The following is a 72,089-nucleotide window of genomic DNA, read 5'->3' as shown; positions in this document are numbered from 1 at the left end:
CTTACCTCCCAGGGTTGTTCTGAGGATCAAAAGAGATCATAATTATAGAGCACTTATCACAGTGCCTGCTACGTAGTAAGGGTTATATAAATGTCACCTATCATTAAAACTGGCACCACTAGGTAGTGCAGTGGATACAGCGCTGGCCTAAAGTCAGGAAGAATCATTTTCCCAAGTTGAAATCTGGCCTCAAATGCTTACTAGCTGTGTGACCCTGGGCAAGTCACTTTGCCCTATTTGCCTCCATTTCTTCATCTGTAAAATGAGCTGGAGGAGGAAATGGCACTCCAGTACCTTTGCCAAGAAAACCTCAGATGAGGATCAAAGAGTCTAAAATGACTAAATAACAGCAAATCATTAAAATTAATAACAATAATAACCTGATATCTGCTATGCCACAGGATCATAGACATAGCACTGGAAGATTCCTTAGAAGCTTGTGAGCCCAAATCCTCATTTTTCAAAGGAGGAAGCCAAGGCACAGAAAGGTCAAGTGACTCATCAAGGGTCACATAGCTAGAAAGTGTCAGAAGTAGGTTCTGAACCCAGGCTTTTCTGACTCAAATCCAGTGTCCTATCCCTTACATCATGCTGCCTTTCATTTTGCCCCATGAATAAGATAAACTTATTCATACCCATGTGCAAGTTGGAAATATGAGGATAAAGAATAATTAAGAATGGTTATGGGGCATCTAGGGTCTAGAGGCATAGAGAGCCAGGTCTAGAGACAGGAGGTCCTGGGTTCAAATTTGTCCTTAGACAGACCCTGAGCAAGTCACTTAACCCCAACTGCCCAGCCTTTACTGCTCATTCTTCTGCCTTGGAACTGACACTCAGTATGGATTCTAAGAAAAAAGGTAAAGGGGTTTTTTTGGTTTTTGTTTTTGTTTTGTTTTTTTTTAAAGGCTAGTTGAGACCCTTCTATCTCTGGGACCAGGCTACTAGCCATGGTCCTGACATACAGTTTATGGAAGGTTATTTCCCCTTTAATCTAGTTTCCTGCTTTCTCCCCTTCCAGGCAGTGCTTTGGAGATGGCTTGAATTGGGCTGGCTGCTCAGTCATCGTCCTCCTTGGACAGCAGAGGCGTTTTGATTTGTTTGATTTCTGTTACCATCTGCTGAAGGTGCAGAGGCAGGATGGGAAGGATGAGATAATAAAAAATGTGGTAAGTAGAACATGGTGGGTGGGTGAGTGGGAGGTCTAAGAGAAAACACAGAGACCATGCAAGACAGAAGAAAAGGCAAATCAAATGGTGAAATTAAAATAAAACAAAAGGAACTGGATTATTCCAACAAGTACATATAGGTGGTGCAGTGGAAAGAGTGCCAAGCCTGGTGTCAGGAAAACTCATCTTCTGGAGTTCAAATCTAGCCTCAGACACTTACTAGCTATGTGACCCTGGGCACCCTATTTGCCTGTTTCTTCATTTATAAAATGAGCTGGAGAAGGAAATGGCAAACCAAAAATCTTTGCCAAGAAAACACCAAATGAGGTCACAAAGAGTTGAACATGACTGAAAAAAATGACTGAACAACAAAAACAAATGCAAAGGCAACTAGGTGGCTTAGCAGATAGAGAAATAGACCTAGAGATGGAGGTCCTGGGTTAAAATGTGGCCTCAGACACTTCCTAGCTGTGTGACCCTGAGCAAGTTACTTAGCCCCCAATGCTTAGCCCTTATCACTCATTCTTCTGCTTTGGGACTAATAGTATCAATTCTAAGACAGAAGATAAGGGGTAATAGAGACCTCAAACATCTGGCTGGTTGAATTTTTCTAAAATTAGTCCAAAGATGCAGAAAAAGCCTTTGACAAAATACACCACCCATTTCTATTGAAAATACTAGAAAGTATAGGAATAAATGGGCCTTTCCTAAAAATAATAAACAGTATTCATTTAAAATCATCAGCAAACATCATCTGCAATGGGGATGAGTCAGATGCCTTCCCAATAAGATCAGGAATGAAGCAAGGATGCCCATTATCACTTCTATTATTTAACATTGTATTAGAAATGCTAGCAGTAGCAATTAGAGAAGCAAAAGAAATTGAAAGGATCAAAGTAAGCAATGAGGAAACTACACTATCACTCTTTGCAGATGACACGATGATATACCTAGAGAATCCAAGAAAATCAACTAAAAAACTAGTAGAAACAATTAATAATTTTAGCAAAGGGAATCTACTTGCAAGACAAATTCAGGAATTATATGAACATAACTACAAAACACTCCTTCACACAAATAAAACTATATCTAAATAATTGGGAAAACATCAATTGCTCCTGGGTAGGACAAGCTAATATAATAAAAATGACAATTTTTTCCATTAATTTATTTATTCAGTGCCATATCAATCTATCAAAACACTTTTTTTGTAGAATTAGAAAAATTTATTACAAAGTTCATCTGGAAGAACAAAAGATCAAGAATATCAAGGGAAATAATGGGAAAAAAATGTGAAGGATAGAGGCCTAGCTTTACCAGATCTCAAACTATACTATAAAGCAGTGATCATCAAAACTATATGGTATTGTCTTAGAGAGAGAAGGGTAGATCAATGGAATAAACTTGGGGTAAATGACAGTAGCAAGATAGTGTTCAATAAGCCCAAAGATCCAGCTTTTGAGACAAAAACCCACTATTTGACAAAAACTGCTGGGAGAATTGGAAAATAGTTTGGGAAAAATTAGTCTTAGATCAACATCTTACACCCTATACTAAGATTAATTCAGCCTGGGTAAATGATTTAAATATAAAGAGGGAAATCATAAATAAATTAGATGAACATAGAATAGTATATCTGTCAGATCTGTGGGAAAGGAAGGAATTTAAGGCCAAGCAGGAGATAGAGAATACTACAAAATATAAAATGAATAATTTTGATTATATTAGATTAAAAAGGATCTGGACAAGCAAAACCAATGTAACCAAAATTAGAAGAGAAGTAACAAATTGGAAAAAATGTTTATAACAAAAACCTCTGACAAAGGTCTCATTTCTCAAATTTATAAGGAACTAAGTCGATGGTACAAAAAATCAAGCCATTTCCCAATTGGCAAAGGGTCAAGGGACATGAATTGGTAGTTTTCAGATAAAGAAATCAAAATTATCCATAAGCACATGAAAAAGTTTTCTAAATCTCTCATAATTAGAGAAATGCAAATCAAAACAATGCTGATGTACCACCTCACACCTATCAGATTGGCCAATATGGACAGCAATCGAAAATAATAAATTTTGGAGAGGATGTGGCAAAATTGGGACACTAATGCATCGCTGGTAGAGTTGTGAATTAATACAACCATTCTGGAAAGCAATTTTGGAACTGTGCCCAAAGGGCTTTAAAAGATTGCCTGCCCTTTGATCCAGCAATGCCATTGCTGGGTTTGTACCCCCAAAGAGATAATAAGGAAAAATACTTGTACAAAAATATTTATAGCCATGCTCTTTGTGGTGGCAAAAAAAAATGGAAAATGAGGGGGTATCCATTGATTGGGGAATGGCTGAACAAATTGTGGTATAAGATGGTGGTGGAATACTATTGTGCTGTAAGGAATGATGAACAGGAGGATTTCAATATGAACTGAAAGAACCTCAATGAACTGATGTAGAGTGAAATGAGCAGAAACAGAGGAACATTGTACACAGAAAGTAAAACATTGTGGAACAATCCAATGTAATGGACTTTGCTATTTGTAGCAATGCAACAAGCCAGGACACTCCTGAAAGATTTATGTAAAAGAATGCTAACTACACTGAGAGAAAGAACTATGGGAGTAGAAATGCAAAAGCAAAACATATGACATCACTTATCACATGTATATGTGGGTATGTGATTTGGAGACTAGGCTTTTAAAAAATCACTCTATAGCAAAAGTGAATAATATGGAAATAGGTGTCAAATAACAAAATTTGTACAACCCAGTGGAATTGCTTTTTGGCTCTTGGAGTGGGGAGGGAAAGAAAATGAATTATGTAAACATGGAAAAATATTCTAAATAAATAAATAATTTTTTTAAAAATAATAAAATTAAATTAAGCTAAAGAAGGGGCAGCTGGGTGACTCAGGGGATTGAGAGCCAGGCTTAGAGACTGGAGTTCCTGATTTCAAATATGACCTCAGACACTTCCCAGCTGTGTGACTCTGGACAAGTCACTTAACCCCTATTGCCTACCCCTTACTGCTCTTCAGCCTTGGAACCAATACACAGTATTGATAACAAGACACAAGGTAAGGGTTTAAAAAAAATAAACAAAATAAAATTAGACCAAAGAAATAAGAACCTGGGAATTTTCTAGCTGAGTGACTTTTCTGTGCATATGGTGCATTATCTCATGTCTGTGTTCCTGTTCTCTGTCCTTTCTTGTGTTTCTCACCCCAACTCACCCTCTTTGCTGCAGCCCCTGAAGAAGATGGCCGACAGAATCCGCAAATACCAGATCCTAAACAACGAGGTCTTTGCTATCTTGAACAAATATATGAAGTCAGTAGAGACGGACAGTACCACCGTGGAGCACGTGCGTTGCTTCCAGCCACCCATCCACCAGTCCTTGGCTACCACTTGTTAAGCATAGAGGTTCCCCAATAAGAGCCTAACAGGAGGTGGAGGGGAGGGACCACCTCCAGAGTATGTCCAGGATGGCTCAGGAAACTGGTAGCCTGTGGGCTGAACATGGAACCAAACCAGATACCCCAAGCACACCTTGACCCAAGCCAAGAGCTGGGCCTGTGCATGTTCTTCCATGACATCTCCGTGGTTGGTTTCTCCCATAGCTTAAAAAAAAAAAAAGACACAAAAAGGCAGCGCGTGCTTTTCTTCCTCGTTTTCTTCTGTGTTGATACTGAGAATTCATTGTTTGACCCTTTGGCATCCCTACAGCCTCCAGCTCTCCCACCACCCCATCGCACGACTATGGCTGTTCCTTTAAGGCCTTCCATCTTGTGCCCACCTCTGCAAACATAGCCATCTGTGACTTCGTGCTGATATCTGCAGGCTCCAAGCAGGGTAGAAATTTCTGGTGCCCATGGTTCTTTGGAGAAGCAATCCCTGGCAGAGGCTGAAACCAAGGGCAAGTGGTGCTTGCCTGCCTGCCTTGAGGCACAGGTCTTGGTCAGGCCCCAACTCTCCAGCTTATCCCACAATCCTCACCTTGCACATCCTCCTCTCCTCCTGCTCCTCCAAATCACACTGGACTCCAGGGACTTCAGCCCCAAGAGCACTCAAGGACTGAACAGCTGTCCTCCAAGGGCTATTGGGCAGTGCCCACCCACACGCAGTACATGAGGTTTCTTGGTGGTGGTTTCCTGCTGGAGATGGTGCTTGCTCTTGCTTTTTTCTGACTCTAAAAGTAAATTAGTAAACCCCTTCCTCCAACCCCAGCCCAACTACTGCCCTCCAGGAGGGAACTTATCATTTCATTCATGCCTATATAGCACATGGATTAGTAATAGGTTAGGAAGAACAGCAAGGGACCCACAGGACACAGCAATCCTAAAGCATACATGACCTTCACATCTCTAAATAAAAAAAACCTTTGAGCCTAGGGGCCTTCCTGGTTTTCTCCACAGTTTGTTGCCAAGACAGGAAGCTGAGCAGCAGAAGCTCAAGAGCCCTTCCTTTGTGTATCTTCCTGGGAGCCAGGTACAAAGGACAGCTCTGACCAAAGGAGGTAGCCTGGTACAGCCCGAAGAGCAGTGACTCCAGAGTTGGATGTCCTGAGTTCAAAATCTGTTTTTGCTGCTTACTACCTACCTGTATGACCTTCAGTACATCTTTTAAACTCTTTGGTCATTGGTTTCTTCATGTGCAAAATGAAGAGATCAGACTAGATGGCCTCTACAATCCTTTCCAGTTCTAAATCTATGATCTCATGAAATCTCAGTAAATGTCAGGGAGGAATCATTTCACTTATGGTCAGATATAGTCTATTGAGGGAAGAAGTGGGATAGAAAGGGCAGTGGTAAGTGAGCACTCGTTAACTTAGGTTTAGGGGCTTGGAATCTTTCTCACAAAATGCTTCCACTCACTCCCAGCTCCCTAAACTGTTCTAAAATTCTAATTACCTATGAATGACAAATGACTTTCACAAAGGGCATAGGAATCCCTTTTCTAATGGAAGTATCAGAAATGCACTGGGCAAAATCTCCCGTGATGGGGGCTCTTTTTCTCTCTCTTTAAAGGGTGCTTTGGCGATGGGCAGCTGACAACATTTAAAGTGCCTCTTTGGGCAGTCTGTGCCCCATAAGAGATGGAATTCAAGGGGGAAATTGTGAAAGAGGGTTCAAGTCAATCAGTTGGACCAGTTTTGTTACAATGAAAGGCAAGAGAAAGAGGGACTTGAAGGTAATGAAATACATTTATGCCCACAAGGAAGGAAAGTAGAGAATAGGAGGTAGACACAGGAGCTTCCTATGAGAGAGGCACTATTCTCCACCTGGACTCTTTGAACCTTCTGTGCACACCAGAGCAGCATCCCTAAACTATTGGAAGAGAGTTGTGGGCAAAGAAAGAAAAATAAGGGGCAGTGTGGTGCAATAGAAATAACACTGGATTCGGAGGTGAAGGACCAAGGTTCAAAACCTGGCCTTGCCATTTACTACCTATGTGTCCATGGGCAAGTCACTTGACCTCTGTGAGCTTCAGTTTTCTCATTTATAAAATGAGGGGGTTGGACTAGATGGTTTCTGAGATTCCTTCCAGATCTATGATCCTTTAAGTTACCCAACAGGCTGAATATCAACAAGTAAAAGCTTAGAATTCTCTCATGGAGAGAACCATTCTTATTTTTCCACCTCTAACTAGAAATGCTTCCCAAGGTGGTGGAAGGGTCAGATTAATTAGCAATCAGATGCTTCAGCAGCCTAGATCCTCACTAATTGTTGTTTATGATGTTACCGGAAGAGCCATGAATCCTAGATCAGTTTGTTCAAAGGATATAATTTGGTTGGTCAGATCCTTCCTGGGAAGAACAGTTATTCATCTATCAGAATCTATCAAGCCACTATTGAGCTGACGAGTTTCTCCTTAATACTTGATTTTCCACATTCAATCTAGGATTCCCGACTGAGATCGTTGCTGCTTCAGCAGTCTTATGCCTGCTCTAGAGCTATCAAAGCCGCATTCTCTGCGTGAGCCCTAGGGCCATCAGAAGGGCAGAATCTGGCTCTACACACTCAGTGGTTTTTAATCAAAAGGTAATCCTGGCAGCTCAAAGAAGACACTTTGGTCCTCTTATAATCCCAGGAGAGGAAAATTGGAGCTCTCTATGACACTAGCAGACACCCAGCTATGGCCAAGAAACATCCATTGCAAATATCAGCCAGTTCTGGAATTTGAACTTCAGACTCTGGGAAAAGCCCATGTTGATCTGTAAGAGTTCAACCTGGTTCAACATGGCAGCAGTGGTCCAAAAGTACGCTAATGGGATTGCTGATCTAATACACCCCCACCTCCCACCCCCGGAAAACAGATAACCCTCTCTCAGGTTTGAAATTGATTTACTTTAGAAGATGTTACTTTACCTGGAAATGGTTAATCTTCATAGGCCTGTCCTAGGTGATATAGGAGGATGGCACCACCTCAAAAATCTCCCACTTCAAATTCCTGCTTAAAGTTAACATTCTTAACTCTTACCACAGGAAAAAAAAAAGTCAGATCAAAAGCCTTTGGAAATTTGTGAATTTGTGGTATTTTCTTTTTTCGTTCTCTTTTCTAGGAGCACTTCCTTATGGACACTAAACACAAAAGTTCAGTATCTCTATGACCTCCTTCCCTGCTCCTCCACTTCCACCCCCTGCCCCAGTATTACTGGCCCAGCTTAATTGATGTGTGTCCAAGAACCAGAAACAAAACAAAACAAAACTTGGTTTTTAAGAGTTTAAAAAAATCTGTTTGCAGAAATTGTCAAATGTACCATATTTGTATTAAGAGTCTTTGGGGTTTTTTTGTACAATGAATTTACATTTATTTATGGTGAGTTCTATTTACGCTAGTGATAAAATCATGGTGTTAAATTCTTACATCATATTTGCTATGCAGCTGAAGAAGAAATTTTGGTTTGTATTTTGGGGGGTATTTGTGTTGAGTTGATAGATGTTTCCATCTCCATTAAAACTGCTTCTGAACTGGTAAAACCAGCACCACAGTCTCCTCTCCAAACTTTGTCAGTTCCACCTATGGAGGCCCCTGAGAATTGCTCACTGAAAGGAATGGCTTAGAAAATTATTAATAAGCAAGAGGGGAGATGATAAACAAGGACCAGAAAAGGCTGTAGAGCCTGATTAACTGGCATAGCCTGCTTTCTCTCTGTGGTTAGCGAACATTCAGAGTGTCTACACAGTACAGATCCATACAAAGCCTGAAGGACCCAGGCTTACTATCCTGGGAGTTTCTAGTCTCTAAGTTAAAAGACAAAATAGAATGAGTATATAGGAGTCATGAGGCTTGAATTCTAGTCCTAGTTTTCCCATGAATTAGTTGTGTGACCTTGGGCAAGTCATTTTTAGAATTGTAAGCCAGCTTTGGAAAGCTTGGTCAAAATAGTTTAATCACACAAATCAGTTGCCAGCAATAGTCTCTGACCAATCCTAATATTTCTGAATATTTGGGTTTTATCTTCACCTAAACAACTCACCAAACTGAATAGGGCTTAGAAGGGGAGGGTGGCAGAGGGGTGCCTTGGTAGTGACCACGAGGTCAGGAAGAAGGGGCACATTCTTATTAATATGTCAGTGACAGCCTTTATTTTGGTCTTGATTTTGGTAAATCTAGTAAATTCCCTTCTCTGGACCTCAGTTTCCTCATCAATGACATGAGCAGATTGGACTAGATCACTGGGAAAGGCTCCTCCATGCTTCATCATCTCATGACTTATCTCACCTGAATTTTAGATCAATAGTTTCTAATGAATTAGTGAATCAATTGCCTCATGGAACATCATATTTAGAACCTCAAAAGCCATCAAGTCCATCCCCATAGGTGAATATGAATCTTCTCCACGATAAACTTAAGAAAAGGTCATCTAACCACTGCCTAAAGAACCCATGGCAGCTGGGGGGCAGCTCGTTTCACTTTTAGATAGCTCTAGTTATAAGGAAGGGACAGTAGATGAAGTGCTAGACTTGGAGTCAGGAAAACCTGGGTTCAAATCCAAACCTGACACTTCCTAGCTGTGTGACCCTGGGCAAGTCACTTAACTTTGCCTCAGTTTCCTTTCTTATAAAATGAGCTGCAGAAGGAAATGGAAAACCACTCCAGTATCTTTGCCAAGAAAAAGGCCAATGGGGTCATGAAGATTCAGAGCCTAAATTTATTTCTTGACTATTTCTACCCATTGTTCCTAATTCTGCCTTCTGGGGCCAAGCAGAAGAGGTCTTATTTCTATTCTACATGACAGCATTTCAGATACCTTTAGTTAGGTAAAGAGCTATTATGTCTCAGGCAACAATATTTATTAAGTACCTACCATGTTGTAGGCAGGCATAGTGCCAAGCTAGACTCTGAGCATACAAACAAAGACAAAAAACAGTCCCTGTTCTCAAGGTGCTCACAGCCTGATAGGGGAGAGAACATACAAGCAACTACCTGTACAAACAAGATCTATGTAGGCTGGTCTAAGAGATACCGAGTCAATAGAGAGACAGAGACAGAGACTCTGCCCTCAAGGAGATGACAGCCTAATCCACAAGACAGAAGGGAAAGTAAGAGTATGATGGGAGAGACTGGAATTTTTCTTTTTTCTTTTTAACCATTGGGACCTTCCCTTTACTTTCTCAATGTTAAACTTGTGCAGATGATAGGGCAGGGGCTCTTCTCTCCGTAGCCCTTCCTGGCTTCCCATCAGTCCCCTCTGAGCTGGCTGGCACAGCATCTCTAAGCTGATCTGTGGCTTGGGCAACAAGATGCTCACAGTCTGATGGGGAAGATGGCAGAACAAGTGACTACCTGTACAAACAAGATCTATATATTTTGGACCCAGCCAAATATTAAATTTTTGGAAGGAGCATTCACATCTCTGAAATCAGGAAATGCTCCAAATGGAGGCTTGTTTTATTTAGTAATTCTTATTTTATCCTCGCCTGGAGGGAACCACACAGAGATGTGTATTCTTCAACCAAAATTTAGTTCATTTCATTCCAGAGCTCTGCTCCCAGAAGCCAAGCTCCTCCCTATGTTGCCGACCCCACCGATTTCCCAAGCTCAGACAGTGAGGGGCTCAAGGTGGGACAAGGGGCAAGTGAGGTCACTACTGAGTTAACAGAAGAAGAATTGTCAGAATGAAATTGCTGCCCTGCCAAAATTGGAGACTTCATGTGATAGTGCTACAGTCTTAGGGTATACCTTGGAATTGATGATCTAAACAAAACAATAATTAGAACATTATTTTTTATTTTATTTATTTACTATCTATTTCTTTTCTTTTTTCTTTTTCTTTTTAAATATTTTTCCATGGTTACATGATTCTTGTTGTCTCCCTTCCCCCTCCCAGAGTCCACAAGCAATTCCACTGGGTTGTACTTGTATTATCACTCAAGGCCTATTTCCATATTATTCATTTTTGTAATAAAGTAATCTTTTAAAACCAAAACCCCAAATCATATACCCTTATGAACAAGTTATGACCTCTTTATTTTAAACCTTTATCCTCTGTCTTAGAATCAATACTAAGTTATCAGTTCCAAAGCAGAAGAATGATATGGGCTGGCAATGGGGATTAAGTGACTTGCCCAGGATCACACAGCTAGGAAGTATCTGAGGTCAGATTTTAACCTAACACCCCCGACTCCAAGCCTGACACTCTATCCACTGTGCTACCTAGCTGCCACTAATTGGTGCATTTTATTTTATTTTTTAAAATCCTTACCTTCCACCTTAGAATCAATACTGTGTATCTGAGGGTCACGTCCCTATGGATATAAAAGTAAAAAAAAAAAAAAAAAAGTAAAAAGAGGAAAGTGTGGGGATGACCACTGGCCCCTTCCTGAGAGGACATCACGGAACTCTTGCTAATTGGCTTCCTAGGAATCAGGACAGTGTCTGTGTGGCCAGGATCAGTTCCTGGGAGAAGGAGATTGCAACTCCACAACGTCTCTCTACCACTCACACAGCACCATGCAGGTCTATCTCCTTCTTTACTCTAAGTAGTCATCTAAAAGGAAGTCCCAGAGAGGATGAAATGGTCTGGCAGCTTATTTTTTTTTTAAATAAAAAGAGGAAGCTCCCCTAACAAGAGCCCATCTTCCTGTGTCCAAGTCTGCCAATGAAAGAAAGGTTCATGGGAGCAGCTGGGTAGCTCAGTGGATTGAGAGCCAGGCTTAGAGACAGGAGGTCCCGGGTTCAAATCTGACCTCAGACACGTCCTAGCTGTGTGACCCTGGGCTAGTCACTTGACCCCCATTGCCCTAGCCCTTACCACTCTTCTGCCTTGGAACCAATACACAGTATTGATTCCAAGACAGAAGGTAAGGGTTTAAAGAAAAAAAGAAAGGTTCATTGTAATCTCATCAAATTAATGGGGTAGGAGCAGCTAAGAGGCTCAATGTATAAAGAGCCAGACCTGGAGAGGGGATGTCCTGGGCTCAAATCTGGCCTCAGATATTATCTGGGTGACGCTGGGCAAGTCACTTAACCCTAAATGCCTTACCCTTACTGTTGTTTTTTGTTTTGTTTTGTTTTTTTTGCCTTGGAGCTGATACTCAGCATCAATTCTAAGCAGAAGATAAGGTTTTTTTTTAATTTTTAAAAATTTATTCATTAAATTAATTTATTTGAATATTTTTCCATGGTTACATGGTTCATATTCTTTCCCTCCCTTATTTCCTCCCTATTCCCATAGCCAAAGAGCAATCCCACTGGGTTTTACATGTGTCACTGATCAAGACCTGTTTCTATATTATTAACATTTGCAACAGAGTGATTGTTTAGAGTCTACATCCCCAATCAAATTTTTAAAAAATTAATGGGGTAAAGGGGACTCCCCTAATCAGCTACAGCCATACATACTATGCAGAAATAAATATGGGGCAAAAGGGAATGTGATAAAAGAAAAAGAAAAATGGACATAGATCAAAATGCTATGCAAAACTCGATGAGGGAAGCTCGCTGGCAACTTGATGGTTGGAGAACAGGGCTTCTCAAAGGTGGCACCTAAACTATGCCTTAAAAAATAATCAGTCCATAAGTATTAATTAAGTACTTTCTGAGTCCCAGGTTCTATGCTAGGTGTTGGGGATACAAGTAAGAGATTAGGAAAAAGGTTTATATAGACAAAAAATGCCAGAAAGAAATTTAACGATAGAGTTATCACTGGCATCCAATGATGATTGAAGTGTCCATAGAGCACCTAAGCTGTACCTTGAAAAAAATCAACTCACTAGTATTTATTAAGCAATGACTATATATCAATCATTATGCTACATGCTGGGAAGACAAATACAAAGAACGAAACAATCTCTCCTCACAATGCGTTTACTGTCTAATAAGTTCTAGATGTGGTCAGTTCATTCTAGGAAGAAAAGATGATTTATATGAATGACAGTAGTGAGAAGGGGAAGTAAAAGGTCAGTGTAGATAGTCAGCAGTCTGGTTAGGCTAGAAAGAAGAGGGCATGAAGGGAAACAGAGTGAAATTAGGCTGGAAAGGTAAGTGCCAGCCAGATTTTGGAGCTCTTGAAATACTACACCAGGGAGTCTATATTTTGTCCAGAAGGTGAAACAGTTGGTGGTTTTTGAGCAAGAGAGAGAGGCTTGGTCAGACCCAAACCTTAGGAAGTTGATTTTTGGGACTGTGTGAAGGATGAAGTGGAATGGAGAAAGACTAACAGCCTAGAGAATTACTAGGTAACATGTTAACAGTCTTCTTCCTCATTGAATTAACTAAAGAACAACCAAAAAATAGAAATCTTTCTGGAAAGAAAATTTAATTAGCCCATTGTCATACTAACCTAGAATAATAAGAGTTTAGAGTTTAAAGGTTCTTAGAAATTATCTTGTCCAACTGAATTTCACATAGTGAGTTAGGTAGTAGAATGCAGGAAATCAGCACACTTTTTTCATCACAAGATCCAAGTTTGAATCCTGGTTTGGTTGTTTGCTACCTGTGTGACCTTGGACAAGACACTTAACATCTGAGCCTCCTAATTTGTAAAATAAGAAAGTTGGACTAGATGACCCTAAAGGTCTTTTCTAACCCAGGTCTATTATAATTCATTAGCAGTTGAGAAAAACCATATTATTAAGGATTAAAAATTCATTCTCCCAGCAAAGCCCTGGGGGAGCTGAACTCAGCAAGGGAAGATTTGGAATCTTAGAAATGTCAGATCTGACATAAACCTCATTCTACAGCTCTAATTCATTCATTTTATGGAGAGGGAAGCTAAAGTCTAGAGAGATTCAATGATTTGCTCAAGATTAGAGAAAAGAAGGGGGCAGCTGGGTAGCTCAGTGGATTCAGGGCCAGGCCTAAAGGTGGGAGGTCCCAGGTTCAAATCTCAACTCAGACACTTCCTAGCTGTGTGACCCTGGGCAAATCACTTAACCTGTTTGCCTTAATCCACTGGAGAAGCAAATAGCCAACCACTCTGGTATCCTTGCCAAGAAAACAGTATGGACAATATTGGTGTGCAGTGACCCGTGGGATCATGAAAAGCTGGACGTGATTGAATTACAACAGCAATAACAACAGCAACATGGGGGAGGGTCACACTTCAAAGTCCAGGAATGAAGGGGGAAGTACTACTTTGGAAGTAGGGTCAAGAGTGCCAGAATTTGGTGTGAAGATGTCTGGGAAACAGCAGTGAAAGAGTAAGTCTGGCTCTGGGACCTGTCATGGAACAGGATGACTCTTGGTCATCAGTGATGATGAGGACAACCAGAATCAGACAGCAAGTCAAAGCAAAGATTTTGAGCACTTGGCCTGAGAAGCTCATAATTTTGGACCCCACTCAACCCTGACCTTCTAAGGCCTTGGACCAGAAACTCAGACAAAGCCTAGTGAATAATAACTAATAGAAAAAATAGAACTAATAGAAGAAATCCTGTGAGGGACTCCTGTAGGAATAGATACTGAGTAAGGCAGAAATTCTTGCTTACCTAGGGATCCTCGTCAACTTCTTTTCCTTCTTCTATTCTTCTTCCTCTTTCTCCTCAATGGCTGTTGCTTTACTCCAGAAAGAATATGTTCTGACTGCTGTACATAGGACTAAAATCCTACACCCTTAGGTGAAGCAAAACCCACAGTATGGGGAGCCTAGATCTAGACCTCAAGGAATTCAAAGTTAGGAAAACCTCAAGAATAGTATCTAGGGAGCGAAAGGAGCAGAGCCAGAAGAACATTGTACACAGAGACGGATATACTATGGTAAAATTCGAATACAATGGACGTCTGTACTAGCAGCAATGCAATGTCACAGGACAGCTCTGAGGGATTTATGGTAAAGAACGCTACCCACATTCAGAGGAAGAACTGCAGGAGAGGAAACATATAAGAAAAACAACTGCTTGAAGGCATGGGTTGGGGTGGACATGATTGGGGATGTAGACTCGAAACTATCACACCAATGCAACTATCAACAATTTGGAAATAGGTCTTGATCAATGACACATGATAAAACCAGTGGAAATGTGCATCGGCCATGGGGGGGGATGCGGGGAGGTGAAGGGGAAAATAGGAGCATGAATCATGTAACCATGTTAAAAATTATTATTAATAAATGTTTAAAATTAAAAAAAAAAGAATAGTATCTAGGGAAATATAATTATAAAATGCTTTTTACACAAATAAAATCATATCTATGTAACTGGAGAAATATTAATTATTCATGGATGGGTAGAGCCAATATAATTAAAATGATAATCCTATCTAAACAAATCTGTTTATTTAATGCCATCACAATAAAATTAACAAAAAAAACCCTATCTTATTAAGCTAGAAAAATAATAACAAAATTCATTTGGAAGAGCAACAAATCAATAATAGTAAAAGAATTAATTTTTTAAATATAAAGGAAGATCTAGCAGTACCAAATTTTAAACTGAATAATAAAGCAGTAATTTTTAAAACTACCTGATACTGGCCAAGAAATAGAAAGATAGATCAATGGGGCAGAACAGACATTTAACAAACAGTAATAAACAATTATAGTAATCCTGTATTTGGCAAAAATATAGATTCAGGCTATTGGGATAAGAAATCACTACTTAGTAAAAATTACTGGGACAACTGGGAAGCAATTTGACAAAAACTAAGTATCAACCAATACTTGTACCATTCACTAAGTTAAGATCAAAATTGATATACATGGTCTAGAAATAAAAGGAGATATAAGCAAATTAAAAGAACAGGAAACATTACTTATCAGATTTATGGATAGGAGAGAAATTTAGGGATAAATAAGAGATGAAATGTAAAATAGCTAATCCTAAGTATACTAAATCAAAAAGGTTTTGTATAAATAAAACAAATGTCAAATTTTTTTAAAAAGTGGGAAATTGGGAAAAGAGACAAAGGCTGTCTCTCAGATAGAGGTTTCATATCTAAAATATATAAAGAACTTTGTCAAATTAACAAGAGCCATTCACCAATTGACAAATGATATGAACAGACAGTTTTCATATGAAGAAATCAAAGCCATAATAAGTACATGAAAAAATGCTCTAAATCACCACCAATTTGGTAAATATAAACCTAAACAGCTCTGAACTGTCGTGTCACACTCATTAGAGTGACTAAAATGGAAAGAAGGCAAAATGACAAATGTTGGAGGGACTGTGGAAAAGTGGGGACACTAATGCACTGTTGGTGGAGCTGTGAACTAATCCAACCATTTTGGTGAGCAATCTGGAATTATGCCCAGAGAACTATAAAACTGTATATAAACTTAGATGCAGCAATACCATTGCTGGGTCTATTTCTCAAGGAGATCAGGGAAAAGGAAAAGAATCTATAATGTTCTAAAAATTTATAGTAGCTCTTTTTGTGGTGGTAAAGAACTGGAAACTGAAGGGATATCCATCATTTGGGAAATGGCTAAACAAATTGTGTTATATGATTGTGATGGAATACTACTGTGCTGTAAGAAAACGATGAGCAGATTTATTTTTTAAATAACTTGGAAAGAACTATATAAAATAATAAAGAGTGAAACCAGTAGGACCACAAGAACATTACATATAGTCTCAGATTTAATATTTGAAGAATGACTTGTGAATATTCACCTGCAGAGAATGAACTGAGAAGCAGATACACAAAAGACATGATCTGAATATTTTACCAGATGATGCCTTCATTTGTGTGAGGAGGAGATGGAGGGGCTGAATAAGTAAGTAAATAAGTAAATAAGTAAGTAAGTAAGTAAGTAGGTAGGTAGGTAAATAAGATAGATAGATAGATAGATAGATAGATAGATAGATAGATAGATAGATAGATAGATAGATAGATAGATAGATAGATAGATAGATAGATAGATTGATTGATGATAGATAAAACAAAACCAAAAAAAGCAGTACCTAGCCAGAAGGCAAATCTGGAGTTGCAATGCTAGGAAGAAGGGGCTGAGGAATGGTTTCTCTCTCCCCACAACCCATTCTTGGACCATTCTCAAGGTTCAATTTCCTGATGTAAAGCATTTGCTTTCCCCTATAGGAAAAAATAATTGGTTTATTGATCCATGATCTATCCATAATCTATTACAATGTATCACTAATTTATTTTCAATCAGTATTACTCAGTTTAGTGTGATTACATAAATGATTATTGAACATATCCATATTCATATGTAGTCAGTCAAATTTAATAACATAGATGTTGATCCATATCATACTCACATTAGATTAAAGAGATTCTTTCTTACATGAGACGTAAGTCCATAAGAAGCAGATTTAAGACTGCATACTAAGAGTTATGAGTACACTTGCTTAATTACAAAAATGTCCTACTTAGAGCACCTCTACCTATTTGGCCCAATGAGTGAATGTGAACAAGAGGAAGGGGATTATCCAGAGCTCTGGACTTCTGACATCATCCCACTCAACCAACTTGGGGAAATAAGCATTCTATTGCCCATCTTATGATCCCTTAGTCAACATTGACCAAGGGGTCATAAGATAGGTAGGATGGGTATACATCCTGCCCATATTGTGAATGGAGATGATTTATCTTATCCCCCTTATAATCATTCATGAAAAGTCTCCATTATTTTAGCAGTCCCTGGACCTTTGTTTCCAGTGATTGCCTAACTTTGGTTGGTATTGAGCTCCTCCTTGGCCAGTATCCCCGTGACTATGGGCCCAGGAGTGTTGGAGAGGCTGTTCAGACAGCCTGTGACCACCAATGAGAATTTGGGTTTTATATTGCATCATTCAGACTTTCTGGGACTTAAAGGTTACAAAACTTGTATTTGGAACAAGAAGGGGTCTCAGATGGTAAGGAAAGCCTGTGATACTAATTGTTAAAGGGAGCCAGTTAATATTATATATAATATAATAATAAATAGTTATTGGCTCAGAGCTCTGCCTCAGTTGCTTTGTTGCAGATTGGACAGATTTTTGACGTTATACTTGCTTTAATTCCCTGCTGACCAATATTGTTTTCAAACAGGACCTATGACATCACAGGGTGATGTCTTTACTGATGTGTGAGCTGGACTTAAGTGAGGCACAGCTGCACAGAAGCATCAGCCTCACTCTTTCTTCCAGTCATCAAAGTTCAGTGACAGGACAAAAGTCAGGACAACTGGCAATGGCCCGGGATGCAGTGGATGACCTGGGCGTCTTTGATGTCTGACCAAGCTCTGAGCACACCACAAATGGTTCTCATCCTTCCATTCCACCAGGGGAAGTCTTCACTCACTTGGAGTAGACATCTCCCTTAGTTACTGACAGATTTGAAACCTGTCATTTATCCTCAATATCAAATATTTGTGTCATAGCTAACTGGAGTTAGAGGTCAGCAGTTTTTAGAAACAGGATCTTTTTCCGGCATCACAGAATCATAGATTTAGAACTGGAAGGCCACCTAGTCCAATCCCATCATTGTACAGATGAAGAAACAAACTCAATGAATTACCCAAATGTCATAGAGATAATGAAGTGGCCCAGCTCTGGTCTCCAAATGCAGAATTCTTGAAGCAGACTTTGGAAAGTGTTGAGAATTAAACAGTGGAGTTAATAAGAAATAGGAACCATTTGTTTATTTTTTTTAATTGCATGTCTCACCTGGGGAGGGCATGCAGTAGACATATAGTATCAATAAAACTAATAACAAAAAGTTCTTTTGAAAGGTTTTATTGAGGGGGGCCAGCTGAGTGGCTCAGTGGACTGAGAGCCAGAGTAGGAAGGTCTAGGTTCAAATCTGACCTCAGACACTCCCTAGCTGTTTGACCCTGGACAAGTCACTTAACCCCCATTGCCTAGCCTTTACTGCTCTTCCACCTTGGAACCAATACACAGTATTGATTCTAAGATGGAAGGTAAGGGTTTGTTGTTTTGTTTTATTTTTTAAAAAAGGTTTTATTAACCTTTTTTTTATATACCACAAACATCTCTCCCCAATGTAAAAACCTTCAAAATCCACCCTTCTCCCCACAGAGTAAAACCTTAAGAAAAACCAATCACAGGGAATTCTTATCTAATAGTGTGACACCAAGTACCTATATATAGAACTCTGTCTCTCTACCAAGAAAAAAGGGTGTATTTCATCATCTGTTCTATGGAGTCAATATTAATCACTGAAACTAATCTGAATTTAGCTGCCTTTCAGTTTTGTTTTCATTGATTATATTCTTTATGTGTAGAATTCTCCTGGTTCGGCTTTCTTCGCTATGTCGGTTTTTATTAGTCTTCCCCTTTTTCTTGCATAATTGCAGCTAGGTGACTCAGTGGATAGAGCACCAGGCCTGGAGTCAGGAGGACCTGAGTTCAAATCCAGTCTCAGACACTTAGTAGCTGTGAGACCTCAGGCAAGTTCTGTTTGCCTCAGTTTCCTCATCTGTAAAATGAACTGAAGAAGGAAATGCCCAACCACTCCAGTATCTTTGCCAAGAAAACCCCAAATGTATCCACAGAGTCAAACATGACTGAAATGACTAAGCGACAACAAAATTTCTTGCATAGTGAGTGCTCTGGTTTCATTTCTCCTGCTTAAGGCTGACTTCATCTTCCCCTCAAGGTTCTAGGGGTACCTCTGAGGAGTTGAGGTGCCTTTCTCTAATACCATTAGCTTAAGCTCACTGTTAGTTACCAGTAAATAATAATACACTTCAAGAATAAAGTAGCACTAGGTTAGAATTGGAGTATTTATTTCAAAGAAATAGCAAAAGCAGAAGAATAAATACTGCCCACACCCAAACTAATGGGGCACACTTTCCACTGTGCATACCCTTTTGTCCGTTGGGAGAATGGGCTCCAACTATATTCAGTGTCTACATGGCAAGTTCACACCTAAACATGACATTATTGCTCTGATGAGTACCCATCTTGGCTACTGAAGGAAGCTCAAAAGGTCAATCACTTCTTGAACTAAAATGCTAGAATGGCTGCCTATACAATCCAGGCTAGAATCTGCTCCTGGATCTTCTCGCAGCTCACTCTTCTAACATTTCAAAACTCACAAGTTTATAATCGATATCCTCTTTACCTAAAATTTAAAAAAATGCCAAACCAATAATCAAGGCCTGTACTTATGGACCATGTGTCACCCTCTCATGAGAAATATGTGACATTGTCTCTCCTCTGGGGGTACAGTAGATAAAACACTGGACTTGGAGTCAGGAAGATCCAAGTTCAAATCTGACCTCGGACATTTACTAGCTGTGTGACTCTGGTCAAGACTGTCTGCTTCAGTTTCTTCAGCTATAAAATGAGAACTACCTCCTAGGTTGTTGTGAAAATAACATGAGACAATATTTGTGAAACAAATTGATTTTATCAACATCTCAACTAATTTGTTTCTAGTTTTTGTAACCACAAAAATACAGGGAGCATTAAGAAGCCAGTCCAGAGGCCCAAAAAAGCCCCCCAAAATGAAGAAAGACTATAATGAAAAAAAGTCAAAGATGAAGAGCTTATTGATTGAATTACTAACCATTAACTAGAAATATTGGACTAAAGTGATATCCTTGGCACATCCCATTCACACCAAAAACATAAATACACACACACACACACACACACACACGCACGCACGCACGCACGCACGCACGCACTCATTCACTCACTCACTCACCCAACATTAAGGGAAAGGAAAATAAAGCTGGAAAACTCTATTTGTTTAAAGAGTAAGAATATTGAATTTGGAGTCTGAAGACCTAGATTTAAATCTAAATTCTTCTGCTTCCTATGGGTGTGATGTTAGACAAGTCTTTTAACCTCTTTTGGACCACAGTTTCTTTGGTTATAAAATGAAAGAGTTAGGTTAGATGGTCTCAAGTTATAATTTCTATGACCTCATGAAATAAATATCTATTTTTCCCCTCAAACATTTGCCATTTTCCTCTTCTTTCATGTAAGCCAATCTGATGGGTGTGAGGATCTCAAGTCCTCTTAACAACATAATCCATCCTATACATAATCGTTCCAAAAAGTAACCCTCGGGAGACCTGAAAAAACTATGATTTGGGTCTAAGTGGCTGATGGGCATTACAGGTGTTCTTCAACATGGAATTTTCATTATGAAAAAATTCTCCACCCTGACTTGGTTCTTCCAACCTCACTAACTATAGTTGCACGTTATGGGAGCCATCTTTTGGATGTAACCAGAAAATCAATACTTAATAGCTTAATCAATGCTTGGAGTGTGATTCTTAGAATTTAAACAATGTAACTGTGATTTATAGTAAGAATTTAGTCCCAGGTAAAAGTCTGTATATGTAATAGATTAAGAATGTAATCCTAGGATAATGCCTGATTTATAATTTAAAGTATTATTATTAAATTATTTATAATTTTCTATTATATATAACAAATATATAACATTATATGATATAAAATATGTTATAATATAAATACATAATAAAACATTTATATAATTATATATCATTAAATTATATTAAAATATTATTGTTAGAGTAATTTTAAATGTGTTTTATCATATTAATCATAGATAAGTTAATGCTTTGATCACAACTGTGTCAATCCATTCTATAACGTACTCCAAGCAAGATAACTAATGTAGGAAGTGACAAAAAACCTGGAAAATCATCCAGGCTACATAAAGGTCTACAGAGGCCCAGCAGGTCCTCAAGCCTACCAGGTTCAAAGACATAACAGGTCCAGATATGGCCTCAGAGATCTCTTGGAGACTTTTTGCAAGGGGAGTTGGGGACAGACAGGAAACTATAAAAGCATGTGTATTTTTTTTAAACTCTTAACTTCTGTTTATTGGCTCTTAGGTGGAAGAGTGGTAAGGGTAGGCAATGGGGGTCAAGTGACTTGCCCAGGGTCACACAGCTGGGAAGTGTCTGAGGCCAGATTTGAACCTAGGCTCTAGGCCTGACTCTCAATCCACTGAGCTACCCAGCTGCCCCTAAAGCATGAGTATTTTGCAAGACAAGGTCTCAGGTTTTGAATTAGGAGGAAACCTCTGACCCTGTGATTTTTCTGTCACAACAAAGCCAGATCTTTACCCAGAAGGGTTTCTCAGCATCTTATTTTTACATAAAAAATATGAGATGGATGGGATGGGATGGGATGGGATGAGAGCAAGGGTGGAAGGAGAAAGGTCACTTCTTTATGTGAGGTCAATGAAGGAGCAGATAAAAGGGTCAAACCTCTGACACAATGAGGAGGAGAAGAGTATCATGGAAGACTTGAGAGATGAAAAGTTTCAGAATAGTAGCTCAAGGATCCAAGACAACTACAAGAGACTCATGATGAAAAAGGATATCCACTGCCATAGGAAGAGCAGCTAGCCTGAATGCAGATACCATTCTTTACTTTATTTCCTCCATGAATTTTTCTCTCACATAAGCAATATATATATCTTCTTTCACAACATGACAAACAGGGAAATATGTTATATGATAAAATATGTACAAGCTATTTCATATTACCTACCTTCTTGAGGAGGAGAAAAATGAATGAGACATAGATTTTCAGACATAACTAATATGAGAATGTATTTCTCTTAGATAAGCATATTTATTATAATTTATTACATATTTATAACAAATGTATGTACCAGATTATTGTTATGTTATATATTATATATTTTTAAATGGCAAAAAAATAGCCTAGATTAAAAAATAGTCACTGTGGTGAAGGGGATATTAGAGCGGTATAAAATGGTCCTTGCTGCAGAGAGAACCCAATGAACTTGTGTAACATAAATTTTGTGTGGACCCAGTCATCATGCTTTCCACTCTAGCTCTTTTAAGCAGCATATGGATCAGAGTGACAATGACAGATGGTGGGAAAAATCCAAAGTTGGGGCTCAACAAGGTATGATTATCAATAATATAAGGAGGCCAGGGACTTAGGGGTAGAAAATAATGCAGAATTGAACTGGTCCACTAAGAGACTGAGATAGGAAAAGGAGTTTAGCCAGTGAAAAAGTGGTGATCTAGAAAAGAATTGAGAAGTGGAGGAATTAGAGGCCAGAATACGGATAAATAACAGAGGTAGGGTCTGTAGGGCAAAGGGAAATCTGGAATGCTAAAAAATACTGATCATATAAAGGAAGTTTGGAGTTCATGCAGATGAAAGGGAAAAGGACGTACCTACACCAAAGTATTTTTAGCAGCTCTTTTTATAGAGGCAAAGAATTGGAAACTGAGGGGTTATCCATCACTTGGGGAATAGATGAACAAACTGTAGTATACATATATATATATATATATATATCTTTGTAATGAATACTATTGTAATATAAGAAATAGCAAACGGGAGGAGTTCAGAAAAACCTGTAAAGACATATGAATTAATGCAAAGTAAAGTGAGCAGAACCAGGAGAACAATGCATTCAGTAACAGAAATATTATACAATGATCAACTGTGAAGGACTAAACCATTACCAGCAAAGGAAGTCTCCAAGATAACCACAAGGAACTCTTGATGAAATTGCTATCCACAGCCAAAGAAGGAACTGTTGGAGTCTGAGGCAGATCAAAGCATGCCATCTTCAATTTTATTTCCTTCATGAGAATTTTATTGTATGTGTGATGTGTGTCTTCTATTATGATGAGGAATATGGAAACATGCATTACATGAAAGTATTAATATAAACTATATCAGACTACGGAGGGAAGGGAGAGAAGGAGAAAAATCTAAATCCAAAAATGTCAGAAAAAAATTGTCAAAAATTGTTTCTATGTGTAACTAAAAAAAATAATAAATAATGTGTTGTTTTTTTCTTCAGAAAGAACCAAAAAGTAACAACAAAATTAAGAAGCAAAGGTTTGGAGGAAAAATCTGAGTACGGTTATAGACATACTCATTTTGAGGATTCAATTCAAATATTTAACAGGTAGTTGGTGATTCAAGATTGAAGATTAGAGAGAGATTAGGACTAGATCTGGAAATCATCTGCATCAAGAGATGATCATTATATCCAAAGTTGTGGCTTGAATCAAGATAATATAAAGGGAAAAGACAAGAAGGCCCTACACAGAACATTGTGGGATATGGCATGACCCAGATGAAGATTCAGCAAAGGACACTGAGGAGCAGTTAGATAGGAGAACCAGGAGAGAGTAATGTCACAAAACCATAGAGAGAATAGTGTATCCAGGAGGAGGTTGATTGCTACTGTTGAAAATTGCTGAAGTCGGGAAGGATGAGGATTGAGGAAAAAAAACACGCATCAGATTTGGCAATGAAGAGATCTTGGTAATTTTAGAGAGTATAGTTTCAGTTGAATTATGAGATTAGAAATCAATCATTTTGGGGTAGCTAGTGAATACAGTAGCAGACCTGGAGTCAGGAGTCAGGAAGACCTGGGTTCAAATCTGGCCTCAGACATTCCTAGCTGTGTGACTCTGGGCAAGTCACTTTACCCCAAATGCCTAGTCCTTGCTGCTCTTCTGCCTTGGAACTAATACTTAGTATCAGTTCTAAGACAAAAGGTAAAAGTTTTTTTTTAAAAAAAGAAAAGGAGAAAACAGTCATTTCTTTATCTATTAAGAAAGAATCAATTTAATTTTTTGTGACTTCACTTGGCAGTCATTATGCCTCTTGGTTTCTAAATTACTTTTTAAATTATTTATGATATGCAACCATGAAGTTTGTAGGCACAAACCTTTAGTATATTTCATTTCTTTATCCAGATCCAAATTTTCCAACATATTTTCCTTTATCTTCCCCATGCCCACTTTAGCATTGAAGCCATCAAGAAATGATATCTACGTTTTGTTGATTATACTCAACACAAGCAATGTAAGGCAATGTGACCAAGTAGCTTATAAAAGGATTTTTTTCTTTTTGTTGTTGCCTTTGAACACACTATAAAACCTATTCAACCAACTTCTTCATTTGCCTCTCCAAGAAGAACCTGTAATTCATTTTTACATTTAGCTGTAACTTCTTCTTAATCTTCTAGTTTCATTTATGGTTAGATAACCAAAGCTTACATGATTCCTTTCATCTAGTACTCTGTCATATCAGTGGCTTTGAGCAAGGATCTTTCAAGGAGAGTACTGAGAGCTAACAACATTTAAAGATAGTCTTAAAACGGATTGTTAACCCCCTCTTTCCCAACTCCCTGCCATTTTCGCTGTAGATACAGAAAAAGACTGCACACAACCATTCAACTTTGTTTCACAGTTGCCAAATTTATGGTCAAAGAATCTATCACCAAATGGCCAGGCAACTTTTAATGAGTGTCCCAAACTTAGGTAGAAAAAAAAAGCAGACAATCTGTCTCCAGTAGAGTATTGGAACTCTTTTAGTTTTGTGAGGAAGGAATGTTTCATTCTTTGACACTTCGTAGGTATTTAATAAATACTTCTTGGTTGATGGATGGATGGATCTTCTCTTTATGGGCACAGCCTTCAAGAATCCAGTCATCTCTACCCTGCAGTGAGACATCAGAGTAAATCATTTATGAAATCGTTTATGAAAGATAAATTTGACAATAATTTTAGATTAATTTACTAATTTTTAAACTGATGTCTATTTTATAAGCCATAATAGCATTATATGTATTTGAAAGTGTCATGATATATATATTCACATATACACAGATATGCATTAGAGTCAAAGATGAATATAACAATGCTTGATGCACATATAAATTCAAGTATCCCATGCAATAACTCCATGGCACCTTCCCCTTCCCCCACCGTTCTATAGCCCAATAAATCATCAGTACTAATTTAGTCTAACCCCTTTATTCTATGAATGACATAGAATCGGAGAGGTAGACTGATATGCCCCAGCTCTCACAGGTAGGACCAGTATTCAAACCCCAAACCCCTATCTTCTGACTCCAAGTCTAATATGCTTTCTACTATGCCATGTTCCTTCCCTCTGGAGTATGTCCTGCCCCCTTTAACTAACAAGTAATTATTCAGCACTAGGATATAGAAGGCAGGACAATGAAAAAAAGGAGAAAGTAACGCTTCCTTGTCTTCATGGATCTCTGCTCTTCTTTGGATGCCATTGACCATGTGTAGGGAGAGACAATGCAGTAAGGAGAGAGACTGGACCCTTTCTCTCTGAGGCTGACACATAAACTAGGGGAGAAAAGTCCTTTACCTGCCACAGAATTTGTTCTTTCTTTTTTAGATGAAGGGGATGAATCCAAAAGCTCTCAATCTGGACATTTCAAGAGATCAGGAGAGCCAGCCTCCAGGAAGCAGAGAATCTGCAAGTCTGGGAGTCCAGAAGTCTCAGAGCCACCAGAGGTCCAAGTGTCTGGCAGTCAGAATCCATAACAGGTTTTGTAGCTATCCTCTGTATCAATATCCTGAAAAAAAAGAAGCCACCTTTAAATCCAGCCCAAGAGTAGCTGAGACAAGAACTCATCCATTAATCATGGCAGATTTGGATATGAAGTTGCTGGGTCGGGGAAGGCAAAGAATGAGTCTATTCTTTTCAGAGAACCCAGATGATATAAGAAAGAATATAGCCCCAAAATCTTAAATTTGTACTTTTGTTATTACTATACCCTTGTAGTAAACATCAATTTGTAAAAGCTTTAAAAAAGAAGAGGATATAGCTCTTCTGCTCAAGAAGTTTATAATCTCTCTTTAGAGAAGTGAGACTAAGCTAAATAAATGAGTTCTGTCTGTTACAAGATAGAATAGAATTAAATTCCAGAGTGAATGGAATAGGTTAGAAATGGTACAGAAAGAAAAAAAGAGAGGAAGACTAATTAGGACCACAATAATCAGGGAATACCTAATGAAGGGGTTGAATTTTCCTATAATTAGAGTTTCTGTGATGAGGACTTAAAGACCTTCTAGGTAAGAGAGCCAGCTTATAGACCTATCAGGTTTTTCCCCATGCCACAACTTTGTTTGAGTTGCCCCCCATCACTCCCTCCCCAAGCCTTCCTGGCACCCATTAGAGACAGCTAAGTGGCATAGTAGATAGAGTCTTGGGCTTGGGGTTGGGATAGCCTGAATTCAAATCTTGCCTCAGAGTTTTAATAGCTATGTGACCAGGGAAAAGTCACTTAACATCTGCCTCAGTTTCCTCAACTGTAAAATAGGTCATCTTGAGGATTAAATGAGATATTTATTAAGTGCTTAGTTCAGTGTCTGGCAAATAGCAGGCACTATATAAGTGCTTATAATCAATCAGCAAATATTTTTGAAGCATCTACTCTGTGCTAAGCAATAATAAGTAAATATTTGTGCCAGGCATTGTGCTAAGCACTGAAGATACAAATACAAATGAAAAGAAAAAAGACAGTCCCTACCCTCAAGGAATTATGATCTGATGGTGAAACCAGACACAAAAGGAGACTAAGAGGCAGTGGGGGGAAGGAGCTGGGGATAGTGATTGGAGAAGGTACCAGGAGATAAAGGATCTGTGAGAGAAGTCCATAAAAGTTTCAAAGAAGTAAAGCTGGTGGGAGATGAGAAGACTATGTTGGGCACCCTCTTTAAATGAAAATTTTGGAGCTCTCGGTTCTGCTTTCCAGTCAGATGGTCCAGGGGATATGATGAGATGTGAGTACTGAGGCTGATTCAATCTTGCAGGATAATGAAGGCAAGAAAGAGGGAATAAGTACTTATACATGTCAGGCATTAAGCACTTTTATAAATATTATCTCATTTGATCTATACAATGACACTATGAGATAGGTGCTATTATTATCCCTATTTTTACAGTGAAGGGAACTGAAGCAAACAGAGCTGAAGTGACTTGCTCAGGATCTCCCAGTAAGTGTCTGAGGTCATATTCAAACTCAGATCTTTCTTACTCTAGGGCCAGACTCCATCCACTGTGCCCCTAGTTGCCTCAAATTTCCCAATGATGAGCAGAGTGTCCGAGACACAAATATAAAAGTCAGGCAGTTCCTGCCCTCAAAGAACTTACATTCTGTAATGGAGAATACAAAAGAAAAGAACAGGAATCTTCCTTGAAGGTTGGGTATTCTGAGATATAAAACCAAGAGGGTCAAACATACAAGCATCATCTTTACTGCCTGCTGTATCATCACAAAGTAAATCTGCACATCCTTCACTTGGAAACACATGCTGTTATTTTAACAGGGGACAATTTTTATCTCCCTAAAACAATCCCAAGACTTTAAGTGGCCCAATTGGGCCCCAACCTTATCTCTTCTGGACTTCCTATCAACAAGGAATGCTATTCTCTGGGCAGGTCTCGAAGAGGTAGGGGAGAGGGATCTGAAACAGGGCTAAGTATTTTTTATATCCTGCTCTACTTGTCTTGTGGGGTGAGGAGATCTTAACCCACGCTCTGGATTCCTTCAGGGTATCTCACCTGCTCTCAAGAGCTCCCAAACCAGTATTTCCCGTATATCTGCATTTGCAAGGAAGCCACTGCAATGAAGCTCACGGGCTTTGGACTCTTGATTGTCTGTCACTACAGAATTGGAATTGAAGATCTTCGATCATACGTTCTTTCCTGAGGGAAGGTGACAGGTTGGGAAGTCATCCTGGAAGTAGAAGCAATACTCAGAATCCTGGCTGAGGACAGAAGGTAGAAAAGAAATCCTGAAATTAGGAGAGACCCAAATTTAACTCCCAAACTTCTTCTCCTCCCTAGAGATCTGCCTGGACTTGTGAAGAAGCAGTTTCTCAAATCCAATGTGTAATGTCATCCTCGGAGTTTGAGTAAGAGGAGAACTGGCATATAAAGATATGTCTCTTAAGGCTGAGATCCTGTTTCCCCCAAGCTATAGCCACTCTCTCATTCTCATGACTCTCCCAGCAAAGGACAGTTGATGACACTCTAGGTGCATCTGTCCTCCCAGTCCCTCTTTGCCGTACGCACTATTTAGTTTGAATAAACATGGCTGCACCATGATTTAAGCAAAGCACTAGGAAAACTTTTCAGTTAGAAGGATTTTTCATTTCAGAATCCCACTTCACAGCAAGATTCATCTTTATCCAGAGAATTTCCAAACATATTTAAAATAGTATTTGAGGGGGCAACTAGGTGGCTCAGTGGATTGAGAATTAGTTCCTGGGTTCAAACATCAAATATGATCTCAGATACTTCCTAACTGTTTGATCCTGGGCAAGTCACTTAATCTCCATTGCCTAGCCCTTACTGCTCTTCTGCCTTAGAAGAATTGATTCTAAGATGGAAGGTAAGGATTATTTTTTAAGTAGTATTTGATTTGATCATTCAACAAGCATTTATGAAAGGATACTGAGACAAAAATGAAACAATGCCTATCCTCTAGAAGCTTATATTCTATCATTTTATATGACAGAGGTTGATGGAGATACAGTATTTATTAAATATGAAGTGGCCCTATGTGCTAGGCACCGTGTTAAATATTAATCATACAAATACAAGCAGATGAGACCATCCCTTCCCCCCATGGACTTGTAAATTCTAATAGAGGAAGATGATACATAAAGATGAGCTAGAAAGCTAGAGGTTGAGAAGAGGGAAAGGCTGTTGAAGAGGTAATGAGGGAATTGAAGGGATTTGAGCAGCAGATGGTTAATTGTGGGAAGTGAGTGAACCAGCTAGCTCAGTTCCTTTTCTATTCAATTATGGGTCTAGACCAGTTTCTGTCTTGTGAGAAAATTGTATTCACAACTTTGGGAATCCGAAGAAGATCTTATTGCACAGTTCAAATTTAGCCCTGTGCAGCTGGGAAGCTGGATCACCTTTAACTGGGGTTATTTCTTTGTTTTGTTTTTTACTTTCTATTTTAGAATCAATATGAAATATCAGTTCCAAGGCAGAAGAGTGATAAGGGCTAGGCAATTAGGGTTAAGTGACTTGCCCAGGGTCACACAACTAGGATAGTGCCTGGCTCTCAATCCACTGAACCATCTAGCTGCCCCTTACTTGAGATTTAAAGACCTAGGTTATGTGGACCAGAAACCAAATCAGATCCAAAGACTGACACAAAGAGTTTCCTCACAATTATACATCTCAAGAAATCCATATGTTTTATCTGAAAATGACCTTAAGCTGATCAATAAGTAATTATTTCCACGATCTTTTAATTGTTTGCAGACATTGGGGAGAATCCGGACTGCTGTTTTTCTGAATTCAGGACTTTTCTCCTGTTCACTCTCCTCCACTCAGTTTTGAAAGTCCCTGATTTATTCTCTAATTAGAAATCAGATTACCTAACCCAGTGGAACTGAGCATCAGCTATGGGAGGGGGGAGGAAGAAGGGAGGAAAGAACATGAATCATGTAACCATGGAAACATTTTCTTAATTAATCAATAAAAAATATTTTAAAAGAAATCAGATTACCTAATGTATCCTGGTTAATTGTTTTCTTTTAATTAGTTGGTCTTATTTGTCTCATGGCTTTTAATGTGTAGAAGTCTGTCTCCTCCTGTATCTTCCATCCTGTATTCAGGATCCAAAAGTGTCAAAGCTGAGGGGGCCTGGTTGCAGTTTGTTGAACAACTGGCATGCATTGCTTAATAAATCAAAATGCTTGGGAGCTCAAAGTCCAGAGAGTGAATTCATTTGGGAGTGAAGTGGACATGACTGGGTCCTCATGAAATAACAAAATTATGTTCAGAAAGTTGGGATCCTAGGTACAGTTCTGGGCACCATACAGCAGAGAAAATCATGGCAAAGCTGCAGAATCATAGACATAAAAGATCAAAAGCTGGGCAGTTTCTCAACACCATCCAGTCAGGAGAGAATAGAATTATAGATTTAGAGCTGGAAGAACCTTTGGAGGTCATCTGATCCAACTCTCTCATTTTACCCATGAGGAAACACTGTCATCTTAACTGGCATACTCTTTCCAAAGTTACTGATGAGCTCTCCATCGCCAAATTTAATGACCTTTTCCCAGTTTTTATTTTTCTTGGCCTCTCTGAAACACTTCACAATATAGACTCCTTTCTCCTCCTGGAATCTCTCTTCTCTGGGGTTTTGTGGCTGTTCTTTCTTTGTTCTCCTCCTTCTATCTGTCGGTGGTTGTCGAGTCATTTTTCAGACATGTCTGTCTCTTTAGGACCCCATTTGGGATTTCTTGGCAGAGATACAGGAGTGGTTTGCCAGTTCCTTCTCCAGTTCATCTTAAAGATGGGGAAACCAAGACAAGTAGGTAGTATTAAGTGACTTGCCCAGGGTCACACAACTAGTGAGTATCTGAGACCAGATTTAAACTCAGGAAGATGAGTTTTCCTGACTCCAGGCTATCCACTCTATCCTCTCTATCTGCTGACCTCTCTTCAAGTCTCTTTGAATCTCCATCTTTGTCTGCTCAATCCTGTGGATACTCCCCTAAATTTCTATTGTAAGTCCCCTTTTTCCTTACATTGTCTTATTTAGTAAACTCATCAGTTCCCAGGGGTTCAATTGTCATCTCTATGCAGATGATTCCCAGATGAACATATTCAGCCCTAGTCTCTGTCTCTGTCTCTGTCTCTGTCTCTCTGTCTCTCTATCTCTGTCTCTGTCTGTCTGTCTGTCTCTCTCTCTCTCTGACTCTCTCTCTCTCTCTCTCTCTCTCTCTCTCTCTCTCTCTCTCTCTCTCTCTCTCTCTCTTTCTCCCCTGAACTTCTGTTCATCACTAATTGCCTTTTGGACATTTCTTTCTTTTTTTATTCAAAGATATTTTATTTTCCCAATTATAAGATCCAAGCCTATTGTATATTTCAAAGTGGATGCTCCATTGGTACTTCAAAGTCAACATATCCAAAACAAAACTCATTATTCCCACCCCCTTGAAACCACCTATCTTCTGATATTACCTATTACTATTAAGGACACCGCTAACTTCCCAAGCACTGAAAAACAACGTCACTGTCATCCTTTATTCCCCACTCTATCTCATCCCAATATAACATAGCCAATCTTTTGTCAAGGTTTATTCTACTTTCACAATATCTTTTGTATACATCCCCTTCCCTCTCCTCACACAGTCACCCTCCTAGTTCATCATCCCTCCCTAGACTGCTATAATGGCTTTCTCATTGGTCTTGCTTCCTTAACTCTCTTCTCATTCCAATCTACCCTCCACTCTGCTTCTAAAGTGATTTTCTGCAAGCAAAAGCCTGGCCATGCCACTTGCCCCCAACTGAAAAAAATTCCAGTGACTCCCTAATATTTTTTTAAACCCTTACCTTCCATCTTAGACTCAATAATGTGTATTGGTTCCAAGGCAGAAGAGTGGTAAGAGCTAGACAAGGGGGAGTAAGTGACTTGCCCAGGGTCACACACCTAAGAAGTGTCTGAGGCCAATTTGGAACCTAAGATCTCCCATATCTAGGTCTGGCTCTTTATCCACTGAGCCACCCAGCTGCCTCTGACTCTCTAATATGTTTAGAATCTAATAGAATTCCTTTGTTTAGCATTTAAAGTGCTTCACAAAATATCTTCCCAATTTTTTAATGCATCCCCTCCATGTATTCTATGATCTTCATATTTGCTGTTCCTCACATTATATTCCATCTCTCATCTCAGTGTCTTTATAGAACTCTTACCCATGCCTTGAATGCTTTTCCTCCTAACTTCTCACTCAGAATCCAGAGCTTCCTTTAAGACTCAGAGGCTCACATGCCACCTTTGGGCTGAAGCCTTTTCCAGCTGCTGATCTAGCTTCTCCCACCTTCCCTAACTAGATTACCTAGTATTTGTTTTGCATGTGTTTTGCTTTTCCTATAACTCTGCATATGATCTCCTCTCATGGAATGTAGCTTCCAGAAGTTGCTGAAAGGATCTGTAATCACAAAGGCATTTGCCCTAACCTAGACAGGGAAGACTAAAGAGATAAAAACCAGAAGTCCAAGGTTACTGCTTCTTACTTTTATCTTTCTATTCTAGCACTTAGTACTGCCTGGGCACAATAGGTGTTTAAATAAATGCCTCTTGATTAACTGGAAACCATCCTTCTATGACTTTTTACCTCTTCAAGGTTCTCCAGAAGGTCTAGAAGGATCATGGATTAAGGCACAGGTTTTATTCCCAAAATATTTCCCACTCACGGATTGCCATCTTCTGACAACATTACATCCAGGGAAACATTAAGGAATTTCTCTTAGAATAGGGACTTTCTCCTGTCCACTTAGGAAGTTTCATACCATTCTGACAGGGATGATCCTGTGTTCCAAGGCTGGAGAAGATATACAAGGTATCTGAAGGAGGAGAAGATAAAAAAAAAAAAAACAAGGAAAAAACATTTGACCTAATTTATATTTTTGTGAGAGAATGAGAGAACGTTAATAACTATTAACTTAAATGCCCACTCTTCCATCTATATACGATCTTTATTGCTGTTAAATCATTTCAGGTATGTCCAACTCTTCGTGACCCCATTTTTGGAGGGTTTCTTAACAAAGATACTGGAGTAGTTTGCCATTTCCTTCTCCTGCTTATTTTATAGATGTGGAACTGAGGCAAACTAAGTTAAGTGACTTGTCCAGGGTCACACAACCAGTAAGTGTCAAAGGCTAAATATGAACTCAGGTCTTCCTAACTCCAGAGTCAGAACTCTGTATACTTTGCCACCCTTCTGCCCCAAAATCTTTATACAAATCATTTGTGTACCAACCTAGGGTATACTTAATAAGTTGTTTTTTTTTTTAAATAAACCCTTACCTTCTGTCTCAGAATCATTTTCAAGGCAGACGAGCTATAAGAGCTAAGCAATTAGGGTCAAGTGACTTGCTGCGAGTCACACAGATAAGACATATCTGAGGCCAGATTTTAATTCAGATAAAGTTATTAAAGAACAATCAGCTATATTCAACAATGAACTACATCCTTACCATTTCACAATTAACTGAAAGAAGTAAAAAAATTATCCCAATGTGCTCATTATTTCTTATCAAAAATAAGTTAATTTGGTAAAGCATAAAGGCACCTCATAGATTCTTTTACAAGAAATTACCTTAAATCTATCTATCAAAGTCATTCAAGATTGCTTGAAAGAAATGACAGAAGTTGTTGTTGTTGTTTTTCAATTGTTCAATCATATCCAACTCTTTGTGAGCCATGAACCATACTGTCCATGGAGGGTTTTTTTTTTTTGGAGTGACTAACCATTTCTTTCTCTAGAAGATTAAGGCAAACAGAGGTTAAGTGACTTGCCCAGGGTCATAGGCCTAATAAGTATCTGAAATGGCAACAACAGAAATAGCCTAAGCTCTGCGGATGGAGATGTATTCTTTGTATTCTCTCCAAAATTACTTGATACTGGGATGGAGGAATGTGAGAGAAGAGTCTAAGCAGAAAAAGGATTTCCGTTGAAATCTAATGTTTTCCAGATGTTCTTTCTTATAGATATGTGGTGATTGCCTCAACCCCTAGAACATTGCAGAACATCATGGACAAGATCTGTAATCCAAAGACATTTGCTCTGACCATTCACACAGGCAAGATTAAGTGGATAAAAAATGCCTGGTGCCTAGGTTAAAACATGCATTTGGTTAGGCAAGCAATAAAGCTTGTCCAACAATTTCTATATCTGAGATAGAAAACAAATCTGACCTCGAGTGGAAAAGAATGAGGAGGAGGATATAATAGACCGTTTTTGAGAAACTGCAAACTAACTAACTTTCAATTTTCCCATGAAAGCAAAGGCCCATCTTTTTAATACCAACACTCTCCAGTGTTGCTGTATGTCAGTTAAGACAGAATGTAGAAATCTTTGAAGAATTAATAATGAATATCATAGTGAGAGCAATGGAGAGGCATACAGTATATGGAAGAAGGCTATGACAAGCAATCAATGAGGAACTCAGAAGAAAAACAAGAGTAAAGGAGGTCATCAAAAAATGAAATGAGAAGGTCTTCGATGGAAGGGAGCATCTGGTGATGGACCTCCTCTGGTTCACAGAGGATTGTTGGAATGCTGAGACCCCGATGAGACTGCCTTAAATATCTTCTTTGAATTCCACGTGACCTCGGGAACCTAAAAAGCGCAGACCAACCCTGGACATGAGGATAAAGCTGAGAGGGTGCATGGCACAGTGACGCAGGTGAAAACTGCTCCATAGCTCCATAGGCAGAGAGCCTGTCTGCCTCACTCAGAGTTCTGACTGAGAAAGAAATAATAATAATGGCAAGCCAGTCACAACAACCCCAAAAGAGAAAAATCAAGAAGAAATCTTTAACATTCGACAACTTTTACCCAGAAAAAATCCAGACAACAGAGCAAACAGCAGAAGAGAACAAACAAGTAATCACATCCAAACCTTCCCAAAAAAAATGAAAATTGGTGACAAGCTCTTGAAGAGTTCATGAGATCTGAGATCATGAGAAAGATGGAAGAGATTTGGCGAGAGAAGTGGGAAATAGCTCAAAAGGAAATTAACAGGTTAAAAGACAGAAACTCCCAATTGGGGAAAGATGCCTGATAAGCAAATTGGAGACCAAAATAAAACAGCGGGAAAACAGGATAGAACAAACTGAAAAGGAAAATCAAAAGGTTATAGCAGAAAACCAGTCTCTAAAGACAAGAATTGGGCAAGTAGAAGCCAATGATCTCTCAAGACAGCAAGAACAAATAAAACAAAGTCAAAAGACTGATAAAATAGAAGGAAACATAAAATATCTCACTGAGAAATTGACAAATCAAGAAAACAGGTCTAGAAGTGACATTTTGAGAATCATTGGTCTTCCTGAAAAAGCAGAAATTAATAGAAATTTGGACTCCATACTAAAAGAAATTATTCAGCAAAACTGCCCTGAAGTTCTACAACAAGAGGGCAATAGAGACATTGAAAGGATCCATAGATCACCCTCTACACTAAACCCTGAAAAGACAACCCCCAGGAATATAATAGTCAACTTCAAGAGCTTCCAAGTAAAAGAAAAAATATTACAAGAAGCCATAAAGAGACAATTCAAATATCAAGGAGCCCCAATCAGGATCACACAGGATCTGGCAGCCTCCACACTAAAAGACCACAAGGTTTGGAACATGATATTCAGAAAGGCAAGAGAACTGGGTCTACAACCAAGGATCACCTACCCTTCAAAACTGACTATATACTTCCATGGGAAAGTATGGGCATTCAACAAGATAGAAGATTTTCAAGTATTTGTACAGAAAAGACCAGGACTAAATGGAAAGTTCGATATCCAACCACAAAAAAAGAAGAAAAACATGAAAAGGTAAATAAGAAAGAGAGGGGAAAGAAAGAAAACTCTTATTTTTAAATTTGCCTCTTTAAGGGCTTTAATAAGATCAAATTAATTGTATTCCTATATGGAGAAATGTTATGTGAAAATTTTCAAAAACTGTATTCACTATTATAGTAATTAGAAGAATTATTCACAGGGAGAGGTTGGAGCACTAAATGATCTAAGATGAGAGGGGGGGGTAAGGAGGGAAGAGATGGGTGAATAGTAGATGGCACCAAGAGAAACTTGAATGAATAAGAAAAATAGGATATTCTATACCACACAAAGAGAACATGGGGAAGGGAGGGGATGAATACTATTATAAGAAGGAGAGGAAGAGAACATTAAGAGGTAATATTTAAACTTTACTCTCAGTGGCATTAACCCTGAGGGGGAAGAGTAGCTATATCCATTGAAATATAGAATTCTATCTAACCCTACTGAGAAAGTCAGAAGGGATTAACCAAGGGGAGCAGGGGAGTGGGGAGATCAAAAAAAGGGAGGGGAGAAGGGGAGGGAATTCATTAGGCCTTAAAAATAAAAAGAGGGGAATAATAAGGGAGGGGGTGGAAAGGGAAGTAAATTAAGGGAGGAGTCAAAGGGGACTGGTCTAAAACAAACCACTAGTTTAAAAGGAAATAGCGTAAAAAGAAAGGGTAGAACTAGGAGAGGATACCAAAATGTTGGGGAATACACAACTGATAATTATAATTCTGAATGTGAATGGGATGAACTCGCCCATAAAATGGAAGCAAATAACAGAGTGCATTAGAAACCAAAATCCTACCATATGTTGTCTACAAGAAACAGATATTAGGTGGGTAGACATACACAGGTTTAAAGTCAAGGGCTGGAGCAAAATCTTTTGGGCTTCAAATGAGAAAAAGAAGGTAGGAGTGGTGATCATGATTTCTGACAAAACCAAAGTAAAAATAGATCTGATTAAAAGAGACAGGGAAGGAAATTACATCCTGATAAAAGGCATTATTGACAATAAGGAAATAATAGTATTCAACATGTATGCACCAAATGGTATAGCATCCAAATTCCTAAAGGAGAAACTGGCAGAGCTCAAGAAGGAAATAGATAGTAAAACCATACTAGTGGGAGATCTAAATATTCCTCTTTCAGATGTCGATAAATCAAACCAAAAAATAAATAAGAAAGAGATAGGAGAGGTGAATGAAATCCTAGAAAAAATAGATTTAATAGATATGTAGAGAAAAATAAATAGGGACAAAAAGGAATACACCTTCTTTTCAGCTGCACAGGGTACATTCACAAAGATTGACCATGTAATAGGACATAGAAACATTGCAAACAAATGCAAAAGAACAGAAATAAATGTAACCTTCTCAGATCATAATGCAATAAAAATAATAATTAGCAAGGGCACATGGACGGGCAAATCAAAAACTAATTGGAAAGTAAATAATATGATTCTCCAAAACCAGTTAGTTAAAGAACAAATTATAGAAACAATCAATAATTTCATTGAAGAGAATGACAATGATGAGACATCCTACTAAATTCTGTGGGATGCAGCTAAGGCAGTACTCAGGGGGAAATTTATATCCTTTAGTGCATGTATTAATAAATTATAGAGGACAAAGATCAATGAACTGGGCATGCAAATTAAAAAACTAAAAAAGGGAACAAATTAAAAATCCCCAGCTAAAGACCAAATTAGAGATTATAAAAATTAAAGGAGAAATCAATAAAATTGAAAGTAAAAGAACTATTGAATTAATAAATAAGACTAGAAGCTGGTACTTTGGAAAAACAAACAAAATTGACAAAGTACTGGTCAATCTAATTTAAAAAAGGAAAGAAGAAAACCAAATCATCAATATCAAAGATGAAAAGGAAGACCTCAGCTCTAATGAAGAGGAAATTAAGGCAATCATTAAAAACTATTTTGCCCAATTATATGGCAATAAATATAGCAATCTAGGTGAGATGAATGAATATTTACAAAAATATAAATTGCTTAGATTAACAATAGAAGAAATAGAATACTTAAATAATCCCATATCAGAAAAAGAAATTGAACAAGCCATCAAAGAACTTCCTAAGAAAAAATCCCCAGGACCAGGTGGATTCACAAGTGAATTCTACCAAACCTTCACAGAACAACTAATTCCAATACTATACAAATTATTTGACATAATAAGCAAAGAAGGAGTTATACCAAACTCCTTTTATGATGCAAATATGGTACTGATCCCAAAGCCAAGTAGATCAAAAACAGAGAAAGAAAACTACAGACCAATCTCCTTAATGAACATAGATGCAAAAATCTTAAACAGAATACTAGTAAAGAGACTCCAGCAAGTGATCACGAGGGTTATTCATTATGACCAGGTGGGATTTATACCAGGAATGCAAGGATGGTTCAACATCAGGAAAACCATTCACATAATTGACCATATCAACAAGCAAACCAACAAAAACCACATGATTATCTCAATAGATGTTGAAAAAGCCTTTGACAAAATACAACATCCATTCCTATTGAAAACACTAGAAAATATAGGAATAGAAGGACCTTTCCTAAAAATAATAAACAGTATATATCTAAAACCATCAACAAGCATCATATGCAATGGAGATAAATTAAAAGCCTTCCCAATAAGATCAGGCGTGAAACAAGGATGCCCACTATCACCTCTATTATTTAATATTCTACTAGAAACACTAGCAGTAGCAATTAGAGAAGAAAAAGAAATTGATGGTATTAAAATAGGCAATGAGGAGACTAAGCTATCTCTCTTTGCAGATGATAAGATGATATGATGGTCTACTTAAAAAATCCTAGAGAATCAACTAAAAAGCTAATAGAAATAATCAACAACTTTAGCAAAGTTGCAGGATACAAAATAAATGCATATAAATCATCAGCATTTCTATATGTTTCCAACACATCACAGCAGCAAGAGGTAGAAAGAGAAACACCATTTAAAAATCACCCTAGACAATATAAAGTACTTAGGAATCTATCTACCAAAACAAACACAGGAATTATACGAACACAACTACAAAACACTTTCCAAACAATTAAAACTAGATCTAAACAATTGGAAAAACTTTGATTGCTCATGGGTAGGATGAGCTAACATAATAAAAATGACCATTCTACCCAAATTAATTGACCTATTTAGTGCCATACTTATCAAGCTACCAAAAAACTTTTTTACTGAATTAGAAAAAACTATAACAAAGTTCATTTGGAAGAACAAAAGATCAAGAATATCAAGAGAAATAATGAAGGAAAAAATGTGAAGGAAGGTGGCCTAGCAGTACTTATTATTACATTAAACTATACTATAAAGCAGCAGTCATTAAAACAATATGGTAGGAGTAGCTGGGTAGCTCAGTGGATCGAGAGCCAGGCCTAGAGACGGGAGGTCCTAGGTTCAAATCTGGCCTCAGACACTTCCCAGCTGTGTGACTCTGGGCAAGTCACTTGACCCCCATTGCCTACCCTTACTACTCTTCCACCTAGAAGCCAATACACAGAAGCTAAGGGTTCAAAAATGTAAAAAAAAAATATGGTACTGGCTAAGAGACAGAAGGGAGGATCAGTGGAATAGACTTGAGGTAAGTGACATCAGCAAGACAGTGTATGATAAACCCAAACAGCCCAACTTTTGGGACGAAAATCCACTATTTGACAAAACTGTTGGGAAAATTGGAAAACAATATGGGAGAGATTAGGTTTAGATCAACATCTCACACCCTACACCAAGATAAATTCAGAATGGGTGAATGACTTGAATATAATGAAGGAAACTATAAGTAAATTAAGTGAACACAGAATAGTATACTTGTCAGATCTATGGGAAAGGGAAAATTTTAAAACCAAGCAAGAGTTAGAAAAAATTACAAAATGTAAAATAAATAATTTTGATTATATTAAATTAAAAAGGTTTTGTACAAACAAAAACAATGCAACCAAAATCAGAAGGGAAACAATAAACTGGGAAAAAATCTTTATAACAAAAAACTCTGACAGAGGTCTAATTACTCAAATATACAAGGAGCTAAATCAATTGTATAAAAAATCCAGCCATTCCCCAATTGATAAATGGGCAAGGGACATGAATAGTCAATTTTCAGATAAAGAAATCAAAACTATCAATAAGCACATGATAAAGTGTTCTAAATCTCTAATAATTAGAGAAATGCAAATCAAAACAACTCTGAGGTACCACTTCACACCTAGCAGACTGGCTAAAATGATAACAGGAGATAGTAATGAATGTTAGAGGGGATGTGGCAAAATTAGGACTTTAATGCATTGCTGATGGAGTTGTGAACTGATCTAGATGGTTCTGGATGGCAATTTGAAACTATGCCCAAAGAGTGATAAAAGACTGCCTGCCCTTTGATCCAGCCATAGCACTGCTGGGTTTATACCCCAAAGAGATCACAAGGAAAAAGACATGTACAAAAATATTTATAGCTGCGCTCTTTGTGGTGGCAAAAAACTGGAAAATGAGGATATGCCCTTCAATTGGAGAATGGCTGAACAAATTGTGGTATATGCTGGTAATGAAATACTATTGTGCTCAAAGGCATAATAAACTGGAGGAATTCCATGTGAACTGGAAAGACCTTCAGGAATTGATACAGAGTGAAAGGAGCAGAACCAGGAGAACATTGTACACAGAGACTGATACACTGTGGTAAAATCGAATGTAATGGACTTCTGCATTAGCAGCAATGCAATGACCCAGGACAATTCTGAGGGATTTATGGAAAAGAATGCTGCCCACATTCAGAGGAAGAACTTCAGGAGTGGAAATGCAGAAGAAAAACAACTGCTTGAACACATGGGTTGATGTGGATGTGGTTGAGGATGTAGACACTAAATGACCACTCCAATGCAAGTATCAATAATATGTAAATAAGTCTTAATTGATCACACATGTTAAAACCAGTGGAAATGTGCATTGGCTATGGGGGCAAAAGGGGGGTGAAGGGGAAAGTAAAAACAAGAATCATGTAACCATGGAAAATGTTTCTAAAAAGATAAAATATTCAAATCTAAAAAAAATGATATGAGAAGAAGAAAAGATAGGCTGATCATGTGACTCAATGTAAGCAAAGCCTTGCACAATGCTGACACATAGTAGTTGCTCAATAAATGCTTGCTGAATAAATGAATGATGAAATAGTCCCTAACAAGTGAGGAAGGAGGGAGGGAACATCTTAAGGTGTTTATCCAAAATTCCATCACTGTTGTCAAAGGAAAGCCCCCCTCCTCCATTTTACTCCCACCCCTTCCAGACTGATCTCTAACCTGATTTCAAGTGTGGTTTATTTCTTGTGGGCACATTCATAATGTGATTTATCCCAGGCAGAATTCCACTGGGGATGGTCTAGCCCACTCCTAATGTTGTCCAAAACTATGGGTTGGTACATTCACTTATTCAATGAACATTTATTGAGTGCCTCTCATGTGCAGTAACCATATATCCTGAATTTTCTGAAGTGGTCTCAATTTTAAGAAAATAAAACGTAGTTCATATAATTTTGCAAATGCTACTTCCTTTGTCAAACCAAGTTTTCTGATTTGGCTTTTGAAAACTCTTTAGACTTTAGGGAGCCTGAAGAAAGAGTAGAAAGGATTAACTAGATCCAAAGCTGCCCTAACTGGTCTCATAACTACTCTGATTTTCCCAGGCACCCAGGAGACAATTTGAGGGTAAGGCAACCTCCTGGAGGGGGAGGTTCTGGGGCCAGTGAATCAGTCATTAGTCTCACTTTATGTCTTCTTAAACTCCAGTACTTGGGCATGACAATCTGAGCTTATTTCCATAGCTTAATATGTATTTATATGTTCCATTGCAACCATTATTTCTCAAGACAATGGGAGCTTTCAAATGAATGGCATGAGTTTCACACCCAGAAAAGGAGGCCAGTCAAATTCCCAGGATGCCAAGACAAAGAGTAAGGCAATATACCCAATGGAGGCATACCATTGCTGCTCCCTCCTTCCCCAATCTTCAATAAAAACAGGTGCAACAGGTGGACATGATTGGGGATGTAGACTCGAAACTACCACACCACTGCAACTATCAACAATTTGGAAATAGGTCTTGATCAATGACACATGTTAAAACCAGTGGAAATGTGCATCGGCCATGGGTGGGGGGAGAGGGGGGGTGAAGGGGAAAGTAGGAGCATGAATCATGTAATCATGTTAAAAATGAATATTAATAAACGATTAAAAAATAAAAAACAAACCCCCCCCCAAAAAAAACAGGTGCAACAAATGTAGCAATGGATTGGAATGCTACGAGGTAGACCTAAATACATTTAATGTAATTAAAGGCATCCAAGAGACTAAATATCAGTTTCATTATGACAGTTATAAGATTTTCTTTCATCTGAGAGTCATCAAGTCAACGCTAAAAGGACATTAGAGGGGTTCAGGGTTCAGGGAAGTGACTTTCTCCAAGGTCAAAAAGACAATAAATGTGTCCTCTAGCTCCAAATTCAGTTTTTTCCTCACTGCACCAAAATGTCTCATTATAATGCAATGGAAAGATAGCCATAGAGAGAGTCTAGGGACCTGAGTTCAGGTCCTGGCTGCATCCCTTGCTAACAACTGGACAAATCACTTAATTTCCTCTGCTGCCCTAATTGCCTCATCTATAAAAATGAAGTGAATTGATTGGGCATTCCATCTCCTTCATCCTTGCCTGAAATGCTAATCTTCTTCACCTTTACCTCTGAACCCTCAGCTCTTTTCAAGCATTAGCTTAAGTGCTATCAATCACACAAAGTCTTTCCAGATCTCCTTCCTCCTCACTCCAAGTGCTACAGTCCTCTTCTCCCCCCATCCTCCATCTGTCATTGCTTTGTATTTACTTTATATTAACTATACACACATTAGTATTTTTCCTTTTTGTACTTATACTGAATATGTAAGCTATGCAGTTTTTGTCTTTGTATCCCCAGTATCTAGCAGTGCCTAGCACATAGTAGGCTGTTTTAAAGTAGGCATAGTGCCTATTTTAGTAAAGCACCTGAGTGCCCTAGCATTTGATACTTCTTGAATGGAATCGAATTATTCTTTCCAGTTGGGAACATCTATGCTTTTGATATAGATGTTTGGGTCATTCCTGATAACCAGAACTATTCTTAATGGAGTTGGGGTTTAATGAATCAATCTCTGGAAAGATACGGCTATGACACTTTTACCGTTGGCTGGTCTGACTCTTTAAAAGGACAGCCCCATAAAGCTGAGCTGAGTTGAGCTTGGACAAACAACAGTGCAGTCTATTGTTCCCCACAGGGAAGGACAATACTAAGGTCTACTCTGCCATCCTAACAGGGACATTGTTGCTGGAGAAAAGGGCATTGTGGTCAAATGGAGAAAAGGAGCCGGCACTTCAATGGGGCGAATTGTGTCTGGAGTCATAGAATCCTAGAATGCCCGAGCTAGAAAGGAATTTAGAGATAATTTAAACTGCACCCCCTCCTCATTTTACAGTTGCAGAAAATGAGATCTATAAAGAAGAAATGACTTATCAAAGATCACACAAAAAATGAGAGACTAAGCCATGTCTCCAGACTCCTGATCCAATATTCTTTTGACCACACCAGGTATGGAAGTCATTTAAACCTAAACTCCGAAACCCAAGATCCAAGCAAGGCTGGAATCAAAGACCATAAGGCAGTGTGGTATAGCAGATAAAACACTTTGGTCTGGGATTCCTAGACTGAATCTTGAAATCTTAGGTCCAAACACTGTCTCTATACTTACTAGCTAGGTGCCCCAGGGCAAGTCACTAAAAAAAAAAAAAAAAAAAAAAAAAAAAAAAAGGCTTTGAACCTTTTCCTCCTCCTTAAAGTAGAGAGAGCAAAGAGTTCTTGAAAGGATCGGTGAGATAAAATATATAAAAATCTGAGTAAAATGCCAAACACTTTAGATATCCTCAAGCAAAATTCAACACTTTCTAGGTACCTCATCCTGCTTTCCAAGAGCTGACCAGAAGTTTTCTTCACCCTAACCTGTTCCCACAAATGGTGGCTCCGATAAAAAAAAAATTCAGAAATGGTCTAAAGTCTCTAATAATGCTCTCTAATAATTAGAGAAATGCAAAATCAAAACAGCTCTGAGGTATCACCTCACACATAGCAGATTGGCTAAAATAATAGCAGGGGAGAGTAATGAATGTTGGAGGAGATGTGGCAAAATTGGGACATTAATGCACTGCTGGTGGAGTTGTGAATTGATACAACCATTCTGGATGGCAATTTGGAACTATGCCCAAAGAGTGATAAAAGACTGCCTGCCCTTTGATCCAGTTATACCATTGCTGGATTTATACCCCAAAGAGATCATAAGGAAAAAAACATGTACAAAAATATTTATAGCTGCTCTCTTTGTGGTGGCAAAAAACTGGAAAACGAGAGTATGCTCTTCAATTGGGGAATAGCTGGACAAATTGTGGTATATGCTGGTGATGGAATACTATTGTGCTCAAAGGCATAATAAACTGGAGGAATTCCATGTGAACTGGAAAGACCTCCAGGAATTGATGCAGAGTGAAAGGAGCAGAACCAGGAGAACATTGTACACAGAGTCTGATACACTGTAGTAAAATCGAATGTAAAGGACTTCTGTAAGAGCAGCAATGCAATGACCCAGGACAATTCTGAGGGATTTATGGAAAAGAATGCTGCCCACATTCAGAGGAAGAACTACAGGAATGGACACACAAAAGAAAAACAACTGCTTGAACACATAAGCTCATGTGGACATGGTTTGGGATGTAGACTCTTCCAATAATATGGAAATAGGTCTTGATCAATAACATATGAAGAAACTAGTAGAAATGCACTTAGGCTATGGGGAGATTGGTGGGGAGAGAGCAAGAAGATGAATCATGTAACCATGGAAAAAATGTTTCTAAAAAATTAAAAAATTAAATTAAAAACAAATAAACAAATAAATAAAGTGGAAAAGACCATGTAGATCAGGTAATACAATCTCTTCTTTAAAAAAAATAAACAAAAAACATACATACCTTCCATTTCAGAATCAGTACTATGTATTGGTTCCAAGGCAGAAGAGTGGTAAGGGCAATGAGGCAAAGAGAGTTGCCCAGGGTCATAGAGTTAGGAAATGCCTGCAGTCTGTTTTGAACTCAGGACCTCCCTCTCTGGTTCTGACTCTTAACCTGATCCCTTCTTTACTTTAAGAAAACACATCCAGATAAGTGAAATGGCTTTACCCAATTAGCTGTTGTCAGAGCTGGGACTAGGCCCAGGTATCATCCTCTTTTGCACCATCACCATTTAACAAGCTTATCTTTTCCTTGAAACAATTCAAGAACAGGAAGATCTTTCCAGTTTCTCTGGCTTTTAGACTCAGAAGTTTTCTTTTATTTCATTAACTGGACTGCTGCCCAAAGCCTAAATTGGCAGATTGTACGATGTCATCCCAGTTCTTCCAGTGGCAAAGCAGAATTTCTAAGGAAAGGAGAAAGTTGTCTCAAAGGGATGGGCTGAGAACCGCCACCCAGAGGTAAAGAACCAAGGCAGAAATATGTTGAAAGCATGACAAGGTGATTACGTTGATCTCGATTCCGGGGAGAAAGAAGTGAGTCACATTGCAGGCTAGGAGATTTTTCCGGGACAATCCATGATTCCGAAAAATCACTTGTCTATTAAATTAAGTTTTTTAACAAAGTTATCCCAAAGTGATGAAAGGTCCCACTTAGAGAAAGCAGCAGAGTGCAGAGCCCTGGCGGGAATCCCGAAGTTAATTTCCACAGGCCCTCTAGGCTCCATCCCTTCCTCCCCAGGAAGATTCCTTCCCCTCGATCCCCACCCAGCCCAAGAGATCCTCCCCTCTGCTGGGACCCAGGCCCCTTCCCGCCCCGCCCAGCCGAGCTGCCACTCCCCGCCCAGTCCCTGGGCCCGTGCCGGGCGCTGTCACTCACCGAAGAAGGAATCGCTCACTGGCAACTTCTCCTAAGCTGAGGACCAGGGGTGCGAGCCAGGCCGGGCCGGGACCGCACGCCGCTTTTCTGCGGCCAGAGTCGGGGCAGTCCCTGTGTCCACGCCCCTGGCTCCGCGCGCGGAGCCGGAGCGGGCGCCGGAGCCGCAGCTGCCCTATGGAGACGCTGGGGAGCAACAGCAGTTGTGCGAACGGTGCGACCGGGATACGGCCCAGGGAGGAGGGAGAGAGACCGGGAGGTCTGGGTGCTGGATTTGGGAGTAGAATTGGAGGAGGGAAGGATGGCTTTAAAGAGACGCTGACCCCTCTCTACCTTAGCGCCCCATCTCTCTCGCGTCTCCCCAAGCCAGGTTTTCTTATAATCTGGGGGAAGGAGCCGTACAGTTTATGAACTCAGGCCACCCACTAAGGAGCGTGGAAGGGTCGGGATCTGGCTCCCTGGGCACGACTCCCAGATCCTAGGATTTCGAGTATCAATAAGTCAGTCCATAAGTATTCATTAAGCACTTCCTATGGAAGCTGGAGGAGTGGAGAGAGGCAAAACACGGTTCTTGCCCTCAAGGAGCTCACGTTCCAATGAGGGAGACCACAAGCTAACCATCCTGTCCATTCAAGATCTAGACTGCGTAAATGGAAGGCAATCTCAGAGGTATAAGCAGCAGGTAATGAATGCTGGGAAAGGCCCCCTGCAAAAGGCTGCATGTGAGCGGGAGTGTTGAAAGAAACCCGGGGAGCCGAGAGGCCAAGGTGAGGCGCAAAGCATTCCAGGCTTGGGGAACAGCTAATGAAAGGTAGGAAGTTAGGAAATGAGCCTGTGTTCTAGAAAGAACAGCAAGTAGAACAATATCACCGGACCATAATGTGTATCACGGAAGGGAATAAAGTATAAGAAGACAAGAAAGGTAGGGAAGGGCTTTAAAAAGCAAACTGAGGAGTATCTGACCCAGGGGTAATAGGGATGCCCTTGGAGTGAAATGTGTTAGGATTTACATGATCAGAAGTCATGGAGTTCAAGCCCTTTATTTCACATGTGGTAACTGAGGCTAAGAAAAGGGTAAGCAACTTGCCCATGGTCGCACAGGTAGGATTCAACCCCACATGCTTGGATCAGAGAGAAGCTAGGAACCCAGTTCAGTCCCCCAACTACAGACTCTCAGAGCTGGACCCCCTTGGAGACTATCTAGTCCAGTCCGGTCAGACTCAAGCAGATCTGGAGGCCACTGTAGGTCAGGATTCCTGCAGGCCACAAATTGACTTAATTTTAAAATGTGGTATTACCTATGTTTGGTTGAAGTTTTATTTATTTTGTTCACTATTTCTCAGGCCACACTTGGAAGTATTGTGAACAATGGATCTATCAATTTTTTAGTTGTTTTTCAGTCATGTCCAATTCTTTGTGTCACCATTTGGGTTTTCTTGGCATATAGACTAGAACGCTTTACCATTTCTTTCTCCAGTTCATTTTACAAATGAGGAACTAAGGCAAAGAGAGTTGTGACTTGCCTAGGGTCATACAGCTAGTAAGGGTCTGAGGCGGGATTTGAACTTAGGAAGATGAGTCTTCCTGACTCCCCACCCAGCATGCTATCTGATGTTCCACTTAGCTGGCCTATATACTTAATCAGGAAACATTTATTAAGCACCTACTGTCTGCCAGGTTTAGTGCCAAGCACTGAAGATACAAAAAGATGCTTGCAATCTAGTGGGGACAGCAGGTAGCCCACCTTTGATACTTCGGATCTAGTCCAAGCCCTCATTTTACACAGAAGGAAACTAAATTATTTTGGAATTTCATTTAATTTTGTCTTTAGCCCTCTTCCAGGCCTTTTGTCTTTATGAGAGAACTAGGTCAAATTATTCATCTTAAGTGAATAAAAAAGCATTTATTATGTGCTAAGCCCTTGCTGAGTGCTGGAGAAACAAATTCAAGGCCATCTTGACCCCTGAGGAACTTAAATGCTTTTTTTTTAAACTCTTACCTTTCATCTTAGAATCAATACTGTGTATTAGTTCCAGGGTAGAAGAGTAGTTATGTCTAAGCAGTGGAGGTTAAGTGACTTGCCTAAGGTCATAAAGCTATGAAGTGTCTGAGATCAGATTTGAACTTAGGTCTTCCCAACTCCAGGCCTGGCACTCTAACCACTGTGCCATATAGCTGCCCCTATACTGCTTCTAAAAGGGAACAGAATTCCCGGTCAGGCTTAGATGCCTCTTATACCTTTTGGCTCATTCCACCAAAAACTTTTGTGCTATATGGCTCTAGACACACTTGAGAGAGACCTGGAAACACATAAAGGAACATGCCAAGCTTGCTATAGATCCCAGGTCTCAGTCAATTTAGTTTCTTAGCTTGCTTCCCTCAGCCCTTGGGCTCTTGCTCACTTCCTCAACACTAGGAACTCCCCAAATTTCTATCTCTTAAAAGGGGGGGGGGTGTAAGGGTTAGTAACTCAGATGATTTGTCAAGAAATGGAGACTGAACTAACACGGAGGGTTTGGGAAGGGAGCCAGCCTGGATTCAGAGAGACCTGAATCCAAGTAGGACCTGAGACTTACATCACTTAACCCTTCAGTGCCTCCTAATAACTCTAAAAGCAGTTGCTGATTAGGGTTAGAAAAGGAAGTTTCTTCACAGAGTGGGAATTTTTTGACACCAATGAAAGCACAGATTGAGACCAAAAAAAAAATTTTATATATATATATTAAAGTAAGGGTTAAACATAATGATCCCAGATGCTGTTGAAGAGGAAAAGTATGGTATCTCAGAAAAACCAGTAGACTAGACATTAGAAGGCCAAGGTTCATGTCCTAGATCCACCATTAGAAATAATAACAAAAGCTCACATTTGTTTGTTCTTTGAACTTTAAGGTTTTCAAGTCTTTTACATATGTTAGCTCACTTGATCCTTTCAAAAATCCTTAGAGACAAGTATCATAAATCATACCTTTACAAAGAGAAACTGAAGGTCAGAGAGATAACATTTTGCCTAAAAGAGTATAAATGTCAGATCCAAAACTTGAACTCAGGTCTTTCTGATATTGTCAAATTGATGTTGCTAAGAGACCCAATGGATAGAGTGCAAGACTGGCAGTCAGGAAGACTCCTCCTCCTGAATTCAAATCTGGCCTAAGACACTTACAGGCTATGGGACCCTGGGCAGGTCACTTAACCCTATTTGCCTCAGTTTTCTCATCTGCAAAAAGAAATGGGGAAGGAAATGGCAAACCTCTCCAGTATCTTTACCAAGAAAACTCCAAATGGGGTCATGAGAATTGGACACAACTGAACAATAACAACAAATTCATGATAACAATTGAAATTTATATAGAATTTTATGGTTTGCAGATTTCTTTTTGTATTTCTTTTCATATCAACCTGTGAGTTATAGATGAAGAAATTGAGGCTCAGATAGTTAATAACTTGCCCAAAGCCTAATTGCTGGTAAATGACAAAGATTCCAGCCCAAGTGTTTTTTTGCTCTTAATCACAACCTCTCTAGGCTTATCTTATTTGCAAAATGATTAAACTGGGTGAGCTCTATAATTCTTCCCCATGCTGACATTCTAGAATCTTTAGTCCATTCCAGCTCTGAAACTGTGATTCGGTGATTCCATAAATGTCTACCATCAAAATGGCAGCTAAACTTTACATGGAGGGAAACAATGGATCCACCATTTCCATTTCCCACCTTAAGGAATTTCTACCAAATAATCTTCTGACTCTTGACTGATACTGGAGTTTGAGTCCTTGGAAGAGTTGGCCTAAAGTTGTAGTTTGGTGTGGAATTTAACCTAAAATTCCTTGAGTTTTCTTGGGATTCTAAGACCTTGAGCCTTATGTCCTCAGAGTCAGAATCAGCCTTAGCAACATTTAGAGGGAATAGGAGAGCATGGGCAGGGGACCATGCTAATACCACAGTGTTCACCTTTTGGAACTTGTTGCACTGTGGGTAATTGGCTTAATGAAAATCTCTCTTATCCAGAATTTCTTCATTTTAATCTAATCAAAATAGATGCAGCCAGAGTGACCCTAAGTAAATATTAGCCTGACCTTGAGAATCCTAGGATATCAGAATTGGAAGAGTCTTCAGGGATCATCCAATTCTACCTCTCATTTGGTGTAGAAATTCCCACTTTAGCATTTCCAACAAGTGGCAATCCAGTTTCAGCTTGAACACCACAAGTGAAAAGGACTCCCAAGGCAGCACAGTCCATGTTTGTACAGCTTCAATTGCTAGAAAGTTCTTTCTTATATGAAGCCAAAAATCCATCTCCCATCAACTGTCACCCACTACCTTCAGCTGTGCCAGACTGAATACATTGATTGCATGTCCTCATACCCACCCATCCTTATTCTCTTTTCTTCCTATGTCCTGGTTCCCACAAGAATTATTGGGCATTTATCCTATCTCTCCATCTCTTTTCTCCTGTACCCACCATGCCTCATCCTCTGATCTTTTTCCTTGCTGTTCCATAAAATTCATATTTATTACTCTCCATACAAGTCATCTGACATCCATCCTGATCTCCATATATATCCCTATATGCTGATATCTATCATATCTCTAGCGCTTTAGAGTATTGGATTTGAAAGACCTGAGTTTGCATCCAGCCTCATTTACTTATTATTTTTGTGATCTTGGTGAAGTCACTTAAGCCTTTCTCAATCTCATTAGTCTCAATTTCATATAAAATGGGCATTACCTTACAAGGGTGCATGGAATTTAAATGAAATGTGTGTCAAGTGTTTTGCAAGCTTTGAAGTGTAATAGGAATGTTCATTTTTATTTTTAACATCCATCTTTATCTCCCTGTGTGTTCCTGTGCTCCAGCATTCCTCCCCTTTACTTGCTTGTTCCCTTCCATCCAGCTTCTTTCCTCTCTGTATGCATCCCTCAATCTACTCTCATCATTTGTACCTGCTCTCCAGTATCCTTCATCATTCTATTGTGTCTCTATACCTCATAGTTTTCCTCATCCTCATATGTACCTGTCCTCCATCATCCATCCTCACAGACATCTATCCTCCAACATTCATCCTCATTCCTCTACGTATATCTCTCCTACATTCCTCCTTTCCCTTCCATTTGTCCTTCTCCCCAACATCCTATTTGTCCCTTTTTTTCTATATTTGTCCAACAGTATCCAACTTAATCTCATATCTGTTCCATCAGAATTTCTTTCCACCTCCATCCATCCTCATCTCTGTTCCTATCATTCGACAGATCTTATCTTTCTGCCTGTCGCTGTCCATCCTCATTCCTCATCCATTTGTTTCCTAGCATCCATCTTTATCTTCCAGTTACTTGATATCCATTCTCATTTTGCTTTCTGACCCTATCAACTAACATTTATTCTATTCCCTTGAAAAAGAGTTCCTGGCCAGCATGGGAGTTTGGAGTGTAGAATTTATGGAGTCCTCTCCAAATCTGCATGTTAAGATTAAGGCCTGGGAAGCTTTCAAGCCTGTAAAGACAGTCAGTTATTTAGGATGTGAGTTGGCTATCTACAACTTAGCTGAAGCACAGGGAGTGAGAGGTTTGGTTGTCCAGACCTGATTGTTCATCTTTTGCAGAGGATTCCTGGTAAGGAAAATCCCTCTACCAAGAAAGATCATGAACTATTCTGCAACTTAGAGTCTTAAGAGAGTTGTGTTGGGCACTCAGATCTTGAATTACTTGCCTAGGATAACAAAGCCAGTACGAATCAGAGGTAGAATTTGAAACCAGATCATCCTGTTTTTAAGACTAACCTTCTATTAGCTACTATTTGATGAAATCTTCAGACTGAGAAGAAACTGATTATAGAGGAAGCTGGTGACACAGTCAAGAAGATCTGAGATCAGATGTGACCTCGGGCACTAGCTTTGTAATTCTAGGCAAGTCATTTAAGCTCTGGTTACCTCAGTTACCTCTTTTGTAATCCTGGGATAATAGCACTTACCTTGCAAGATTGTTTTGAGGATCAAACGAGATATTTATAAAGCACTTAGCACAGTATCTGGTACATAATAGGTGTCAAATAAATGCTCATTTCCTTCCCTTTCCCTTAAAAAGATGGCCATACTGCTAGACAGACCAAAATTAATTTGACCTTACACCCCAAATCCTTGCTTTCCTATGGGAAAAAGCTTCTCTGGCTTTTTTGCTTGACTTCATTGGAAATTCAAAGGGACAACGGCTAGCTCACTCATTTACAGAGTCATAGAACTTGGGAGTTGGACTGGACTTTATAGGCCATCTTGGTCAAACTGACCCTGAGCAAAAATCTGCTCTCCAGTATTCCTAACAAGTGACCAAGCCCTTATTTGACAGCCTACAGTGATGGCAACCCATTCTCTTAGCTCTAGTTCTTATTAATAATAGTCAACATTTGCATAGAATTTTAAGGTTTGAAAAACACTTTACACATATTATCTCATTTTATCCTCCCATCCCAGGGTGGTAGGTATTATTATTATTCCTACTTTTAAAAGGAGGAAACTGAGGCAGGCAGAGGTTAAATGACTTACTCTGGGTCCGACAGTTGGTAAGTGATTAGAAAGGTCTTCCTTAGATCCATTGGATATCTGCTCTTCTGTAATTTATACCCTTTATTCCAAGTCATGATCTCTAGGGCCACACAGAACAAGTTTAATCTTTCTACATGATAAATCTTCAGATATCTGAAGATGGTTAATGTGGTCTTCTTGGTGTATCTGCTTCTCTGGACTAAATAGCCTTGGTTCCTTCAACCGAATGGTGTACAACCTGGACTCCAGTACCCAACCAAACTGATTACCTTCCTGAAATATACTTCAGCTGTTAATGTTCTTCCTGAGATGCTGGCCATAAGAACTTTTTTTTTTCTGGGTCGCCCTATCTCACCAAGGCTGGAAGTGTCCAACCCGCTACTGCATCCTTGACCTGTTCTGTTGCTGACCTGGACTAACCAAGAATCAAGCCTCCTCAGGCATTCTGGCAGCTTCCTCCTCCTATTAGTGCTGGACTTAGCACAGATACCAAATCCACCTTAGCCCATCTGCAGCTCAGAACTCCTGTGCTCAAAAAATTTACCAATTTCTACCTTCCTGTATCAGAGATTACAGGTGTGAGCCCCCGTGTCTGTCTCATCGATTAGTCAATTAGCATTATTAAGAGCTTGATATAACAGGCACTGGAGAAGGAAAAAAAGGAGGGGAGGCAGGAAACAGGTCCTACTCCGAAGGAAGTCATAGTCTATACAAATAACTGTACAAACAAAAGGATAAGGTGGGAGTGATCTTAGAGAGAAGGTACTATGATTGTTGAGAAGTAGGTCAGGCTTCTTGTAGAAGGTGGGACTTAAGCTGTGACTTGAAAAAAGTCAGGGAAGCCAGGAGGTGAAGATGATGAGAGACAGAGTTCTAAGGATGGGGAAGAACCAGTGAAAATGCCAGGAGTCAAGAGTGCAAAGAACAAAGGCTGGTGTCACTAGATCCCAGAGTTCTTGCGGGAGTAGTGGGGGTTGGGTGGGTAAAGTTGGAGAAGACTGGAAAAGTAGATAGGAGAAATGTTATGGAGGACTTTAACAGTCCAACAGAGGATTTTATATTTAATCCTGGAAGGTAACTGGGAGCCCTTGAAGTGATAACGGTCAGACCCACATTTTAAGAACATCAATTTAATGACTGAATGGAAAATGAATTAAAGTGGAGTGAACTTGGGCACAGAGAAATAAACCAGAAAAGTCTATTAAAATAGTCCAGGGCGGGGGGGTGGGGGGGAACTGGATGGCTCAGTGGATTGAGAGCCAGGCCTAGAGACCAGAGGTCCTAGGTTCGAATCTGGTCTCAGACACTTCCTAGCTGTGTGACCCTGGGCAAGTCACTTAACCCCCATTGCCTAGCCCTGTAACAAATTTTTAAAAATTAATATAGAAAGATATGTATATATATATAAGATATTAGGGTTTAAAAAAAATAAAAACTCAAAAAAAATTTTTAAATAGTCCAGGAGGAACTAGATGTGTCTGTGGATAGAAAGCCAGACTTAAAGACTGGGGATCCTGGGTTCAAATCTGGCCTGAGACCCTTCCTAGCTGTGTGACTGTGGGCAAGTCATTTAATCCCCATTGCCTAGCCCTTACCATCCTTCTGCTTTAGAACAAACACACAGTATTGATTCTAAGACAGAAGGTAAGGGTTAAAAAAAAGACAATAGCAGAGGAGTGAGGTGATGAGGGCCTTCACCAAGGTTGTTGTGATGTCAGAGGAAAGTAGGAAGCATAAAAGAAAGATACTACTTTGGGGGTAAGGTGGGGAGCTCACAGGTGGCAGAGCTGGAGGGGAGCAAAGTGCTCAGGCCACTCCCCTCCCCCTCTCTACACTCAGTGAGGACATTTTTCACTTCACCCATCCAGCAGCCCAATGGGAGTACTTTCTCCCTCCCCTGTGAGGGGTAAGGGGGCAGGGGGGCACCTGGCACTCAGCGTGGGGGAGGGTGATGGCATGCAGTCTCTTGAGGGGGAACACAGGCACCTCACTGGAGGGGGCACTCCATCTCTAAAAGGTTTGCCATCACTGCCCTAGATCTTTTTTTTTTTTTTAACTATTATCTCTATAGTCTGGTACTTGTACAGTTGGTTATTTGAATCCCAATGAAAGGCTTAACTTTTATCATGCTTAAGTTTCATCTGATTTGACTCATCATTCTAACCTGTCAAAATGTTGGGATCTGTATTTTGTCATCCAATGTGTTTGTTATTCTTTCTAGCTTTGTGCCATTCACTAATTTGACAAGCATGAACCCATGTCTTCATTTAAGTTATTTTTTTTTTAAAGTATTAAACAGGGAATAGGCAGAGATGAATACTCTAAGACTCTCTACTGGTGACCACCCTCCGGGTTTTCTGGATCCAGTTATTCAATTAACTTTACATACACCTAACTATACTATCATGCAGAATACATTTCTCAATCTTGTCTACAAAAATGCAAGGTGTTCCCAAAATCTTAATACAATTTTCAGTTGTTGAAGCTTAAAACTGAACTAAGATTTTGGGGACCTCCTGTTTGAGGAAAAACTTTGGCAAATGCTCCATTGAACTTTGAGTATGTCTGTGATTGTAAGGGTTCCATGAGCACTGACTCTAAATATGCCTTAATTCTAATATAGATATTATATATATATTATATATTATCTATCAATAATAGATAATGTCTTAGAGAATATGGCCAAAGATGGTTCTGTCCCTAATCTTATGACTAGGTTTCACCATATTGCCAAAAGTTTCTATGGAAAACAAAAAATATCAAAAACCTAGATACTGTATTACTATCTCAGATTTCAATTTCCTCTCCACCATTTTTCTAGTTTACCTAATCTCAGAATTGCTTTCCTATATCAAAGAATCAGTAACAAAATATAATTGATTACGTTGTTCCATTATTATTCATTCATCTGTCCTGAATAATAGTCACAGCCTTTAAATTAGTGGTCATTGAAGACAACCAATCAATCTCCCTACCATTATGTTCCTTGGTGAATCTCTTAATGATTATGTCTTCCTTTTCTAAGTCTTCTCCAAGTCTTTTTAATAATATATTCTAGAGAGGCAGCTGAAGATGACTAGATGATGAGGTGCTGAGGTCTAGAAATAAGGGGTCCTGGGTTCAAATGTGACCTCAAGACACTTCCTAGGTATGTGACCCTGGGCAAGTCACTTAACCCTCATTTCCTATCCCTTACCACTCTTCTGCCTTGGAACCAATATGTAGTATTGATTCTAAGACCGAAGGTAAGGGTTTCAAAAGATCAACATCAGGATCTCTGGTTTGAAAATCAGACTTGTCAGCGGGCTGGTTTTATGTCTGAACATACCAATCTCAGTATTCTTTTAAGTACCTTATTATTTTTTTATTCAAGTAGCAAGTATTAGCTCTTCTATTTCCCTAATTGAACAAACTGAAAAAGAAAAGAATTCTTCAATACATTACTGCATAAATCATCAAAACACATTTCCACATTAGACGTTTCTAAAAATGTATTTTTGGAATTTAAAATTCTGAATTTTAAGTTTCATAAGCTGAGTGATGAATTTCATCTGCATTCTTTTGGACTAACATTTCTTCACTGTATTGATTAGAGTTCCAAAGTCTTTCAAAGTTGTTTTTCCCTAAATACTTGAACACATGGGTTAATTCGGACATGATTAGGATGTAGACTCTTAATGGCCACCCTAGAACAATTGTCAATAATATGGAAATAGGTCTGGATCGATGACACGGGAAGAAACCAGTGGAAATGTGTGTTGCCTACGGGTGGGGGGGGGGAGTGTAGGGGGAGAGAGAGCAAGTACATGAATCACGTAACCATGGAAAAATTTTTTCTAAAAAATAAAAAAATGTAAAAATGTAAAAAAAAGTTGTTTTTCCCTAAAAAGTTGTTAGCATTGTATACATTTTTCTCCTCATTCTGCTCACGTTAGACCAGCTCATACAAGATTTCTCAGGGTTTTTTTTTTAATCATACTGTCTATTTCAGCATTTATATCACAAGAATTCCATTATATTCATTTTTCTTAATTTGTTTAGCCATTGCCTAATCAGTGGACATACCTTTAGTTTCCAGTTTGGGGCTACTATGAAATGAACTACTATAAATATTTGTGTTCATATAAATCCTTTTCTTCTCTCTTTGATCTCTCTGGAGCATAGGCAAATCCATAGTGGTACAGTTAGGTTAGGTCAGAGGGTCTAAACTGCTTAGTTGGTTGGTCTTCCTCCACAAGTCCCCTCCCCACCTCAATCCATCCTGCACTCAGCTGTCAGTGATCTTCCCATAGTGTTCCTCTAGTGAACTCCTCTGTCTATGGCACCGGGGTTTATTGTGAATGTATGTACATACTTGCTAAGCTCCATTGGCTCTCTGTCTCCTCTGGACTCAAATATAAATTCTCTGTTTGGTTTTTAAAACCCTTCCTGACTTTTCCTCTTCCTACCTCTCCAGTCTTCTTACACTATACTTCCCCAGTCTGGAAGTAACACTGGTCTCCTTGCCGTTCCTTGTACTTGATTCTCCAGCTCCTGACTCCGGGCATTTTTCTAGGATCCCACCACCATCACCATGCCTAAAACTCTGTCCCTCCTCATCTCTGCCTCTTGACTTCTCTAGTTTCCTTCAAGTCCCAGTTAAAATCCTACCTATCATCCAAAGGAAGCCCTTTCTATTCCTCCTTAATTCCAATGTCTTCTCTCTGCTGATTCTTTTTTTCTTCTTTTAACCCATACCTTCCTAGAATTATTACTCAGACAGAAGAGTCTAAGGGCAAGGCAATGAGTTAAGTGACTTGCTCAGGGTCACAGCTATCCTCTGCTGATTCTTTACAAAGTTTTCCTGCATATACCTTGTTTGTACTGTTTGTTGTTTGCATGTTGTCTCCCTCATTAGATTGTGAGCTATTCAAGGGCAGGAATTGTCCTTTGCCTTTATTCTTATCCTCAGTGCTTAGCTCAATGACTGGCACGTAGTAAGTGCCTAAGAAATGTTTTTTGACTCACTGACTGACACAGTTCCAAATTGCTTTCCAGAATGACAGGCCCATTCTCCACCAACAGTACTTGTTTAGTATGCTTGCTTTCATGCAGTCGGTCCAGTGTCTGTCATTTTTCTTATTAGTTATCTTTGCCAACCTGATGGGCATGAGGAAGAACTTTAGGTTTATTTTAATTACATTTCTCTAATTATTAGTGATTTGGAAAGCATTTTCCATATGGCTGTTCATAACTTGCATTTTTTTCTTTGAAAAATACTTGCACCCTTTCTCCATTTATACATTGGAGAATGTATAAGAGATTATATTATAAAATAGATATATACATATATATAGTGTGAGGTATCTTATAAATTTAAACCAATTACTTGCTTAACATTTGAATAAGAGACCTTCATCAGAGAAACTTGCTGCAGAGATTTTATATGCAAGTTTCCTGTTTCCCTTCTAATTTTAACTGCATTAGATTTGTTGGTATAAAACTTGTTAAATTTTATGTAATCAAAATAGTTCCTTTTTATCTCCTGTGAACTTTTCCATCACTGGTTTAATTATGAACTCCTACCTTACCCATACATCTCTTTCTTCTCTAATTTGTTTATGATAGACCCACTTCAGATTTAACTTAGTAAACATGCAGTATATATGTAAATATATATGTATCTTAATGTATATATCCAGCATGAAGTGTTAGTCTATTCCTAATTTCCATGAGACTGCTTTCCAGTTTTCTGAGCTTTTGTCAAATATGACAAAATTTTGCAAATATGACTTTACCTGAACTAATTGGGATCTTTGGGTTTATCAGACTTCATGCTTTTACTGTGTTTATTTCTGTATATTGTGTACCTAATAACCAACACCAAATTATTTTAATGAACACTGCTTTGTAGTGCAATTTGAGAAATGTTACTGATGGACTACATAGACCCTATATAGACTCTTTCTCTCTCTCTCCTCTATCAAACATTGGTTACAGGCTCCTTTTATTATTATAAATTTCAATATTCTTTTTTCTGTTTTATATTTGTTTCTTTGTTTGCCTCGTTAAAGTTCCCAGCTATCTCCCTCTCTCCCTAGCCTTCCCACACTAAATAAAGTATCATTTGACTATATATATAAATATATATATGTATGTGTATATGTAAAACTATGCCTTGCATTTTTCTATTTATCATTTCTTTCTCTGGAGGTGAGCATTTGCAATTATTCTTCAAACAATATTTGTTGCAGTATATATAAAGTTCTCTTAATTTTGCTCATTTCACTCCATAATTTCATGTAGGTCTTTCCATTTTTTAAATTAAATTGCTCATCATTTCTTACTATGCATAATCCAATATTCATTTTTTTAAAAAAACTCTTATCTTTTGCCTTAGAATCAAAACTGAGTATTGGATCCAAGGCAGAAGAATGTAAGGGGTAGGCAATGAGGATTGAGTGACTTGCCCAGGATCACACAGTGAGGAAGTGTCTGGGGCTAGATTGGACCCAGGACCTTCTGTCTCCAGTTCTGGCTCTCAATCCACCAGGCGACCCAGCTTCCCCTTCGTAATCTCGATATTCTTAAGGAACATGGACATGTAAACAGTGTCTAAGTAATTGTTTCTCTTTCAATACCCATTTAGGCTCCCTGATCACCTTGTATTGCTACTCCCAACAAGTCCTCTGCCAGATTGTCAATGACTTTGAACCTGACAGCTCAAACAACATCACACTGAGCAGTTGGCAAAAGAGGGCCAACAAGAACTATGGCTTCTTCATTGGAGTGGGCCTGGCTATTCTCTCCAGCTTCCTCATTGGCAGCAGCGTCATCCTTAAGAAGAAGGGCCTCGTTCGGCTGGTAGACAAGGGCGCCACTCGAGCTGGTAGGACTGCGGCTTATTGGGGAAGGATGGGGAGCTTGAGCTTTGAATCACTAATGACATCCATTCCAACCAGTTGTGTAGGCAGCTCGGGTCTTAGCAGCAGGAGGGTTATGTCAGTCAAACAAACTTCTGTAAACTTAATCAACAATCAGATCTTCAATTTGCTTTCCAGGGTCAAATCTTCTTATTTTATGCCACTGTAACATCCATAACAGGTTGGGTCAGTAAGACAGATAGCTTACCATTATTTCACTTCCCTTTTCTCCAGAAAGTGCCCAAAGAGCAGGTCAATTCCTATGTCACCAGCAAAATGCCCATTTTTCCCTGGCAGGGAAGTTATCCCAGATGAAAGGTTGGGTTGACAAATGTGACATTCCCAGCCCAGAGTCATAGGTTTTTTTCCAAGGCAGGAAACCTATTTGATTTAATTCCAGTTTTTACAGTTTCATTTCATAGTCTTTTGATATCTCTATTTTGGCAGTGGGGGTAGAAGTCCCTTTGCAGTAAAAATTATTATTATGGTGATTTATTCAGGCTTTCTCTTGAAGAATCAATTCTGGAAGCCTTATGTGTTCCCTCTCTTCGACTGAGTGCATCCTAATTTCCTTAACTTTCTTTTTCTTTCCTTTCCTAGTGGATGGAGGTTTCGGCTATCTCTTGGATAAAATGTGGTGGGCTGGATTTCTCACCAGTAAGTAGATCATTTCCACTAATGATCATGTAAAGGAGGTGATGGGAGAATGGAGGGACCAATTTCCATCCTGTTATACTTAGATCCAGCAAACTGTAGTCTAAATGGAATCACTTTGCATCTGTTTTTAGCTATCTTTTACCCCAGATAAATTTTTTTTTACCAGCAAAACTTTGATGAGTTCAGATTGTATGAATCATTTTCTATCCCAAAACAAATTCTGACACCAGGATTTGGAGAGCTACTCTTAGTTGGAAGTTTGATATGGAAGGGTAATTAGAATATGAAACATAGAAACTTGACAGAACCTTAGAAAACAAAGGATAGAATGCTAGAGTTGGGAACGATTTTTAGAGATCATCTAGTCCAATCCCTCAGCCAACCCTGAGACCATCTTGCCATTCAATGCTGCTAATAGGAAAAGAGCAAAACTGGAATCTCTCAAGACTTTACTATGTCCATAATAGGTTTATTTTTTGGTTTTTGTAGGGTTGAATTAATCTGCCTAAACTTCTAGATGATACACATCTTTCTTGTCCTTCCTACTTCCAAACCATTCTTTCTGTCTGCTATACTCTGACGTTATACTTAGTCAAGAAAAGTCAAATCAAGACAACCAGCATTCATTAAGGGTCTATTATGTGCCAGGCTCTGTGCTAAGCACTGGGTTAAAAAAAAAGAGGGGGGGGGACAATGAGCTCACAGTCTAATGGGAGAGAAAACATCCCAACAACTATGTATGAACTATATATATGACAAATACACACATATACATTATTCACACAGATCTATATGTATATATTAGATATATGTATATTTTTTCATCATAGGACTGTGGAAAAGAAAATTCTGTGTAAATTGTAAAGCACTGTAGAAATATGAACAATTATTACCAATTCTCATGGGAAAGATATTTAAGTAAAGCAAAGATCTTGGGGCTCGAGATGAGCAAAGAGCACTGGATTTGTAGCCAGAGATCTTGGGTTTTAATCCCAGCTCTCTGTCACTGCCACCATACCCAATGATGTTTGCTGAGTGATTTCCCTTCTTTCAGCCCAAGTTTCTTACTCTATGAAATGAGGCATTTGGACAAGCTGATCTCTAAGTTTCCTTCCAGCCCTAAGTCTGTAAGAAGCCAAGGCTTTTCTTCATCAATAGTAACCCTTTCTAGTGCTTACCTTTTAAAACTACTTTGGTGACCAAAGTTCCTTGAGTCCTGAGGAAGTGACCTTCATGTAGACCTTCACCTAAGTACAGATGGGACGTGGGTCATCCATTGGACTTCTCCCTCTTATGCTTGCCTATGAACTTGGTCATCGAGCATTTATTAACTGCTTACAGTGTGCCAGGTACTATGCTAAGTGCTGAGGAAATAAAGGCAAAAATACAGCTCCTGGCCTCAAGGAGATCATATTCTGATGAGATAGATAGATAGACCATATAAAAACAACTCTACCTACAGGATTTTAGATATAGATCTAGGCATACATAAGGAGACAGGCAGGCAGGCAGGCAGACAGGCAGATAGATAGATAGACAGACAGACAGACAGACAGACAGACAGACAGACAGACAGATAGATAGATAGATAGATAGATAGATAGACAGACAGATGGTGAAAGGGTGGGTGGGTGGATGGATGGATAGATAGAAAGAAAGGTGGTAGAACCTTGTTAAATCAGCTGGGGTTATAGGGAAAGTTTTAGATCTCTGTAACTTCAATAACAAATTATTTCTCCTTCTCCTCTTCTTGTTTACTAGTGGGTCTAGGTGAAGCTGCCAACTTTGGGGCCTATGTATTTGCTCCTGCGACGGTGGTCACTCCACTGGGAGCCCTGAGTGTGCTTATCAGGTATTAATAAATACCTTGCTAGTTTGTTTGCTTTTTTTCCACTTGTGGCTTATTATTGCATGTATTTGGATGAGGCTCTTCCAGAACCACCGAGTGGGGCTGAATGGACTTTATATGCCAAGAATGTGCCTTAGCCTCAGTTTCCCCAGAAAGAGGTGCTGCTTAACACTCTGTAACAGAGAACAGTAAAAAGAACCTTGGTTTTGGAGTCATGGAAGATAGGCTTAAACAATGTCTCTGCTGCTTCTAGGCTGGACAACACTAAGCAGGTCATTTACCTCTCTGGTCATAAGTTTCTTTCCTTTTAAAACCAAGACATTGGATTAGACCATGGATTTCTAGCCATGTTTGTGTCACTGCTCTTTTTGGCAGACTGTTGTTTATAAATTAATGAAGGAAATTATCAAATTCAGTTAGGTGTTAGTGAAAATAAAGATGTAAATTTTTTCTTATCCAAGTTCATGGATCCCCTGAAACCTATGAAAATTATATTATAAATCTGTCTTCTAAAACCACAGACTCCTAGATTAATAACTCCTGGATTAGATGATTCCTAAGGTCTCTTCCATCTCCAAGCCCTGTCTCTTAATGCAGTCTGGCAAATAAAATTTAAATTTGACCAGATCAAATAGTTGACATAAGTAGAGTGCCCAGTCAATGTTTGCTACATATCAGTGTTTTGCAAGCCTACCTTCATGGGTAGAGGTGACTGTAGTTATAAAAATATTCAAACCAGCTTTTCTAATCGTCAGCATCTGTGGTTACTGTTCTCAGGCAAGTCGCATTTTCTTTTTTTTTCTTTTTTAAACACCTTTACCTGCCATCTTCGAATCAATACTCTATATTGGCTCCAAAGCAGAAGGATGGTAAGGGCTAGGTAATGAGGGTTAAATGACTTGCCCAGAGTATCAGAGTGTCTGAGATCAGATCTGAACCCAGGACTTTCCATCTCTAGGCCTGGCTCTCAATTCACTGAGCCACCCAGCTGCTGCCTACATGTTCTATTGGGGGATTAAATGGTTTGATATAGTTTTCCTTTTGGAAGACTAGGCTTACCCCTAATGTTTCCCTTTTTTAAGGCCTCTTCAAAGGCAATAAATGACATAAGCTGTGTTCTAACAACTTTGTCTCCCTTCTCTGTGTGTAGTGCAATATTATCATCTTACTTTCTGGGAGAGCGACTGAACTTGTTAGGCAAGTTGGGCTGCATGATTGCCATAGCAGGCAGTTCGGTGATGGTGATCCATGCCCCTGAAGAAGAGAAAGTCAACTCAATAAATGAAATGGCTTCAAAGCTGAAGGACACAGGTGAGGGTAAACAGTTGCTCTAAAACTAGATAATTCTTGGAGATGTAGGAGATGTTTGCTCTGATTTTGTTTTGCTTTTGCTAATGTCTGGGCCACCTGAAGTCGACTAGTAAAAGAAATTTGCTGGGTGGATATTTGTTAATGTATGTATCTGTATGTGAGTGGGGAAGGTGGGGAAGGCGGGACGGGAAGAATTGGCCAACAAGGACTCAGTTCTGGGATGATCAGTTTGAGGAAGCTTTTGGGTCTTGGAGCACCTCGCCTACTACTTCAGAGCATGCATTCTTATCTTACGACTTTTTCTGCTCCACTGAACACATGGTAAAAAAAGACTTTGGCAGCTGAGCCAGAACTGAATTTGCGTTCAAAAGACAATAACTAGCCAAAGTGAGGTCTTTTTTGTTTCTTTCTGGCCGAATTCCAGTGAGGAGGCGAGGACAGCTATAAGTCTCAAAATGGGTAGGAAGTGAGAGTTAGCCCCAACTGCAGAATGGAAAGCAGGACCTAAAAGCATGTTCATCAAAAACATCTCTGTGTTCCTGGGACTGAGACCTCATTGGCCAGTACTCCCCATTTGCAAGACTGGTTTAACAGCATCCTTGGCAGGAGGACCTGAGTTTTCAACCCCAGACGCTTCCTAATTGGGCAAGTCTATACTCTGGTGTTATTGCCTAGCCCTTACTACTTTTCTGCCTTGGAACCCATACTTAGTATTGAGTTGAAGACAGAAGGTGAGGTTTAAGAAAATAATCAACATCTTTTGTTAGTGGTGCAATCTGTATATTTTCCCAAAATCTAGTGTTGAGATTCAAGCTCTTTCCCTTCCCTTCTGCAGGCTTCATTGTGTTCGCTGTGATTCTCCTGGTAAGCTCTCTCATCCTCATTTTCATCATTGCCCCTCGGTATGGGCAGAAGAACATCCTTATTTATATCATCATCTGTTCTGTGATGGGATCCTTCTCCGTGTGTGCTGTCAAAGGCCTGGGGATTGCCATCAAGGGCTTCTTCAAGGGACAGCCAGTTCTCCGGCACCCTCTTACATACTGCCTTGGACTGATCCTGGCAACTTCAATCCCCATACAGGTCAACTTCCTCAATAGGGCTCTGGATATCTACAACACCTCTTTAGTGTTCCCAATTTACTATGTGACCTTTACGAGTATGGTCATCACCTCCTCCATCATCCTCTTCAAGGAGTGGAACAGCATGTCAGTGGTGGACATCCTGGGCACAATCTCGGGTTTCATTACGATTATCCTAGGAGTATTCTTGCTCTACGCTTTCAAGGACCTCAATATTACCTGGGCAAGCCTTCCCCATACCCACAAAAACCCAATTCCACCTCCCTCCCCTGAGCCCACAATCATCAAGCTGGAAGACAAAAATGTCCTCGTGGACAATATAGAATTGCCCCCTCCCTCACCTGAGGAGAAACCCAAAGTCTTCACAATCCACACCTAAAGCTTTTACTAGATGAGAGGATACATTCTATTAGCCCATCTAACCCCAGAACAATCTAGTGATTCCAAATATCATGTCAAGAGACAAGATGCTCTTTTCCTAACAGTGTGGCTTCATACCTCATTAATATTTCCAGGAAAAAAGAATTTCCAGTTACTTAGGACCAGATCAGCTCCTGACTTCCTGGAAGCACAAAAGACTCCGTTGGCCATACTGCACGGTTTGTATTGGTGCACTCTCTCTCCCTCCTTTCCTCCTGGTCCCCGAGGCCTTTAAAAAGACTTTTTTTACCCTCTACCCTCCATGCCAGTGGAGGTCGCCTATGCTGGTAGGTGGAGAAGAGAACTTGACCCTCTGAATGTATTAGAGTCCAGCTGTTTCTGTGGGGTGAGCAAAACCAAGAGGTCCTCAGTTCTGACCTTCATCACAAGGATACATAAGCTACACCATTCCTCACCCCAAGGCCACGGTCTGCTGGATCTGAATGGGAGAAGGAAGGATTCCCTGCCCAAAGCTCATATGGAAATAATCTGGTCAATGTTTGTTCAAGCCATCTTCAGATCCTCACTTCTCCCTTCACACCCATGTTACCCAAGGGAGATGGACCTCTGCTTGACTTTGTTCTGCTAAAGTCACCTCGTGACTCAGGGAAAAGTTTGGAGCAAAAGAAACTTTTTTTTAAAAAGAAAGAAGCAAAAAGAAAAAAAAAAAGAAAATCTAGGAGCCAAACTAATTCTCTGGATTTATGACTCAGTGGTGGACCTCTGCTGTCTGTCTCTCTTTTGGCATGCTGAGGTACCAGTCACCAGGGAGGTCACACAATGACTTCAAGATTCAAACAAAAGACTTGTCACTACCAAATTCTGGATTAACTGGTGTGTGCTTGCTCTCTCTTGTATTTCATCTTCTTGTCTTGGAAGGAGAATGGCAGCTGTTCCATAACTGCTTTGCTCTTTAAAAAAAAGTCTTGGTTTCTGAGTTGGAATCTGGCAAAGTGTACCAGTTCCTGTTCCTCCTTAAGAAATAAACAAGATGTGGTATTTTGGAGATGTGGAGAGAAGGGAACCAGCATGGGAGGTGAGGGTTAGAGGGAAGCAGTCCCAGCTCCACTGAAGCCAGCAGATTTATGCTTTTTGTTTATTCTGGGATCTAACCAAGCACTTTGGACTGAAGGGCTCCCACATCCGTCCTTCGCTGTTGCCTCAGTGACCTGGCTCCCTCGTTAGTAAAAGTGTGCCTTAAATCTGGGTGACCTTGTGGGCACGCAGGCTACGAGCTTGGCAGGGTGCACCCAATCCCTGATACTGGCTGCTGCTTCCTTTCCTCTGGGTATTGCCCAGGGGCCAATCCCTGTCATTGAGCAGTCTACAAAGGCAGCCACCCAAGTACAACCGCCCAGCTCCAACAGCTGCGACTGCCTCATGTTCCATCATTACCCACTCCCTTCCCCCAGCCCAACTGAGTGCTAGCTCATCAGAGCAGCTGCCAGCACCAGGATCCTGGCTGAGCTGCAGTGCCAGGGACCTTCAGATGAATGGTTGGGCTCAGGGAGGACTGACTGTTTTTTTCCCTGCTTGTCCTCTTTTCCTCTGACCCTGCTATAAGAGAAGAGGAGTTGGGGCAGGAATCTAGAGGGGGAAATACATGGTATCTGGGTCAAAAAAATTAGAAAGTGGGACAACTTCTAAATACTCAAATGACCCCAGGGGTATGGACATTGTCCCCGAAGGTCACTGCTGATCACCCAGGGATGTATGCTTGTACACCCAAGTCCCAAGCAGAGGAAAGCAGTTTCTCAGAGATTTGCTGGTCCTTGTGGGAAGAGTTTTGGTCATGACTCTAGAGCCTGAATTTCCCCATTTCTGATGAATGTGAATTTCTGTCGAGGATTAAACCAAAGCTACGTGTTTACTTGTTAGAAGAACCTCATATCCTGAGATTAAAAGTATACCTGTGGGAGCAGAGGACCAAAGTTTTCATACATGTGATTAACTGTGCCTTTAGGTGTCTTAGAAGCAAGGAATCTCAATTAACTGTCTCTGTACTACTTCTACATCCATCACTGGGTATCTCAAGGTTTCCCCTGATAGTCCAAACTGTCCATTTTTGCTCCTAGGGAGGGAGAAAGTAGCTTTCTTTAAGCAAGATCCAGTTGATCACAATATCTTGAGGAGTAGCATGGTATACTGGCACCCCTGCCTCTGACCCTAGCAATTTCTTAATCTATGTAAAATCAGGATAATAATGGCACCTACCTCAGCATTGTTTGCAAGGCTTAAAGGAAATAATATATAGAAAATGTTTTGTAAACCCTAAAGTGCTATATAAATATCAGCTGCTCTTATTATTACTCCCTTGGGATATTTGGAGATATTCATCAACTCTCATTTTCTAATTTTTAAGTTTAAAAAAAAATTTAAACCAACCTTAGGCCATCTAGAGTATAGTCCTTACTGTGACCTATTTAAGACTAGACCCAGTCCAAGACCTATTGTACTAAATGGGGACAATTCTAACACAGATTTCATTGAGTGGTAGCCTGAGGGCAGCTAAGTGGTACTGCAGATAAAGTACCAGGTCCAGAGTCAGGAAGACTCATCTTCTGAGTTCAAATCTAGTCTTAGACATTGACTAGCTGTGTGACCTTAGGCAAGTCACTTAATCCTGTTTGCCTCAGTTTCCTCATTTGTAAAATGAGCTGGAGAAGGAAATGGCAAACCACTCCAATATCTTGGCCCAAAGAAGCCCCAAATGAGATCATGAAGAGTCAGATATAGGCTGAAAAATGGTTCAGTAACAAAGAGATAACTGTCATGGTGGAAAAAACATTTGGTAGGAATTTAAATACTGATTTCTAATCCCAGCTGTGCCACCAATTTGCTATATGACCTTAAATATTTCCCTTCTCTTTTCTGGGCCTCATTGTCCCCAAATAAAGTGAGGGTGCTGAACTAAATTGGTGGCTCTCCAATGTTTTCATCCCAGGGTCCTTTTGCATTCTTTAAAATTATTCAAGATTCCACAAAGCCCTTTTGTTTGGGTGGGTTATTTCCATCAACATTTACCATATTACAAATTAAAATGACAGCATCATTATGAAGATAGCTTTGACCTCCCAGACTCCCTAAAAGGGTCTCGGGAACCCCTGAGAGTCTTTGGACCATATTTGGAGAAATGCTGGACAAAAATGATCTCTGAGGTTCTTTTCTGCTCTTAACTCCAGTAGCCCATGGTCTTTGTCCTTTTGCTTCTCTATGTTTAAGTAGGTGACCTTTCCAAGTTAAGATCAGGCCTTGGCTCAGGGGTTTTACTGGTATTTTCTACTATTCTCAGTCTTTCAAAGAAATATGGAAACAACTGAACTAGTTCTAGGCTGTGTAGAAAAATAGCCCCCTCTACTGGAGAAGTGGGAGCCAGGGCTTTTCTCCTTGTGAACTGGAACATTTGTGTTCTACTTTGATAGCCTTTAAGTGGCTTGGATATAACCTTTTAAATGCTGCAGGGAGTTCCCTACAGCCAAGTAGCTGCTGGTGTCCAGATCCCAGCTCTGAGATCATTTGGGTTTAGACTGGATTTGCAAGACAACTCATGTGGCATTTCAAATGGCAAACCATAATTCATTTTAATTAAATATAAACAAGGAAAAAGGCACAATGATTTGTATTATTCAAGTATTTTGCATAGATGCACAAATATCCTCAATTGTAAACAATTAATAAGTGAATCAAGGAGACAAGGATCGAAATTGTGTAAAATCTCCCAAATCAAAAGAAAACTTCACATATACCCTATAGCCTCGACACATACCAATAAGCAAATGCACTCAACACTCTCTCTCTCTCTCTTTCTCTCTTTCTCTCTCTCTCTCTCTCTCTCTCTCTCTCTCTCTCTCTCTCTCTCTCAACCTCTCCATCTCTGTCTGTCTCTCCCCTCTCACACACACACACAACATACACACCCATGTACTAAAAGTTTACCTTGGAAGATTGTTTTTGCAAAGCCTCAGTCTACCAGTTTCCAAGGGAACTGGGGTACCTTTCCAGTCGGTTTCTGAATTTTATATTCCCTGGGATTTTCTTGGGCTTACATCCTGAGCAGTGCTTTTTTAGACATGGTAATGGGAATCAAAGTAGAGAAGTAATGACTAAAACTCTTTCCAAGCCTGGGATTCTATCAGCTTGACCTGCCGTTCCCAGGTCAATCAAATAGATGCAGAATTGGTACAGGACAGAGATCCTAAAAGATTGCAGAATCCAGAGAAAATTCACCCATTTTCAGTTCCCAGTGCCCTTTTGTGGGGATAGGGAGTGGGGAGGAGAAAGAGGTTTTTGAAAAAAGCAAATTACTGGTTTCCTTTCCATGTTGTTTCAGGGAGAAATGATTTTAGGATTAAATGCCCTTCTCCAATCAGATAGACATCTCAGCTGTGCATCTCCTATAATTAAGGATTAGGAGAAAGGCTGTGAGAAGGCTAGAGAAAACAGCTGGGTTAACCACTAGAATCTCTGCCAATGTACAACTGGCTAATGAAGCAATTTTTCTTTTCATTGTCTTCCCTTGACACAGATATTCATTTCTGGATAGCTCACACAGATCTAGGAGAAACTGGGTCATTTAGGATGGACAGTTTATAAAGGAGTTATGAGCTAGCTGGCAGGGAGAACACTGAAGCAACATTCCAAAAGGACTTGCGATCTGGACACTCCTCTGGATCTCTTGCTAGAGAGATTTTTTTTCAGAGCTGGGAGATTTAAGGGATGTATGTTTTCTGGAATATATGACTGGTGAAGACAGAAGATACCTGACTCTGTTAACCCATGCCATGAGGCAATTCCTTAGATTTACATAGGAAGTGAAAGAAAAAATTGTTAACCCCTGATTTCATGAAATAGAAATAGACTAAGTTGGGGGAGGAAACATCATCAGTGTCTCTATCTCTCCAATCTTATTCCAGTCAGTAATCCTGAGATCCAATATCAGAAAGCCCAAACCACAAAGATAAACACAGATTTATAAGTAAGACCCTTTCTTCGATTCTAGGGAATTACTTATAAGCCCTGAGGATAGCTATATGCACCAATCCCTAGGAAGACAGGGCTTGCTATTGTCCATTCACCAAAGCACCACACATCATTAGAGTCGAGGACCAGGGTGAGAGTGAGGTGAGGGTGGGAGGGGAGGAATCGAGTGATGGAACTCTGGGGTAGCAAGTGCTAGAATGGAATGTACCTGATATGCACCAAGGAGGATAAGATAAGAGGCCCAATCTATTGGTACTCATGACCTTTGGCATTATCATTATGGCTCAGAGGAGACACAAGCATGGCACTCCCCCCTGCTGTCTATGTTATCATAGATGGACTGGTTAATCTAGCTGTAGTACCTATCTGAGTCAAAAATGACCCATATGAATAATGGAGAAGGGGGAAGGGAAGTGGGAAAGAAGACCTCCACAGGATATGTATCACAAACAGAGAAGCAATCAACAAAGCATCCCAACCGAGGTGGCTCGTGTGACCTAGCACACCTTGATCACAAGAGGTTTTCCTCTGGTTCTCCTGGTTCCAGGATTCCCTGGAGCTGAACCACTTTTTCCAACTTCTTAGAGAGAAAAGGCATGGAAGACACATTGGATTGATCTATCCCCTCCACAAGCCTCAGGGAGACTCTTCCAGGCTCAGTCTTGATCTGAGATGGCTTAGGAGGTAGGTGTGACATCCCGCAAGAGCCTGATTTCTCCTTCAGTGCTGCTCTTTGGAGGTGCAGGTGACCACAGGAAGGTAAGTGACCCAGTCTCTGCGGATACACTGAGTGGTTGACAGTCAAGCAAAGCCGATATTCATCTTCTTTCTCAAGTTCCTACACTCTTCCCCCTCCCCAAATCATATATTGCATAAAACAATACTTAAATTTTGTTGGAAATGAGTCCTTTTGGGCTTCCAAAGGAAGTTAGATCATATTGAGTCTGGTTCAAAGTATCCAAGAATTGGAGGTGATGGAATAGGAGGTGGGAAGAGGAGGAGGTAAGTTAAGTAAATGGCAAGTGACTAGATATGGTTCTGCCTCATCACAAGGCCACGACATCTTTTGTGACGTCCTAGGTCTTCATGGAAAAGGGAACTCCAGTTGGGACTCCTCATATAAGTGTTGGTATTATATTTTTGAGCTAGTCACTCTTCCAGCCATCTGGGCTCTGAAATCTGGGAACTTTGGAAACAAAAAAGGGAAAGAGGGGAACAATCAGTCCAGTGCACTAAACAGAAACAAAGTTAACCATTTGAATGTTTGCTAAACATATTTACTGAGTGACCTCCCTCAAAAGCTATCAGTCTCTCCATTCATAACAATAACTCACATTTCAAATCCTTTAAGGCTTCTAGACTGTCATCCTTACATCAGCCCAGCGATATGGGTATCATCCCTATTTAATAGATGAGGACACTGACGCTTAGAGAGGTACCTGCCCAATGATTACAGAGCTAGTAAGCAGCAATCAGGAGTCAAATTCAGGTCTTTAAACTCTAAAAGCAGAATTCTTATTGCCTCTTATGTTCCATAGTATCCCTGCTTCCCCCCAAAGAACCAAGATACCAACAAATCACCTCCCCGCAACCTAACAGCTCAAGCCCCTGGAGACCCAAGGTTCCATATATGCCCATGGATCTATCAACCTTTTGTGTAAAATTAAAGCTCGGTAAGTCAGCTGACTTTAAAATCTCCCCCATCCCCATCCTAGAACAGATAACACAGCAACATACCAATCACAAAAGAGCTGTCCAAATACTTCATTTAGAATACTGATAGCACAAGGCAACAGAAGAGTCTGATCTTTGACCCCCAAAGAACTACATTCATCTCTTCTGGACCCCAGGGGCAAGAAGAGGCAACCTGTACCTGTTCCCATTCTAAATGCTTCCTTGGGAGACACACCTTGGGAGCTGGAGCCACTAGTGGCCGAAGATGCCGAGGGCTGCTTCCAGCAGCAGGTGACAGTAGGGCAGAGGAGCCATTGCTCTTTGGAAGTGTCTTTCGACCTGGCACAGGGTTAGCAGGCAGAGCTTTCTGAGGTGGACGGGGTCTGGAGAAATCCTAAAGAGAAAGTAAAAAGACTTTCAGCTTAACTAAACAGAAAGGGTAACATCCGAGACCAAATAATGCAACTGGTCTCCTTGGGGTTACCAGCCCATTGGGATGGGGGAAAAGAAGTACCATGGAGAAGAAAGTTTCATTCAGTTCATGGAAGTTAGAGCCAGAAGGGTCCTTAGAGATGATCTGGTTCAATACTTTCATTTTCAGAGAAGTGAGCTGGATTCCTAGTATGACTCCACTGAACAAGTTAGAGAACCCACAGAATTTTAAATTGGAAAGGATTTTACAGACCATCTAGGTCAGTAGTTCTCCCTTCTGTTACCACCCATTTTACAAATGAAAAAACAGGAGGTTCAGAGAGATTTTATTTATATATATATATATTAGATTAAATCATAAGAAATAGAACTTTATGTGAAATAGTCAGGGAGGCTGAGAGGTGTCCTGCTAGCTAATGACGATGATGATGCTTCCTTGCTTGCTTAATGATGATACCAGTACATATTCATATAGCACTTTAAAAGTTTTTAAAAATCTGTTCAGAGAATATCTTATAAAAATCCTATTTGAAATCTATATGAAATGGTTAGGGAAGATATTATCTCCATTTAGCAGTTGAGAAGACTGAGGGATAAAGA

General features: G+C 39.6%; 3 protein-coding genes across 8 annotated transcripts in view; 2 read left to right on the top strand and 1 right to left on the bottom strand.

Moving 5' to 3' along the window:
• CYFIP2 (cytoplasmic FMR1 interacting protein 2) overlaps positions 1-5,536 on the top strand; it is a 109,816-nt gene extending 104,280 nt beyond the window's left edge. For all 6 annotated transcript variants that reach the window (XM_044664471.1, XM_044664469.1, XM_044664470.1 and 3 more), the window contains 2 exons: positions 1,019-1,166; positions 4,404-5,536. In XM_044664471.1, the coding sequence (XP_044520406.1) occupies positions 1,019-1,166; positions 4,404-4,571 (316 nt within the window). In that variant the 3' untranslated portion in view covers positions 4,572-5,536. The remainder of the gene's footprint in view (positions 1-1,018; positions 1,167-4,403) is intronic.
• Positions 5,537-17,280: 11,744 nt separating this feature from the next.
• On the top strand, positions 17,281-64,362 carry NIPAL4 (NIPA like domain containing 4). The gene is made up of 7 exons (XM_044659850.1): positions 17,281-17,421; positions 45,517-45,865; positions 58,811-59,050; positions 59,685-59,741; positions 61,503-61,593; positions 62,741-62,901; positions 63,737-64,362. Exons 1-7 carry the CDS (start codon positions 17,281-17,283, stop codon positions 64,360-64,362), a joined length of 1,665 nt encoding a protein of 554 aa, XP_044515785.1.
• Positions 64,363-70,494: 6,132 nt separating this feature from the next.
• Positions 70,495-72,089, bottom strand: part of ADAM19 (ADAM metallopeptidase domain 19) — a 126,141-nt gene continuing 124,546 nt past the window's right edge. The window contains exons 22-23 of the mRNA XM_044659849.1: positions 71,293-71,451; positions 70,495-70,569 (exon numbers count right to left, since the gene is read on the bottom strand). Of these exons, the coding sequence (XP_044515784.1) occupies positions 70,516-70,569; positions 71,293-71,451 (213 nt within the window). The 3' untranslated portion in view covers positions 70,495-70,515. The remainder of the gene's footprint in view (positions 70,570-71,292; positions 71,452-72,089) is intronic.

Source organism: Gracilinanus agilis, chromosome 2, assembly GCF_016433145.1.
Source record: "Gracilinanus agilis isolate LMUSP501 chromosome 2, AgileGrace, whole genome shotgun sequence".
Taxonomy (NCBI): domain Eukaryota; kingdom Metazoa; phylum Chordata; class Mammalia; order Didelphimorphia; family Didelphidae; genus Gracilinanus; species Gracilinanus agilis.
Note: the sequence above shows the minus strand (reverse complement) of the source record. Positions and strands in the feature narration are given on the sequence as shown.

Bases quoted from the DNA above. Each gene is read 5' to 3' on its own strand.
- NIPAL4 (XM_044659850.1), top strand. From the start codon at position 17,281: ATGGGCCCAGGAGTGTTGGAGAGGCTGTTCAGACAGCCTGTGACCACC. The intron at 59,742-61,502 runs GTAAGTAGATCA...CTTGTTTACTAG, and splicing joins GTGGGCTGGATTTCTCACCA to TGGGTCTAGGTGAAGCTGCC. The intron at 61,594-62,740 runs GTATTAATAAAT...CTCTGTGTGTAG, and splicing joins GCCCTGAGTGTGCTTATCAG to TGCAATATTATCATCTTACT.